Source organism: Thunnus maccoyii, chromosome 10 (genome assembly GCF_910596095.1).
Source record: "Thunnus maccoyii chromosome 10, fThuMac1.1, whole genome shotgun sequence".
Classification (NCBI taxonomy): domain Eukaryota; kingdom Metazoa; phylum Chordata; class Actinopteri; order Scombriformes; family Scombridae; genus Thunnus; species Thunnus maccoyii.
Genome location: NC_056542.1, coordinates 31,572,855 through 31,644,943, shown reverse-complemented (window position 1 = coordinate 31,644,943; position 72,089 = coordinate 31,572,855). Strand labels below are relative to the sequence as shown.

At 39.5% G+C, this 72,089-nt stretch overlaps 1 protein-coding gene and 2 long non-coding RNA genes across 5 annotated transcripts; 2 read left to right on the top strand and 1 right to left on the bottom strand.

Annotated features, from left to right (window-relative positions):
- Positions 1-13,680: 13,680 nt before the first annotated feature.
- On the bottom strand, positions 13,681-17,219 carry LOC121906384. Of its 2 annotated transcripts, none has more exons than XR_006098614.1 (3): positions 16,926-17,219; positions 16,193-16,392; positions 13,681-13,812 (listed from the first exon to the last, which is right to left on the bottom strand). It is a non-coding gene; the product is annotated as an uncharacterized LOC121906384 (long non-coding RNA). The 2 variants fall into 2 exon arrangements; XR_006098615.1 differs by lacking the exon at positions 16,926-17,219 and adding an exon at positions 16,777-16,872.
- Positions 17,220-45,383: 28,164 nt separating this feature from the next.
- On the top strand, positions 45,384-58,648 carry LOC121905893 (prothymosin alpha-B-like). Its single transcript, XM_042424473.1, has 5 exons — positions 45,384-45,502; positions 55,628-55,717; positions 56,651-56,744; positions 56,927-57,013; positions 57,169-58,648. Exons 2-5 carry the CDS (start codon positions 55,642-55,644, stop codon positions 57,269-57,271), a joined length of 360 nt encoding a protein of 119 aa, XP_042280407.1. The 5' UTR covers positions 45,384-45,502; positions 55,628-55,641; the 3' UTR covers positions 57,272-58,648.
- A 2,206-nt stretch (positions 58,649-60,854) lies between these two features.
- LOC121904975 lies at positions 60,855-69,408 on the top strand. 2 transcript variants are annotated; one of them, XR_006098327.1, is made up of 6 exons: positions 60,855-64,124; positions 65,142-65,242; positions 65,775-65,810; positions 67,199-67,380; positions 68,155-68,214; positions 68,690-69,408. It is a non-coding gene; the product is annotated as an uncharacterized LOC121904975 (long non-coding RNA). The 2 variants fall into 2 exon arrangements; XR_006098328.1 differs by lacking the exon at positions 68,155-68,214.
- The last annotated feature ends 2,681 nt before the right edge of the window (positions 69,409-72,089 follow it).

Sequence of the window (72,089 nt, the reverse complement as noted above, 5' to 3'; positions counted from 1 at the left end):
CACATATGGTTATCATTTTATATGTGGCTACACAAACTCGCTACCGCTGAGATGATTTATAGAACAAAATGCTTCTTTGGTTATAAGACTATGCATGGAGCTATGGTTATTTTTTATGAATTCATGAAATGCCAGGAGTTAAAAAAGTGCAAGAAATTACAGCACAATGTGTTAATAAGAACTCATATTTTTAGCCAAACTGAGGGTCACGACACCGATGAGAAAGCTGTGGAGGAAGCGGAGGGAACCATCTGTGATTTCTCAAGCAAGGTGTCCATGTACATTATGTGCGTAGGGGGGGATGCCATGAACATGCCTACGTGCATGTGACTAATTTCTGTCTCACTTCTTCAACTTGCAGCATGTCAGAGTGAAAGAGCCGTCATAGTTGCGAAGAGAAGTTGGGCTTGATTTAAGGTTTAAATCTATGCTTGAATAAAAGTGTACACTTAGAATGAAGCCTTTGAACATAGAAAAACTCTCCTCTTAAGGGTAATACCTGTAGCTCTTTGCCAGCAGCAGATTTTCAGATTTTGTTATATTCTCTTGTATGATCAAACTAGACTTTATTTTTGGGCAAAGAAACAAAAAACAAAGACTGTGCCACATTTAATTGAATTCATGAGGAAGCCAAACTGGAGAAACAACCTGACAAAAACAGAGCTGTGAAACTACAAACAGCCAGATAAAGAAGAAGAGGGACATTTTAGTAAAAGGCCTACAATTGATGATTGTAACACAACACACATCATTATTTTCAATCAATAGCAGTACAGAGATTTTGGGTTGCGTAATGAAGGAATGTGTAATGTATGACTGGTGTGATAATAAAGATGATAAATAAAGATGGATCATGTGATTCCACTGTGTGTCACAAAGTCTCAGTGCAAACAAGACACCTATGACTATGGTCCTTTCAATCCTAGGGTGTTTTGCTCATTTTTATTTTCCTTCATTTGTAGGCTTCTAGCACGCTTGCTATTAGGGGTGGAGCTGAATCCAAATACAGCATTTGGAAAAGCACAAATAGTGGGTTTTTATGAATATTTATTTTGTACAAATATTTTAGAGATCATTTCTTTTTGGGAAGAAAAAAACATGTCAAATAACAGCACACAGGTTGGTTACATGGCTGTCTCTCTCCTCTGCTCCACTGTGCTGTCTGTGTGTCATGGATGTATAAATAGCTGCAGGTCTCTGTGTGTAGTGGAGCTGAGCTTTAGCTGAGTAGTCAGCGCCGTCATCTATGGCCTGGGAGACCCGATTTCAGGATCCGGTGTGGGGGAACTCCATTGTAAATTAGTTTATTGATGAAAACTTAGTTTAACACTTTAATAGCCTAAAATTAGAAGTGTAATAAAAAAACAGGATTTTTGACACCTGTTTCTACTTTTATTCGAATTCAAATGCAAATAATTTTGCTGCCTCAACAAATACAGATACAAATACAAATACTTGGCTCTCTGCACATCCCTAGTTACTATATATGTCACCTGGACATGCCATATATTGTTTGCTTTTTTGTTTTTTTTTCACAACAAGTTAGGCCATTTAGAAATGCATCATTTTGCATGTGAGTAGTACTATACATGCTCTAGGAGACTTTTTATGTAAAAAAAAAAAAAAAAAAAAAAAATGAAATAGATATGTAAATGTCCATATGGATAGGGTAGATCGTTAAGGTTCAAGGTATATAAGAACCATGTTGATGGGACACTCTGAGCCTTAGTAATGTCACAAAATGTGTTGATAGTGCCAAATAAACAAGATACAGAAACCACATTTTCATTGATTTGATCTCTGATTGTTTTGTTGACTCTGTATCAGCCAGCAAGGCATCAACATGTTTAGTGACATCATCCTGACTGATATGAAGTTGTGATATCATGTTTTTGGGGAAAGAAAACAAAGTCATCTTTTTTGTTTACATTATTGTGAATTATTTCCATGGACTTACACACTGCATTGATGACAGTATGGATGTAGCTGTTAAAATGTTTACTGGAGGAAAAGTCATAAATCTGATTATTATGAAACATGATTTCAAATTTACAAGGAATGTCTGTCTTCTGTGACTTTAAAATAGATTTACTGATACTTAATCTTAACAGATTGTGGAGATTTTTATAAACGGAGGTTCTGCTGGTTTTTACAGTATGCGTATGATGTCTGTGTGTTCTGATTTGACAGAGTTATGACTTTGGGATAAATGGGTATGAATTTGGATGCAAATTTGAGAAAGGGTTAAGTTTTGGGATGTGTAAAACAATATCAAACTATATTCAAAAAGCTGAATGAAAATTATTATATAATTATTTATAAATCTTTTGATTGAACAGAATTCTTCAGTTCCACCTCAAGTGGAATTAGTGACTTTTTCATTCCATATGAAACTGTGTGGGGTGATCTGTCTGTTCATTAAGTTTCATTAAGTTCATATTTCGGGATTATTTTATACATGTACAAATTGCACAAATGCACATTTAGAGATTTTTGTATACATTCACAAACATGTACAAATTGAGATTCAGCTTCAGAACATTCCACACCTTTGCAAATAATGTACAGCAGGTACAATAATGGCCCCATACAAAAGTCACACTTCACTGTAATACATAACATTCCATTTTACTTCATTAACACTGGTATTAAAATACTGCATTACTTTGGGTGCTGAATATGTTTTTGACTCTGGGAGTACATGAAGACCATAGAAAACCTTTTGTACAGTAAAAAAAAAATCTAGTTATAAATTTGAAAAGGCTGAGACTTCTCAGAGACAAGATTTAATTCAATAAAGGAGGAAGAAAATGTGAGAAAAGTGTTCTGGAATTAAAGCTCCACTTGCGGCAATGATGTGCAATTACTTGAGCAGACAAATCTGTCACTTTATTCTTTGATCTTTGCTCTTCATGCAGCACTTTGCATTATAGTATACATGTACAGACATGCATTTCACATGGTTTAATCCACAGTTACTAGGTCGTTTTGTCATTAGAGGCTTCTAGAGAGGCAGACCGAGGTGTGAAGGTGTTTCCTCTGCTTCTCTCACACACTTGCTAACATAAAGATAAAAATAGCAAACAGGCAAGAGAATCCTGCTAATTGAAGACCTTGATTCACAGCGATGCAGCTCAGATCCTAACATACTGTAACTGCTACTACACAAGGCTTTCACCAGAAAGACTTCAAAAACCAGACACCTTTACTGATATTTCTGCTATTAATGTAAAGTAATATTAAATTAGTTTCATGCAAAAAAAACTACAAAAATTAGCATTTTTCCATTAAATATATAATCAGTTGAACTGCATCAAATCTGTAATATCAGAGTTGGAAACCAACGCAAAGTCTACCACTAATTACTTTTTATAAAAGACTAAAATGACTGAAATTTAATTGCTCTGACTCTACTCTCTACATTTATAGAAATAATGTTCCCTTTCTAAAAGTGCTCTTGTATTTATGACCAGTGTGTATTTTTGGCCAGAGATACTGACAGTCACCTAAAGGCTCAACCTTTGCCTGAGAGCAGGATTATTTTCAGAACTAGTTAAATGTTTAAAGTGAGCAAGGCCTAAAACCAGGAAAGATTCCACAGAGATTCCAAATCTCATTTAAAAGTGAGACCTCGCCAAGATGGCAACATAAGCAAGCAGTTACAGACCGGGCAGAATACTACAACATAAAACACCAAGGCACTTTGTATTTTTAATAAAAATACAGTCCAAACATTTTAATGTCCAGCCAGGGTTAAGTAGTTAAAAACCATGACTGAGGTTTAACCCAGTTCAGTTCAAATCTCAAACAAAGGCAATTTGAATATTTTGACCTTAAACCATAGTTGAGTCCACAGACTGGAGCCATAAAGTCTCATAAGTAAGATGGAGACAACCTCAGAATGGCCTTATAAATAAATGCCAGGCAGTGAGAATTGATCTCTACATAAAAAGAGATCATCCATCCAACCATGGCACACAAATTACAGTGATGTGTCGTAAATTTGCTACCAGTGTCAAATCCCAGGGCACAGTGCAAAAAATGTGCCTGAAGATTTCAGATACTGAGGAAAGGAAAAGCAGTAGTTTTATCTGAAATAAAAAGTTAAAACATCATCAAGTTAAAAAATAGACTTTGTAAATAAATTGCTCATTTTTTAACAGAAGAACCAACCTCAATTGATTGGCCTCGAGATGTTACAATCTGCCTGTTCATGTTTCCTGAGAGCAACATTTACTTTCTTTTGTCAGGATTCACAGACGGCTCAAGTTCCCACATCTGAGACTGTACTCTTTAAAAATGTAACTGCAGCTGAGCAAGTGCCTCTGATTTTGGAGGGTGAGTAGTGCATGATGATGTCATCTGTTTTATGACCAATGTCTCTAATATCCAAAATAAATGAAAGAGGACCAAGTACAGATCTCCGTGGCACCCCTCCAGCACCAGTATCTCTAGACATTACATCCATAGCAGACACCTCTGTGCCTCATGTGTAGTGTCCAATGGCAACGTTCAGTAGCAATGCAGGGTGTACTCTGCCTTTTATGTAGGAAGGCGGAGAGTAAGAGTGGGGAGGTGGGGGTGTTTAATGAGCGTGTAGCACAGCTAACTTTCATGCAGGAGACCAGAGTCAATGTACTGTTACCATCCTGTATGCTTGCCTTTGTATAAACTGTAACCATGATCCTTCCCTTGGTGTTTTAGTTGCCTAACCGTAGTGTATTTGCCATATCTAAGACCTTTGGCAAACCTTAACCATACCCTATTTGCCATGCACAGATATAGCAAAAAGTGAGAACTTTAAAAATACTGGCATTGGATGTAAAATGTTTTGCCATCAACCATAATTTGAGATTTTGCAGAATTGCCTAATATTGATGGTCTTATCTGGAAGTAGGTTTGACACCTTAGGTGACAATAATCAGTTTAGACAACACTAAATCCAACAGAGGTAGTGGTCAAATTATCTTGCTGCTTATTTAGTCAAATCAATACTTTGAAGCCCTCTTAATTCAAAATGGTCAACAGTGTCAGTGGCTTAGATGAATCAATAACAAGTTCTACACAACATGGTTTCCTAAACAGAGACTTACTGATATACTCACCTATTTCAAATATGTGGTAATTATACTAAACTGTTTTCTCTTACTGTCAACTCACTCACTAAGGTGTCTACATGTTACCCATTGCAAGAAGTTTAGAAGTAGGTCATTAATCCATTCATGTACTGGTTCTATTCCTGGACCAATAGACCAATTAGAGATGCCAGTGATTAACCAATTATTGATATTGCCATTAATAATTTAATCAGTTAAAAATACATTAACCAATAATGCAGAAGACAAGGAACATGTGCAGTATAACTGTCAGAAAACGTTCTCTAGATTTGCTGTAGTACCCACTTTCACCACACTCTTGCTGTTTAATGATATGGAGTTACAGGTGTAATTGCTGACTGCCTGTAAGGGCTGCAAACATTGTAAAACGAATGCACCTCTCCACTGTCCAAGGAAGAAAAAAAGTCACAGTGTGGCAGTCATGTTAATGAACACTGCAGCATAAAGTTGTGAAAATTCCATGGAGTTATTGTATGGTTGGCTGTCCTGTTTAGCTATCTGAGGATCATGCTAATGCTAAACTAGCATCTTCAGCAGAAGAAGTTAACACAGGCTGGAAGCTGAGTGTCAGACAGAAGAGAGCAGCGCTGTAGCTATACTGCTAAAGTTCGGGAGAAGCAATATTCTAATTATGTAATGGTCCAACAAAATTAACACAAAAGTATTGAATTGTATCAGCAACACCCCCCTGCTTTGAGTATAAATGCATTTTAATGGCGGCAGTAAATACTGAAAGATTTCCTGGATAGTGTTTGTGCGTCCCCAGGACATCTGTTCCAGCTGAGCAGCTGTTTCCAGCAGCTGGACTAACCAGCTACAGTGAACACACACATCTCTCCATCATGTAGATCAGGTGTATTATTTCATATAAAACTAGTCAGACAGAAGTTCATTGTGGGGAGATTAGGATAAGCTGTTTTATGTTTTCTGATTGCGTTGCAGGTTATTTACTGTTGAAATTGTTAGATCTGTCCAAAATATCCAGACTGATCTAACTGATGTCAGCATATGAGGGCTTGAAGTTATGCAGCTGTTTGCTGTGTTTTATAGTTTGGATTTCGTCAGGCCAGTCGTTGAGTGGTGACAGACGGGAGTGGGAGCTCTATAAATTTCAATTAAGTCATTATTTTGTGTTATTTAATTTATAATTCAAGTTCCTAATTTACCTGATTTTGCAGTAAACACAGGTCACGTCAGTGGTTACAGCAGTTTTATTATGGAAAAACATCCACTGTATTTCATAAATTGTTAATGATTAACCAACTATTGATTGCTAACATTACTATTAGTTAAGGAAATTGCTTCAAATTTGCATCCCAAGACCAATAAAATCATTTCATTTTTGCAGGTTTGCATGAGAGAGTAGGATTTTTGTAGAATAGTGTGTTAATTACATACTGTGAAATATAAACACACATATTCAAAAAGCATGCCTCCATAGTAATATCTAAACAGTTGTCATGTGGGATGAGGGCAAGGTCAGCCACCTGTACACTGATGCTGGTGGATACATGATATAGTCTAATTGAAAGTTTTCAATCTATACAAGATTTGTATTGTATGCTTGTGAATACCTTTGTCAACCAGCCAGTGTTAAACTCAGTTTATGCTTGGTTGCTCACTCGACAGTTGTCTCCAGACAAAAGACACTGTGTGGCACCTCGCTCTGCTTTTATGCCTTAGCAACAGAAATGATTAAGCGATCACACAGTTTCTTCCACACTGTCAGCTCTCACAAGCTGTTATAATTTCCTTCATGAATGAGCAGAGAAATAAATAGAGGTAGAATCAATTATATTATCTATTTGAATTAATATTTTCTCACTTCCTGGCAAGTAGTAAATTTTATCCTGGCAACAAACTACCCATTCACAATGCATGACAGACCTTGATGTTACCAATGACAATACATTACAATTCTACACATGTGCAGCAACAATTATGCCCTGTGATACAATTCTCTAACAAAACTGCTTAACTTCTAAAGGGTATAACCAAATGATCCTCATTAGTTCAAGTCCAACTGTCTCACTCTCAGTCCTGACATTTCCTGTCACTTTATTGTGAAGTGTCCAGTAAAGGCACATGCAGATTTTATAGAGACCAAGCATTAATTCAACTTCCTCCAACAACTCCTCTAAAATAAACCACAATGCGTTTAAAAGCGACCCATATTAACATTATCTAATCTGTCAACACTGCCTTCCAAAACCATTACAAATTTCTATTCAAAATGAATCATAAGACCACATTTTCCCTGCTATAGTTAAAGTTTGGTTACGTTTACACACAAAAATGACCTGGTTAGGTAAGGGATAGGGTTGTGGTCAAAATAACTTATTGGTTAAGCTGAACTAATCAATGTTTTTTATTTATTATATGATGTCATCTAAAAGGTTTCATTTATAGTGACAAATCCACAGAGAATCATCACTAACTCTGCAGTTCCCCTCAATTCTACGAAGCATTTTAGCATTTTTTTTTTTATTGTTTTGGTTTTAAGGCCCATAACTTTACTGTTTAAGTTCAATTTCATCATTTTCACTAACCCCATGTCCAGCTGCAGCAGGCAGGCAGTTTTCTGCAAAAAAGCTCTGATAAATCCACTGTACACTATCTGCCCCACACAAAAGTTAATGACTAGCTGGTGAAGATGTAACATGCTGGATGTGTAAATAGACAACTTCATATTAACAAGTTTACCACAAAATCAAATGTTGGGTATTTAGGTTACTCTGCTGTTCCCAAGTAGCAAAAAAATCAATTAACGTTGATTTAAGGTAATAGATTGTGTTTTGGGTTAAAAAACAACTTTGAGAAGGTAAGGGGACCTTCATTGTCATAAAACTGCTTAACTACTGGGTTAAAATTAGGGACAATCATTCACTTGGTAGGAAACAAACAACAAGCAGTCTCCTGTGTCAAGTGAAAGACGCATGCTTTGTTCATACACCCAACCACTTTTACCTGCAATGTATCATTAAAAGTACAAAGTCCCATAATTGAGTCCTCTCCAGCTAAACAAGCTGAACTAGTTAGTCTAGACTACACTAGCTACAAAGATAGTGCAACATTTTGTTAATGGTACTGGTACATTTTGGCATCAGGCATGAGTTACGTGCATCCTAGATATGAATGGTCACCCAAAACAATCAAGGCTAATCAGCAATTCAGAGCTGAGCAGCCTAAGGTGTGAATATAGCCATTGAGGCTCTTCCTGATAAAGCTTTTTGACTGCTACATGGTTGTCAGCCTAAGTTCCTGTCTCACTCCTCACATTGGCCAAGCTTCATTAAGCGCCCTTCCCAAGCTCCTCGTTTAGTCCTTAATTAGGGGAGCCAATGGTTTTGCAGGATCTGGTCAACTTCCAAGTGGCTCAAAGCAAAGATATTCTCCCAACAGTACTGCTGAGGCATTAGGAACTTTCAGGACATGGGATATTGACACGTTTCACCTTTCAAGTGCCTTTGTTTCGTAAGTGTGTGTGTGCAACTAACTTGTGTGTGCTGAATGATTGCTGTGTATTTACTTCCAAGCATGGTGGGTGTCACACACAAAACGATCTGTGCAGCTCAGAGGCAGCAGAATAGCATTGTCTGTCTATGTCACACAGCCCCATGTCTACAGTCCTTCTCTATCTCGCCTTTAATCCATCTTCTATCATCCTGCTGACTGTCTCCTTGTCACCCATCTATTCATCTCTCCTCTTTCAATGACTCCCTCTGTTTCCCCCTCCCACTGTCTCCTCTTCCTCCCTCTGATGTCACAAATTCAGATATGAGGTTCCCTGATAGCACACAGCTTTGGACACTGCGGCCTTGTTCAGAGGGGAGTGATCAGAGGACGAGGATGAGAAGATGGAGGGAGGGCGGGTAAGTCGGCGACGCGGGTATTTTCTGAGGAAGCGGGAGGATGGAAGATGCAGAAACAAAGGAGGGCATCTAGGTTAAAAAAAAACATGCATGAATGCCTCTGAAAAGGCCTGTGTTGTGTTGCTGGCTTGTCTCATCCCTGTGACTCTGAGCTAGCCGTGCCTGTCAGGGCACTACTGTTGAGTCTATTTCTGTTATCTGCTCTCTTTCTTATGGATAAGAAAGTTGACTGCTAATATCCGCACCTGGGGCTGTGAGGTGGGACAGGGAGGGGCTTTCACACCCAGAACTTGGTGGTGTCCCAGAAATGCATGTGCCGTCATAGGAGCAGACTAGCCACTTGACTCTCCTCAGTGTCTTGTGGCAAGGCCTCACATGGATATCAGTGGCATAGTGACAAAAAAAAATGGTGCAAGAAGACACCATAAAATGACACCCTGTTTGTTTGTTTCATGTGTTTAGCATAATGTCAAGGATGTTGATGTGGGACTAGCATCCACAGTACCTTGATTTCAACATTTTAATATTAATGAGAGGTCAAATATAAGTTCAAGCCACTGGACCACAACCGTGATTCTTTAGGAATGCAAACAATCTTTTTTTGCAAGCCTCACAAGCCGCAGTGACAAAGGTCAAAGGTAGTCCTGCAGATTTTTATACGTTGGGAAGGGTTGGCTGTGTTGCCCGGCAAAAAATGTCTGATGGAGATGGAGTTTTTACATACACCCTTAAGTGGAAGATGCCTCAATAACAGAGAGAAAAGGGTTGGATTTAACAGTAGATGGCTGAAGGATACACAAAAGGACACAATGTGGCAAGGGCACTTTTAATATACTTTGACCTTTAAATGCCTATGTATCCACATCTCTGAATAAATATGCTGCACCGGACTGCAAAAGAGTTTCATTAATCTTAGTTCCAGCAGAGATTTTTAACACCCTGTAACCGTCCTTTTTTGCAAGCCTCACAAGCCGCAGTGACATAGGTCAAAGGTAGTCCTGCAGACTTTTATATGTTGGGAAGGGTTGGCTGTGTCGCCTGGAGAAAAATCTCTGATGGAGATGGAGTTTTTACTTACACCCTTAAGTGGAAGATGCATCAATAACAGAATGAAAAGGGTTGGATTTAACAGTAGATAGCAGAAGGATACACAGAAGGACACAATGTAGCAAGGGCACTTTTACGTATAACTTGACCTTTAAATGCCTAATGTAACCACATCCCTGAATAAAATATGTAGCACTAAACTTCAAAAGAATTTTATTCATCTTAGTTCCTTTAGAGATTTTCAACACCCTATAATAGTATTAATTTTCTCTCTGAGTCTTTCATACAATTTATATCCCAACTATTTGATTTGAATCTAGAAATATTGGTATAAGCCTTCAGAATTACACATCAGTCAACCATGGTATCTTAAGTTTGCTTGTACTTTCTAGGTAGTAAACAAGTAGGTAATCCTTCCTATATTAAAGTGTACATGCATCAGAATGGTAATGACAATACACACCTCTGCAAGACTTTCAGTCAGGAGCTGAATTTGCTTTTTAGCAGATTTTTAAGGGCATCATCACCTGTTGAGATATCACACTTTTTTCATGGAAATCTACAGTATGAACCTGCATTTTCAGCCCCATCCCCTTGTAGGAAAGCATTATGCTGCTATAAATCAACACTGATCAGTTCAGCGCATAAGCTAATGAAAATTTAACCTGTCTTGTTCAAGGGACGGGCTTATGTGTTTTTATAGCGCCCTCACTAGTATGATGTGGGAACTTGAAAAGGTTGGACTAAATCATTACAGGGACATGTCTGTCATATTGTCAACCAGACAAGAGAAATACATGTAGAAGTTGAGAATTTCGCTCTGTCCTAAAATAACAGGATATCCAATGAGTTTTTCAAAAACGGCAGCCTACCCTGTTTGTCTCCTTTTATTTATTTTTGTATGCACATGTACCACAGATTGGACACTGAGTCTTACTGCAGCACAAGAAGAGATGAGGGAGGCTCCTTGCACCAGAAGGGGACAGTGAATGACAACCCATTTTGTGGCGAATAAGACTGCTGGCCATCAGTGAGTGATACCAGGCTGACTGAAAGTGCGCCACAGCAATAGGCTCAAAGCGTTCATCTGCCTACTCCACTGCAAAGAAATCAGCTACGTGCCTCATGCTCTCATAAGCACCACTGACCATGATTTCACCCTTGTCTTATCATCTTGTACTACAAACACATGACTTGAGCATATTCTTGGTGCATTTCAGCAGGTAAAAAAATCCATGCAGGATTTCTTTAAAGGTGGCAGATTATTATTTCCAGCTTTAAAGTTTGCCTTGGGAGACAATGAAAGGCTATGTGTCATCAAAAGGGAATGCTAAAGGATAATGATGAGGTCCCTTTTTTAACTCTAGCTTTGTCTTTCTTCACACTTTAAAACCATCACCACAAACTGCCAGGAAAATACTGAGAAGTCTGAACAATTTCTACTTTAGTTCGGCATTTAGTCTGACAATAATGACAAAGTCTGATAAGTCATGCATCAGTTATGTCCGGATACGCGCAGCTTTCTCTTGAATGGAAAACCCACATGCCAAACTCTATTCAAAAATGTTGCATTTAAGTGCAGCCTTGCTTGCTGCCAAGGATACACACCACTTTGTAAAGGCATTCTACGAGTCGCGTATAAACTGCTATTTTTTTAAAATCACAGCGTCTATGGAGGCTAAAAAAACAAAACGTTTTGACTGAAATTACAACTTGAACAATAAATGTATGGAATTAAAAAGTTAAAACGTATAAATTTACAAAAACACTAATTCCTCTGGGTGGTTTTAATCGATGCCGATTTAAAGAGTTCCCTTTACTCGTTCACAGACGTCTTAAATGACGTTTAAGCACGTATTCAACCTTTGCCGATTAACAAAGACTGATTAAATTACAGGATTTTTTGAATGAAGTTTGGCGACATTGTATCCCCAGAGAAACGTGCCTCCCTCCATCCTCACGGGCTGACTGAGTAACCCAGACGGCGACTGTCCACCAGCGGTGCGACTCCCTGAGCACAAACCGTTTGGGTGTGTGAGACTTGAAAATACTGTGCTACTCCCCAACTTGACTAAAAACAAAGCACATTACAGACTAACCACAACAACCAGAATACATCACCAGATAATGTAGCCTACTAACTTGATATCAGTGTCTTTTTTTGATATTTTTGCCCCAAACCGCCCAATAACATCCACAAAACCGACACGCAACTCACAAAAATAGAAGGCAGAGGCAACATAAAAGCAGCTGTGTTAATGACGTGTGTATACAGTAAACTTGAGGGAGAGCAGCGGTGTCAGTAAGAGGGCAATAAAAGTGAACAAGGTTCATTTTTAAAAATGAGAATTTACCTTGAGTAAGTTACCAGTCCCTTTGATGCATACTGTTAGTGGCCAAAGCTCGGTGCGTTCACAGTGCATTCACCAATTCCAAAAGCCTGGGGATAAGTCCACAAAACGCATTATAATAAACGCAAATTTCGTCTTGTACTGAGCAAAATAAATGTAACGTTATTAACAGAAAGATGAGGGGAAAACTCAGACAGGAGTTCTGAATGTCCGTTAGTTCCGACTGTGTTTCCAGTGCGTAAAATGGGTACAGCAAATCCCGAATGTATTCACGGACTGTTATTTTCTCACATTGCTCCAAAATCAAACGTGCTGCGCTCCTCTTTAATATATGGAAACAAAAATCCTGTTTTTAAAGAAAAGAATTGTTTGTTATTCCAGAATTTCTGAGATTTGTCTGAAAAAGTTACTCTCCGAATCTAACATCCTTCCCGTCTCCAGGTGAATGTGAGGGTTTAACGGAGCGGCAAGTCAAAGAGGGCTCGCGCGCATCTCGGGAGCCGCCGTCCCCAGCTCGCGGCTCTGGAGCGTCCTTGTCTGTCTGTGTGTCCGCGCGCAGCAACAGCCGGATTCCTTATTTGGAAGCCCGGGGCTCGCGCTACTGTCAAGAGAGTCGAATTACACCAAAATTACTTCCAGACAAATCCTTCAAAATAAAAAGCATAATTGGGGAGGATGCCAGCAGCACTTCAGCAGTCACTCACATTCATCTTAAATCACATATAAATAAACACATATGTAAATAAATAAACACACAAAGCAAATATGTTTAAATGAAAAAGGAACTGTCAGTTTATGTATAAAAACTGTCTACGTACATCTTTTTATTTTTAATCTTTTTTTTTACTTTCAAAACAAAAAAACTCTGTTAATCACGCAAATAGTAAAATAAAGAAGAAACTGTATAAGTGAAGATAAATGATGCAGTCAAAAATAGATTTACAAGTAAAGTAAATATAGCCTACTGTTGTGATATGATTGTTATCTTTTTTTTTTTTTTTTTTTTTTGCAGCATAGATTTCCTGTGTGTGTATTCATAACATTTAAACATGTATGAGATACACATCAATCCATTTTATGAGCTCTGGTGTATAAAAGTTCAAAAGCCACAGCTGATTTTCCTAAAACATTTCCCTGTGCATTTTATGGCACATTTAAATGTGCTATTTATTGTGGCACAGTATTTCTTTCTGTTGTACATCACAGTTCTGCTGACAAAATAATAATGACACAGACAATAAATACAGGCTTCTCCCTTGGGAATGTTTTTATTTTGAAGGTAAAATCGCCCAATTTCCTGCCGGATTCTGCCTTTACTGCGTTCAAAGCTGAGGGGGTTCCTCTCAATAGAAAATTCACCCATCAGCCCCCTCTTCTGGAGTCAAACAGCGTCAATTGGATGTTGTGTCAGGTCTGTGGCACCACCTACATTTACCACACAAAGAGGACATGTTAAGAATAAATAGCCTCAACAGGGCTGTGTCTAATTCACTGATGCATCATGTTACGTGGGACAGACAATATCAGCCAGTTTCTCTAACCAGGAGATACATGTGATGATGTAGAGACGTGCATGGCTGGATTAACCCACAAAGTGCAGAGCTGTAGCTGCTATTGAGGACAGTGAGGTCATGCCCTCAGTACTGTCTGGAATTTGGGGGTTATAAAGACCTGGAGAGGAGTTTAAATTGTACAGTTGTACACACGTTACACATGTTGGGATTTAAAGACTGGTTCTGATATTCTTCAGACTGAATGTATTTAGATCTGGTTTTTCCAGACAAAACAAATGAAATTAATTAAAATCATAATACATAGATTTAGTATTTCAGCCATCCTATAACATCCTTTTGATTGATAAGACATTGAAACAGGAATAAGGTAAATTAAATTCACAGAAAATTTAGTTAAACGCTTAAATGAATGAATGAAAGAATGAATAACATGAAAAAAAGGAAACTTTTGTTTTGGTAGCTAGATTTTTTTCAAGGACTGCAGTGGTGCTGATGATATTTGGGTTTATGAAATTCTTGGTATTTCTTAAAACCTCTGTGTACACCCTGATTAACAGGTCATGGGGCAAAGTTTTTGGCCCCTATTTACTCCCTGGTCGTCTGACTTTTTGTTCATCAAGTTTGTATCCAGTTATAGTGCCCACTAGTACTCCAATATTGACATATTAACTTGTTCCAAGGTTGCTGTGTGTTAGTGACTTTATTAAACTATTTTATTTGGAATATGGATTATGTAAGCATACAACAATTGGAATAATAAAGGTATTAAAACTAGATTTTGATACAAGGACCCTCTACAAGACAGGGCAAGACAACAGATGCATGGATACATAAAATGCATGACGCACTTATTTTAGTTTACAAAGTATATTACTATATACATGATGCTATAGTATATATCAAAAAATCTTCATATATTTTTGAAGTGCTTTATTGGTTTATTGTCCCAAAAGAAAATTAAAATTTATCAAATTATCACAAACTAATGGCCAGACAATAAACACAGGTCCTCTGGGGGCTCTGGGGCTCTGGGGCCAGTTTTCCACTGTGCCCCATTCATTATCCTGCTTTGGGGTTACTGCCGTCTTTTCAAATATTAACATTAGAATTAGTGACTTTCATTATCACTGTAATCACAGCAGGTATATTTCTTATGCACCGAGCCAACAGAAGACATATATCAATTTATTTATTTTTACAGTTTTCATAATTAATTTGACAGATTTTGATTGGTCAGTGTTACAGTGTATGTTCTGCAACATCACATATTATGTTGAATTGGGTTGTCTTGATGGCTACTCCCACATATATGGAAAGTGGTGTGTGCATCTCTGCAAGATAATTTGATGATCAGATCATTTCTGAGAGGTCTGGCCCACATTTTTTTAGGACCTTCAGCAGAGTTTGAACCCAGGCCCGACTTGAAATGCACACTGACAACAGTGAATCAGCCATGAATAAAACTGTTATAATGTTTGTGCTCTACAATTAAAATCACTGAAGGAAAGAAATGAAATTACATCCATTCATTCCTACACCCACTTACCCTGCAGGGTATACATACATGTCAAAAAAGTTAGACTGACCAAATAATAAACTTCAGTAAGTTACTGTTTCATTTGTATACATATTTAGTGAATATGTAAATATGGTGGTTAATGAAACAATGGACTTACCACAGTTTAGTTAAGTGAATTTGAAAAAAAAATTCTCATACCTTAGACTGGATTCCTAACCAAAGTAGGCAACAGCCCCAGAAGCCCCAAAGGCCCCAGTTTTAGTGTGTGACAATTGCTTTGTGGTAATTTGATTAATAGTAATTTTGTTTGGGAATTTGAACTATTAAAACACAATAGAGCTGCAAAGTGGGAGGTGCTGCTGGTTCCCCACCATAAAATCCCATTTCAAAGGATTATTTTACTAATATTCTCAATATTAAATCCTCAACACAGAAACACAGGAGTCTAGTTCATTTCTGAGAAATCATGTTTTTTCCATCAGTTTTGCATAGTGGATTGCTCTAAATACCACAATTCCCAATTATGATATGTTCCCAATTGTGATATTTTGCCTCAGTGTTAATTGCCACTAATTGCTTTAGTGTTTTGAGAGAAAGTCACTCAGCAGTGTGAATCAGAGTTGTAGCAAATTCAAAAAGCTTTGGCCCAGCATCAGAACAAAATATTGGACCGTAATTGCCAAATTCATCCAAAATGGACCTAGAATCCAAAAGTGAACTAATTTCAATAGCTAAATGTTATATCTGGTTTCTACAATGTGTAAAATTTTACCTCCCACTTGCCGTTGGTGGTGCACAAAAAAAAATTTGGAGCTTGGTGATTGGATGGTTTCTACCAAAATATGCTTTGGGAGTCCTAGCTTATATATCTTCTGGTGCAGTTCTTCATCATTTGCACCGATGATTCAACCAGGAGAGTTTCATGCCGGTCTAAGCCTTGAAGTGTTCCAACTGCCAGTCACCCACCATTGTCTATGGAGAAAATAAACAGGAATTAGCTTCCGGAACCCTGGACAACAGAAATAACTCCTGTGACTTTGCAACTCAGTATCACCTCACCATGTTTTTCCTGTCTTGTAGACATTTTTCTGTGTCAAAATCTATGTAGTTTTCAGACCTTCATTTTATCAGCTGATTCTATGCTTACGTGATGCATATTTGTAAAAATAGTTCTGTTTAAATTACCACACAGCAAACCTGGGGTTGTTGAATATTCCATCACAGGAGTACCATACAAAATATACAGTGAAGGGGTGGAAGAGGGTGGTTAAAAGGGGCCCAGCAGCTGAGATTAATCTGACCATGATCCCAGCCATGCAGACCTCTTTATATCAACTTCTATTACTTCAAACTAACCTGTTGATGTCCATGAGTGAATATTTTCACCACTGATGTCCAGAAGAAGTTTATAGAACTGATTAGTGTAATTTCAGCCATGTGCTGAAGCCTTTATTCTGTAATGGAATAGATGGAGTGTAAATAATGTGCAGTGATTTGAATCTCACCTTGAACAGAAGTGGGATTACTGTCGTAAGAGACAGTCATCAGTATTACATCATATGCTGCCATATGGTGCAGAGGTGTAAATTGAAATTCCCCATCACTCCTCTCTGCTCTCATTCCTCATTGTACACTAGGACTCTGTTTCAAGACAATGTGTTGTGGGATGGTTAGTATAGAGTCAAGTCAAGTCAGTTCTATTTATATAGCGCCAAATCACACCAGAAGTTATCTCATCTTTTCACATAGAGCAGGTCTAGACCATATGCTCTAAGCCCCAATACTACCCCATGAGCAGCACTTGGTGACAGCGGTGAGGAAGAAACTTCGAGCAGAACCAGGCTCTGGGTGGGCGGCCATCTGCCTTGACTAGTTGGGTTGAGAGAGAAAGAGGGAGGGGGAGAAGGGATAGAGAGACACAGAGAAGCACAACAACAACAATAATAACAATAACAACAACAATAGAGGTGGTTAAAAACATGTGTTCTGGTGTCCAGTGCGAAGCAGAAGAAAATCTCTAATCTAGTAATAAAGGACATTAGTTTTATTTCCAAATACATTATGGATCAGTTTAAGAATGATGAGATCTGTGATATTTTGTAAATGAAATGACTTCAATTAAAATGGTATTTGTAGGATGAATTCCTCCAGTCACTAGCAGGATCACACTGGTCCATGATTGGCTCATCTAATTCAAATGGTGTGAATCTGCTGAGACACATTCCACATCAGCAGTGCCAGACTGGCATGATTGGAAAGATCCTATCAGCAGATAGATCCTGTAAGGGTTTAGATTTAGTTCCTACCTCCCACATCACTTTATTTCACTACTTTATGAAAATCCACTTGAGGACCCAGCTGCAGTTTGAGGCAGGACAGATGCACTTAAGAGGAGTTACATTATCTTGTCAAAGCAATGCAAAACACTGTAGTCAACCAGGCTATCTAAGCTAACATAAGTCATTTTCTGGAACTTCTTACTAGTGTGTGCAGGAGAGAGTAGTGCAGCAGCAGGATCAGGACCATGGAGAGCTCTACTGTGTACAGTCCTGATACTTGCAGAGACTTGCTACTGAATAAACTGACTTACTTAAAAAAATGCAAAGTGCAAACACTTTATACATCCTCATTCTAGAAAACAGAATATCTGTAAACATTTAAATGTATTTTTATCCCCACTTTAAAAACAATGCACCAAAGAGAAGTTAATTTTTTCTGGCATTTATACATTGTCAAGAGTTAAGATTGTAAAAAATTCTACTGATTTGTTTTGTTTGCCAAGTGAGTGTAGCAGGGGTCACTAACCTGATGATCTTACTGGAGTTCCAAATTGATTGTGAAGCATTTCAGTTGAAAGGTAATTTATGAATCAAAATGCTTTTGTATCACGGCTGCATCTGCTTGGTTCTCTTACTTCTATTTAAAATGGACTTCTTCCCTATGTGCTTGTTTTAAATGAAAAGGTTTGCACCAGCAAATCACATGGAGGCTTTTATTGTCTATGATCACAAAATCTGACTGTGGTTGCTCATTGCATGGCACAGCAGGAGTGTCCTAATCCTGTTATTGGCCCGTTTGCCTGAGATCTGTTGCATTTTTCATGTCAGTCTGTCACTTTTGAAGGTGTGTCTACTAGAATGGTTTTGGGAGATGAGGGTCTCTCTATTTCATGCTGTGCCCTAGATGTGTTTATCCATCATGGTTGGAAACATACAATTTGAAATGTCAGTTATGAAGTGATTAAGTGAACTAATAAAGTGCAGCAGACACTGAAAACCACTATTCACAGAGGTGCAGAGGTTTCTTTTTTACATAAAAATGTAGGATAACATATATCATTTCTAAAATATATTTAATAAAATAAAAGAACAGACACAACACATTGGGGAAGAGGACCTTGTAACTCCTTACGTTAAAGAAGATATTCTTAAGGCCCTACACATTCTGGTATTTTCACTCTGATGTTAGCATTTACCTCAAAGCACTGCTGTGCCTAAATACAGCCTAACAGAGCTATAGCTGTTGACTCTTAGTCTTGCTTATCCAATACAGCACCTCAAAGTCTTTGCAAATGGAAACTGTGACCAGATGGGATTACCTACATTTTTTAAAAATCATGTTCTGGGGACCATGAATAGCTATAGCTAATCTCCACTGATATCACTATCCAAAACAATTTAGCAGAAGCAATAGCAGAGCCAAAGCAGCTAAGAACCCATTTTGTTTTAGCTATGTGGTGATGGAGTCAATATTCAGCTCCCAGTCCAAGTGTCTCATGTCAGGAGTTAGTTTAGCAGTAGTTAATGCCCACTGCAGCACCTTGACCCTGAATCCTCATGGAAAAATTGCCACTATAGACAGTCTGAATCTATCCACTCTCTCTTTTCAAGCTGCAGATGATACATGTATTCAGGAATGGCCCCCCCCTCCTACATACATATACACACTTTTAGCTTTGCCACTGGGCACAGCCACACAGCTGGGAAACCCTTCTGATGTGAAACCCAGAGAGATCTGAGAGGCTTCTAGAGGCAAGAGCATAAACAAATACAACTTCCCTCCTTCACTGCCATTGTATCCGCTTCCATCAAATACAAACAGGCATGTACAAGTGCATGTGAGGACACACACACAGATATCCATCTCAAGACCACTTAGCAGACATTGTTGTCAGGGGTATATATGAGCAAGCTGTTTCATTTGTGAATATTTCATGTTGGGGTTGAATAGGATAACTGAAGCGTTAACGCCTCCAAACCCTTTCTTTAAAACTGTGATGTCTGATCATGTTTGAAAACATATTTTACGGTAATTTCCTCTTCAAGCTGCAGAATATACCACGATGTAACCTGAAATGCTTGCCAACAGCCCCTCTTTTTGCTGCACCCATGAAGCAATCAAATTCCTGGCACAATCAAAGTCTTATGCAGCCTCGTCCTGAATTGCATTTACAGGAGGCTGAGAGTGCATTTTCTGAGGCCCTTTGTGTTGGAATTATGTTCAGCTAGAGTCCAAGAGCACAGGGAGAGCACAGGGCTGAGTATACGGGGAAAGCAGCTGTGTTAGCAGCTGAACTAATAAAAGAGCATTTAAAAAAAACAACAACAAAAAAAAACACTCCATCTCCTAATGCCTCACACTGACATGGAGGAATTAATGATGGCTACATTTCCAGGAATTCATTAATGCTTGGCATGAATGGATATTGCTATTCAACATCATTTAAAATAGTACAAAAGTGTTGATGTAAATGCTTCCAGTCTTCCTATTTTTGCAGAGAAATGGAGCTGTAATTTTGGGCACATTGGCTTTAATTGCCAACAACCTTCATGTTATGACATGATTTTATGACCTCATTGTGGTGATGTGGTAATATTTTTTACTCTGTGGTTAAATGTTGTTGGGCCTCATACTCTATATGCATTAGACAAAGGTAGGCCTGCATACAGTCACAAAGCCTGATAACAAGGAAGGGCACCAAGTCAAACAAAGGGAGTCCAAAATGGACTCCATCTCCCAGCAGACTTTGCTCAGTTCGCACCTTGGTGTGAACTCTGTGGGAAGCCCCAGACTCTCATCTCTCATTGGCAGAGATGCACCAACATCACCAGGAGTCATGACAGCGCAGCCATGACATCACTGCAGCTTTAAATACTGGCTGCATACCAACTTCCATAACCTTTCCATTGTAACTGAGCAGAAGGAAGCTTTGCTCTCTCCATGAGCCAGTTTACTAAAGGAGGTAACCCCATGCACATGTATTTTTTCCCTACCGACTGGAAGATTCTCCCCTCGCTGAACGAGATGAGACTTCACCTGTGTTTGCCCAAACAAGACAGACCACTGCTGCTGCAACCCAGTGCTCTCACTGCCTGCAGAAGGAAGAAAAAGATTTCATCACAAAGACGTGGATAACTTCTATGCCCTGCTCATTTTCAACTAAGTCAACTAAGTCAGTTGTTAATTATTGCTAATAACCAACTGTGCTCCTCCCAGATTCAACAATGTGGTCCCACATTTCACTGGCTGTGTGTACACTGTGATTAAAAGGGTTTCAAAGGTTTTATTTTGTGTTTTTGAATCCATATCAACAAGACCAAATTACATAGTGGGCAAATCCAGCACCTGGCCAGAGAGGCCCAGACTCCAGGGGCCCCAAAAGTTCCAGGTTAACTGCCAACAGGTTGTATGCAGTTTAATAATACCAAAATATTTAAGAATATGCACTACTGTTATCTATACACACAATGAAATGTGCCAAAAGTTGGGTGAGCATTCCTATGGAACCCTAGTATTTGTGTTAATGATCATTAGGCCCTGCACTGGGTATCAGGCTGTGCTGTCATAAATCTACTGATCCCTATGAAAGCTGACATTCTCTCACCCTGACCTACATTGAAGCAGCTTTTCAGTCCTACTCTCAACTGAGAAAAGAGCAGATACTTGGCAGATTGACCTGACCTTATATCTATTCTCTGCTTAGACTAAACTACAGGGGCTGGCCCCACTGGCTTGAGAGGCACTTTTATCTGAATTCCATGGCCCACACAGTAGTCCGGTCACCTTCCCTGCTTGTCTTGCTCCACTAGTCTTACAAATAGTCATTGGTTGTATAAGAAACTTCTCTGATACACCTTTACACTGTCCTTAAATCCTAATCTTAACAATCACTGGTTGTGGTGACTGCAAGCAGCATCTCAGGAGTCTTGTCCTTACAGCAGCTGCATCTACAGACAAAACTGATACTGTCTGAAAAACGATTCTGCCAAAACCCTGGATTACATCCACTGACAACATCTTTGAAAATTCAGGTTTTAAGAATTTATTTTTCTAATGCTCAAGCATGTTAACTATGATACAGTTAAGATTAGAGAAGTGCTATGGATATGGAAAAAATATATAGTTATGGTATTGTTAAGGTTATAGGCAACTACAACACTGAAAGTTACAGCTGGATTTTTGGTTCTGTGTTAAGGTGTTACACTGTAGCTGATGGCTACATACGTAGCTACACTGTAGGCTACATTGTAGTTGATGGGCTCTTCCTTAAAAATGAAACATGTCAGGGCAACAGAGATATCATGTAGAACTGTGATTGGTCAGCTTAGTCTGCTTGTCTTTCCTCCTACAGTAGAGACTGTTGAGAATGCAGACATTATGAAGCAAGCTGACAAAAGTAATCTCCTTTTAGTGACACACATTTTGCAAAGCCATCTTTACTGCAAACCTACTGCTCGCTATCACCACTCTATCAGTGAATGAGTGATTACTCCATCATTCATAGCCAATAGTCTCCTATTCAGTTATAGGAGAAGCTGGACCTTGTCATCGCCACTGTGTATCACCAAAGTAAATATAACACCATTAATGTAGGGAATATTAAAAAAGCATGATATGACATGTACAATACAGGGGTCTCTTGTTGAAGTGGTTCTAAGGTATCAATGAGTGAAATCTGACTCAACAGCTAATGAAAACCTACACTGTACGTATCTGCAGACTGTTATTAATCTACGGCAAAGTTAGAAAACCAAGATTACTATTGTTAGTCTGTGATGAGACATGAGTCAAGTCTCCAACATGAAAGTTGATTGTAGTCACACTTAAATCCATTACCAATGCCCTCACCCTTACTTTACACTATTACTTCACTACATAAAGGACGCCCTGTATCCTGCATTGACATTGCATGTTGGAATCATATGTAATCTGTGCGCTGCATAACAGTCCAATATGAACATAATTCCTGGGGCTGGGCTTCTTATTATGAAGCTGCCAGGTTTGATTTGAACACTATCCTAACTCTGCAGTGAACAACACTCTTAGATTAGTAACCATTTGTATATTGGGGTGGCTAAGGCTCAGGAGGTAGAGCGGATCGTCCACTGATCAGAAAGGCGGGGTTTGATCCCCGGCTCCTCCAGTCTGCATGTCAAAGTGTCCTTGGGCAAGATACTACCCTAACCCCAAATTGCTCCCAAAGGCTGTACCATCAGTGTGTGAGTGTGTGTGTCAATGGGTGAGTGAGTATTAGAAACATTGTAAAGCACTGTATCGCTCCTGATGAGCGGGTTGGTACCTTGCACAGCAGGATCTGCCATCAGTGTATGAATGTGTGTGTGAATGGGTGAATACTGACATGTGTTGTAAAGTGCTTTGAGTTGTTTTAAGGCATAATGTTTGCTTCTGACAGAGCAAAACTAGCGGTTCCCACAGTTACCTCCTGCTTTTGTGCTAAGCCACAACAGGCTAAACACATCCTGGAGCTATCTCTGTGCTGGACGCACACAGATGAAATTGATATCGATTTTCTTTTGTGGCCAGGTTTAACGGCAAAAAAAGGCATATTCCCTTTAAATGTGGCTACAATCACATTTCAAGCTTTCATGTTCAATTCTGGTTGTTTCCTATTACAAAAATGACCACATTGAACTTCTCTCTTCTAACCTGTAATGTAGACAAGCAGGTTGGCTTCAGGGCTCTGGAGACTGCAGTCATCTGCATTGCACACCATTATCAGACATGACTAATTCAGCACGTGGCCAAAAGACTCTAAATGTGTAATTAAATATTTAATAAGGCCACAGACTATCCACCCACCTCACACTAGCCATTTCAGTGCAGCATTTATGCAGGGAGGCACTTAAAGCTTGGGGCTTCTAGCTTACCTGGACACATTGTAGCTCTTGGGGCTTGGTCTTGTCATCTTTGAGATATGCCCCTGGTCAAATCTGACATGTGTTCTCTGGATTTAATAAATGCATGTGAACTTTATACAGAGAAAGTGGCCCATCATCCTCTGTGTATACATGTAATCTTGGTTTTTCTGTTGCTGTTTTGCCTAAATTGTTTGTTTTGCATGAACTCTAGCTGCTATCTAATCTCTCGATGCAGCCCCATGTCATTTGGATTTGTACAGCTCATGCTGGATAACACTGTCAGGGACATTAAACCCCAATTTGAGTGTGACCTTTTTAGCTGCTTTTATCTAAAGGACTCAGGGAAAGGCGGCCTCTCTCACTGTGAGGATTTCTTCATGAGTCTGCTCAGTAGCTATTCATAAAATAGCTTTTGTCCCTGCCTAATATATGCCAAATTTGTCCAAACTTTACAGAAGCCGAATAACCTTTTAAATTTGGATGCAGCTACATTCCCTGTGTCTTTAATCACACATCACACAGAGCTATTTTTAAAAGGCCGACTGTTGTACAAGGCTTATTTTAAGTGATACATTGATCCTCGGTGCCTGGATGCATTCAGGCCTTGTCGAGCCGAGCGTGCTGAGCTGGGATCTGGCCCTGGTCCATTTCCACTGTGGCTGGGGTGTTAACTGTGTGGGGGAGGCTGGGACCATTCAAGCCAGAGAAATCATCACTGCTCACATCTCTTCCCTCAGCCATGTTTCTGCTGAGAAAGGAAGAAAAGGGGCGCCAGAGATGTGAATATGTGTCAGCTTTTGGAGCATACATTGAATAATGTGATTGTACCACAGTGTGTGTGTGTGTGTGTGCGTGTGTGAGTGTGTTTAAAGACTGAAATGGCGCGTATCTGCTCTCATGCACTGAATGAAAGCAGGCCTGTACAAACTGTAGATACAACTGCGAGGACGTGTTGGCCGCCGCCTCTTGGTGTTACTGTTCCTACGATGTACAGAATGGGGCGTTTTATAGGTGACTATAAAGGTTAATAATTCCATCAACATGATAACATCAACCAAGATGAAAGTAGAAGATATTTACTATGTTGTTATTCAGAGTTTGTCTGAGTAGGAAGAGGAAAGTGGCTGAAAAATTGGTCTGAAGCCATTTCCCTCTACATTATAACTACAGGATTTGTGCTACATGTACATAATGTGATGGCAGCATTCAATGCAGCTATTACAAAGCTAAAAGTCTAAAGCCCAAAGTAACTCCTGTAGATGCTCCACTTTTCATTGCATCCCAAAACATGATTTTGGTTTGGAAGTCTGGGGTTCTTTAGACAAAGAAAAATATACTGTTTATTTACCTGCATTCACATTAACTTAGTGAATAACACATTGTGAATATATATATGAATATATGTGTGGTACATACATTTAAAAGAGTTTGAAATATGGTTCTAAACACAAATCACAAAACAAAATAAAAGCATGGACAAGATTTAAGAAAACAATACTTAAAGTCACAATTCCTGTCAGAAAAGTAGTACTTTTATCCTTTATCTTAGATTGAATATTACTAAACTAAACCACTTCCCATCCAAAAAAATAAATAGTTTTTTTTTTTTCAGTCCAGAGTAGTGTCTGCAGCAACAACAAGCTCCGCCAAGCTCACAGGGTTTGAATAGCCTGTATGTTGGGGCAAAGGCAAAGGCAAAATCCAAAAAAGTTTGTTTCATTAACTTAATCTTAATGATATTACACTAGAAGTGGACTACTCAACACAGTATCAACCTTTCAGTTCATAAGTATCTCAGCAAGATGTTTCAATGCCTTGCTTCACTACACTAAAAATCACGTGATCCACCAAACGTCACATTCTTATCAGAGAGGTGTCACGCTGGTTTTGGATACAGGATGTGCTTCTCAGTCAGCCACAGTATTTAAAAACAGAGCTGTAGACTGTTTAAAAGTGATCAGTTTTATATATGGTATGGTATACACTGAACAAAATAACAATAATGAAAACAGTAAGACCACTTGCTGTATATGCTGCTACCGTTTCATCACGGTCTCAGATTGAATCCATCCATACAAACGTACTACCAATAGTTTCTGAACAGATGTCGCCATTTTGACTGTATCACATGCTTTGAAACAGTGAACGCTTGTCAATGCAGTTACTTCATATTGATTAAGTGATCCAGAAATCTTAATTTCACTACATAATCTGGAGTTTCTTGAGTTATGTATTAGCTTTCTTTGTTATTACTTACCTGTACTAACCATGTTTTTCCAGAAGTTTAATACGTGGACCATGGATGTATAAAGAGAACTGGATACAGCGTCTTATCAATGAAGCCAAAAAAGCCACTTCCCACTGTAAAGAAATTACCTGGATGAAAACATACTGCACATGCTCTATGGGTTTCCACCAGCTGAAACAGCTAACTTCCAGTTTAGCCCTCTGACTAACTTGAATGGGTATAAAACAATTCAATCATGTGGCTCCTCTAGACTTTTGAAAATGTGATTGGACCAAATTCCAAATTCTGATAGTGAAAGGAGTCATTCCACAGGGGTTGTGACACTCAAAAAAATGTATCCACTGATTTACAAGTGTCTCTTTCACAATGTAAGTCTATGGGAAAAAGTCTTTTTGGGCCATGTAGCAGCCAATAATGTAATAACTGCTGTTAATGTAATAACTGCCAATAACGTAATAATATTTCCATTCTTAATGTAATAAAAGTTGATAATGCAATAATTTACCCATAAAGTAATAACATTTCTAAACCAATAACATAATAACTTTTTGCACATAATGTAATAAGCCACTACATTATTGGCTGGTTGTTATATTATTATACTTGTATCACTTTATTTAAGTTTTACTTATTTGCTTCACTTCCATGACACTTATCCTTACTGTTGCCTCTTTCAAAGAGCTGCTCAAAAACATGACTACACACACACACACACACACACACACCTACTCTCTCTCTAGGAATTATGAATATATATTTGTTTGTGGTACTTGATGGTTAGACTTATCTCCAGCCTTGCCTTATACTCTTTAACCATTTGAGTACCAAATGAAGTGCAAGTACACATGTTTGCAAACACAAACAATTACTCTTATGTCATTAAAGATGAAATATATACCTCTTTGAAGATGCTTTTTCCTCAAATATAAAGACCACAATTTCTTTCCATGAAAAATGTCATCTTTAATTAAAGATATTTAAATCACTTTGAAACTGTTTCAACCACACTATTATAGCTATTCAGCACTCTCTCTCTCTCTCTATGTATATATAACAAACCTGACTCCGACAAGTTAGATTAAAATGTATTACCAAATCAGAATCCTTGCCCTAGTTACATCCCTGGCTATTTGAATACAGTCATGACAAGCTCGAAAAAGTGTCTAAAAATGAACCAAATGATATCTAAAGTTCATTTTTGGAGACGCGTATTTGTTGGCAGGCCCTATAATTGACCACTAGACGACCGATGCCGGACAATTTATCCAGTCATGTGACTCTGACATCAGGATTTTTTCCTTTGGCTGCAAACTTCTGTCTTCCTTATCACACATGTTGAAAGGTAATCAGTGATTCAATTTCATTTAGTAAATAAAGTTTGTTTAGGTGAGATATAAGTATAAATATATAAAAAATGTTAATCTATGTGCATGAATCTCACCTAAATAAACTGTATTTACTAAATTAAATTAAATTAAATTTCTGGCAGCAGAACAGTGTATGAGGGACTAGCCAAAATACACTACAGTGTGTGTGTTCAGGGTAATGAATGTCACCCAGTGCAACAGTGTGGCTCAGTGATGTGTGTTTAAAGTCCAACTGAAATTAAATTGCTTTTTTCTGTCTTAAACAACATACATATCTGCTCTGTGTACCAGCTGCCCAGCTGCATACATTGATGATTTAATTTAATATATTCCCACATTCCCAAACAGTCACAATTAATCAAACTAGCACAAACCAGTTGCCACACTTTAAAATTTGAGCTATTTGGAGCCCCTGGAGCATCTGGGGCCCAACGTGTATGCCAGATCTATGGGAGCATAAACTCTCCAATATTTTCACGTTGAATAATGTATATAAATGAGTCAATAAATAAATAAGTTAATAAGTTTTCAATGTAATGCTTTATAATGAAATTTTAATATTTAATAACAATAATTGTTTGGACTGGTATTTGCATCATCATATCACACCGAAGGGATTAGTCTTGGCCAATTCCTGCAAAATGCTACTGCTCAGGATGCCTGCTGGGTCATGTTGGTGGGCTGTTTATGTCCTTGAGAGCTTTGCCTCTTCTGGTTATTACCATTACATTTTTTTTTTTCATTCACGTATGCTTCCAGTCTGTATACTGCAACACCACTTTTGAATAGATGATCATTTTTCCAAGGTGCTTTCAAGGTCTCCCGGGGTGGAAAGGAATTCATATCAAGGTGCCTGCACCCCGCCACAAGACCTCTGATTATATGCATGGTCCTGCTTGTGCATGCCTCTGTGCCACTTCTATGTATTAAATTGCACACATACTGTGCATGTTACACAAGGTTTCTCTACACAAAACCCAAAGACTGACAAAGTTAGCACGCTCCCTTTCACCTTTGATTTTGGATCAGGAAGTGTTCACCCAGTGGTGTCCACTACTATTAGCAGGGCAGCACCATTCTGGTCAAAATGCGAAATAATCAGACAACTCATATGCAACTGCATGGAATGCTAAATTTGAGAATAATCAACAAAGTCTTGTGTGCTTTTTAGACAGTCGGTCTATTGATTAATCAGTCCACCAATTTAGTGACCTTCTTTTCCTCTATCGCTACCAGCAGGTTAAAGTTTTCACTTATACTCATTTGAGCAGATCTGAATACAGCTATTGTACTCTGGTGCAGACCAAAACAGCTGCACTGATAGCCTATAAAGAAGTCTTGGTCTGATCACAAACAAATTCTGGAGTGGTTTGTTTTAGTGGGAATTTGTTCCAACCTCAATCTGACCCAACTACAAGAAGTAATCTGCAAGTCTGAACTAAAGACTCCTGTATAGCCAGCTTTGCATGCTGGGATATTAAATTAGCAGTTGCCAGCAGATAGCCTGAGAATGAATCTTCAGGACCTTCTTTCTGTTTTTATATTCTCGCTCCTGCCCCAGACACCTCTAACCAATGAAAAGAGAGAACATTTTCATGAGACTTTTAGTAATGCATTTTAGTTAGCTTGATTTTTTTTTCTGTGAGAAAAGAAACTGAACCAAAAGGAAAAAGTCTGACAACTCTTCTATTGATTTTGACCACAGCAAACCAACTGTAGATTTGAGAATGCCCTTAGGAACATTTTGGCCATTTAAACATTTTGGCTGTGCACAAAATATCATTCTTTAATTGAAATTCAGAAATATTGGTCAAACTCTAACTTCCCCATTGGCATAAAAAAACAGAGCTAAATATATACAGACTCTGAGGCACTTATTGGTGCCTTTCAGTGCTCAATTGCAGCTGGAGGCAAATAAAGTAAGTATTAGGCGAGCTGTGAAAAGCTCATTTTCTTATATCTGGCGTGGATAGAGGTCAGAATTAACTGCAGAGTCGAGGCTGTTTATTCCCTCCTCCCCTCTCCTATCCCATGCACAGTTTGTCAGTCAGCTGACTCCTGGCTGCGCCCCATTTGATATTTTCCTCCCTGCAGATCGGAGGAGCAGACTGAAACATGAATGATCCCCCCAGCAGTGGAGGTCACAGCCCTGGAAACCAAACATGTGCTTCATCTGTTCAAGTCAGGATGCCTGGAGGTAACATGCACTCAGAGATAACACACTGGAAAAATGACCCACATACAGTGGTTTACACACAGACACACTAATAAATATCAGCTTTTGTACACATACACACTGACATCACACACATGCACACCCAAACAGCATATGTGCTCTCTCGCCCAGTTAGATACTGCTCCCCTACAGCTACAGTATGTAGAAAACATTTGATTCCAGCTGTCATGTCACTGAGCACACAGTCTGATCTTTTTGGTTAACACACTTGTTTCCCATCAAACTTATCACACAATATCACACTCTTCAGCTATGAAGTTCACAAGCTGGAGTGACATAGTGAAGGACCGAGACTGTAAAACTATGACTAAGAATAGTTCCACATTTGGGGAAAGCACTTATCCACACTTAGGTAAGACGATTGATACCTCCCTCATGTCTGTACACTAAACATCAAGACAGAGCCAGCAGATGATTAGCATAGATTAGCATAAAGACTGGAAGCAGAGGGAAACAGCTAGCCTGGCTCTGTTCAAAGTTGAAAAAAATCTGATAAATTTTACTATCACATTATGCCTTCCTTGTTTACTTAGTATACAAACAGAAATGATGAGTTGCTGTGCACACAGAGTTAAGTTGTGCTGAAACAATTTCTTGGCTCCAGAAATTTGTGATGCCCAACAATGAAATAGTTCCAGTAAGTAACACAGTAAAACATTTTTATATTTCAGGTTGTGTACACATTAAATAAAACAGATATAATATGCACTTTGAAAGCAGGGGGCAGCTAACCTGGCTCTGTCCAGTCTTCATGCTAAGCTAGGCTAATTGTCTCATAGCTTTATATTGCTCTATAGCTTTATAGCTTCATATTTAGCGTATAGGCATGAGAGTGGTATAAATCTTCTTATCTAAATCTCAGCAAGAAAGCAAATAAGCATATTTCCCAAAAATCCAAACAGTTCCTTTGATAACACATCTAGCAGTTGAGAAAAAACAATCTCGCCATAAAGTCCATTCGCTCGCTGTCCTGAAGCTTTCAATCATCTTACATGATGTTTTACCTCAAATTTTATCAGCGGATGTTTTAATTAGTTTGTCATACTCTGTGTTACACGTATAGCCAGAAAATATGCCTTAAGTTGTTTTGTTTTTTTATTTTAATTTTCGTAACCCCTGGCCTGCTGAGATAAACATAGCTAGTTATATGTTTTCCATCATGGAGGGGTTTCGTGGTTTGTTTTTATATGGCATGATATTTGATAGCATAGTGTGAGAGTTGGCAACCCACTATTATCAATTACTGTGCATCAGATTAAATGACACATTGGCCTAAAGGTTAGAGAAGCGAGCTAGTGATGGGAAGGTTTCAGGTTCCTCATGATAAGTCTGGGTGGGGAAAGTGAATAAAGCAGCATCATTATAACCACTAAGGTGCCCTTGAGCAAGGCTTTTAACCCCAACTGCTCCAGTGGAAATGTACCTTAGACATCAAGGTGACGACACTTGCATGTCTCTATATATGACAGTCCCTTTAACCTTTTGTTTATGCTGGAAAAGCTGTCTGAAACCGGTCCAAACCTTCCTGCCACAACAAATCAATAAAGATACAAGATTAGGTCAAAATCTAGTATATGGCTGGACTGTGTATGGTAAATGTGCAAAATTAGGGCTAATTTATTATAGGGATAGTCAGTGGTAGTGTCTATAATCAATTCCTGGATATTAAATGTTCATCTGCAATTTTCTGAAGTGGTTCAAGTAATATTTGTTGTTTACATGTACTGAAGTAGCATATCACATGACATGATTAAGCTACGTCTGAGTCAAAAATAAAAGTTATAAATGCAGTTGCAAGAACAATACTTTCCACTCATATCTTGGGATGTTTGATTTGAATAACTATTCTATTATGTATCTATCTAACTATCTAACTATTCTAAATATCTGTCAACGCCCCATGCTCTTTCATCTGTTTCTATCTGCGGATATCTCATTTTTCTGACACTCACTTTGTATTGAGTGTTTTGCCATTGTTATTTGGGGTGATTTAACTGTGCTTTCTCCCTTATGCCTCCCATTGCATGGAGAGCAGTTTTCTCTCCTACTCTGCAAGCTTGCACTGTTTGTCCCGCCTCAGATGCAGCTGAAGCTGCACAAACCAATGTTGGAGGTTGCAGCAGCCCCAGGCGCACCACTGGGTGAGCTGCCGACATGACTCTCCCTGCCAGCACCGAGGCCGCGGCCAGGTCAGCATGCTCCTTCCACAGTCGTGCAATCATGGCTTAGGAGTCCAGGTGCAAACAGAGGTAGGGCATCTGCTGGCTCTGCTGCAGGGCATTCTTAGCGTGTGATAAATTTTGAATCAGCTGCAGCCAGTGGAACCGCTGTAAACTCCCCCTGAGGACATAATAGAAAACTATTTGCGCCAATTCATTTTGAAAGAGGAGCAGGAAACTCCAACACTCTGCCAACCGGCCAATGGTGTAACTTCATCACTCAGTGAGTCAGTCAGACAGTGATATACAGATATTCCTGTGTGTAGGGCTGGCTCCGCTGTTGTAGTCCAGCCAAAAATACTATAGGACACTGCACAGTATTATAGGAAATCACCTCCATCAGTGTGTGCTATTCACAATAATTTAAAAAGAAAAAAATATAGATTGTGGGTGACGGACCAGGAGAAGTAGGGTGTAACAGAAATAAAAATCTTGCAATAATACAAATATACCTCAGCCACCTAGAAGTGGGGGTGCACTTTGGGGTAGAGGTACTTCATGGCTATGTGTGCACACTGGCTGTGAAGCAATTCCTTCATAGTATGACTAAGGGACAAAATCTACAGTCCTCATCCTGTGCAAACATTTTAAAAGCTTAACCAAAGCTAATATGAGGCTTTTAGCCTCATAACAGCTTAGCAACACAAGGGGTCTCTTCATAGCCAGTATAGAGAAGAGAAATAATTATAATGACCAAAAAAACTTGTATGCCAGTATTGCATTATAGACTTGAAAAAATCATCCAAACCTATCCTTTAGGCAATCCTGTCCAGAATGTGTTTAGCAATCAGATAAATATGGATGTAGCAAGGTGTGACATCATCCGTTGGTTTGCATTGGAGTCTGTTTGAACCTCAGAGTTGCAGCTTACAGTCTGCACCATCTTTTCTGTTTGGAGCCAGGATCTCCCAAATAAGGAGGGATGTTGCTTTTCACACTTTGGAAACACAGCCCACTACCTCAGATCAAAGCTAAACCTAGCTCACTGGGAACACCAAGCGTTGCACACTCGTTAGCTTCTTTAGCTAAACTGTGCTAACACAGCAGGTATAGTAATCAAGTAACATTAAACTCAGTGAAATATTGCAACAATAGTCCAACTCAGTGTGACCTCCGGAACCAGGAAGAGCAGCAGGAAGAGCATTGACAAAAATTATTGTCTTGGTATTTCAAGAGATAAGTTGACAGTTTTTGAATGGCAGTCAGTTGGAGCATCTAGTGGCCATCGGTGGCTTTGCACTTTAAGGTACTTCTGCTTTGACTTCAGCCTCAAGCTATGGTAGTTGCTGCTTGCCTTAGCTGTTAGCAGTTAGCACAAAGACTAAAGGTAGGAATCCTATAGCCTAGCTTGGAAAAAAAGGCACTCCTTACAACAATTCCAACGTTCTTAAACACACATCTTGGTAAGGCACCATATCAAGCTGTTCAGTACATGCAAGTTGTACAAACTTGTCAAACCTTATATGAGGAAAAAAGAGATGCTGCAAATAATGTAAATGTTAAATAACCAAGAAAAACTGAAATAACACCTTGGACTTGTTGAAAGGCATATTTGCTACACTTTTGCCAGAGCTAGGCTAGAACTTTCCTCCTGGTTCCAGTCATTGTGCTAAGCAAGGCCTCCCAAATCTATCACAATTCACTTAAATAGGATATGAACCCAAAAGCAGACATGGAGAGTCAGCAGAAATGTGACCATGGTCCAAAACAGGCTTACAGTACTGACAGCTATGTGAGGGCAGTGCAAAAAACTAAGTGAAATAGGGAAAGTGGGAAGAGCAAGAAGGTAATGGCTAAGAGCATGCATGGGGGTGTAACACATGAGCAGATATCATGTAGGAATCACACACACAATGGAAACTTTTAGCAACACTTACAATCTGGCAGAGGATGAATGCAGACTGGCTACTACAAACTGGGGGTTAATTAGCAGTGGGAACAGGTAAGATTAGCAAGGTACCCAGGAAGATCGGTGACAGCCAAATGAGATATAACAGGGTCTGTCAAATCTAAGTTGCATTCACTGATGATGATAGATATTAAAGCAATAAGATAGAACAATACAATCAAGTCAATAGCAGAGAGATGCTAAGCCGCACGCCAACTGTTCAGCTAATCTCAATGCTCATTTGGGAAGATTGTAGAGGGTGTTGCATCTGAGCTGCCTCCTCTTCTTGGCCTGTCTTCTCTGGGTCTTTGTTTCTTTGTCTTTGTTGGGTTCCCTGCTTCTAACATACTGCAGTACAGTAGATGTCACTTCTGATTGCATCTGTCCTCTCTGAAAATCCTGGAAGAGTAGAGTATTTTTGGCTGCCGATCAATGAGAACATTTGGACACTAATCATTCAATCCTTCCCTGATTAAGTGAATACTCTTGACTATTGGAGCCGCCATGTAAATAATTTTATTTGCTTGCCTTAATTGGGATAAGGCTCTAATCAGAGGACACATTAACCTGGTTCACTCTATGATCATGGGTCATATAAAGCACTTTGTGTTACATTGTATTGGTATGAAAAGTGCTACACAAATAAAGTCTGAAAAAAAAAAGTCTAATTGATGTTATTACCTGATTCAGATTTTTTTTTTCTACATGCAGTAGCCCGATGCTTTACTGTATGTCTAAAGCAAACACCATTGTACACACTAACAGTAGAGTGAGAGTGGCTCTGATTGATCTTATGCCAGGATCAGACAATATTTTTGTCTTTCACAATGGTTACCATATCAGATTAGGTAATCATAGTGCCATACATTTTTGCTGTGTCTTGGCCGGGGGGGCAAGTGTAAATAAACCCACTCACTGTTTTAACCACACCCTCAACCTTGTTCTGACATATGGCATCAAAATTGAACATTAATAGTCTTTCCACAAAATAGTATTTTATCAGACCATTACTTAACAAATTTTAATTCTTATTACTTGACCACACACCATCAGACAAAAATGTCTTCACCAGATGTCTATCTGATGAAGCGATTCCATCAGCATTGAATTCAGTGCTATGTCTCGATACAACAGAGGACACTTATGCTAATTTTAGTCCTTCCCAAATTGATCATCTTGTTGATAGTGCCGTAGGCTTACTGCAAATGATATTAAAATAAAAGAGGTTAGCTCCATGGTATGACTCCCAAACCCACAAATTAAAGCAAACATCACAAAAATTTGAAAGGATATGGCGTTCCACCAAACTGGAAGAATCTTGCTTCATCTGGCAAGATAGTCTTAAAACATATAGGAAGGTCCTCTGTAATTCCAGAGCTGCCTATTACTCATTCATTACTCAATCATTATCATTAACAGAGGAGAATGAAAACAGCCCTAGGTTCATTTTCAGCACTTTGGCCAGGCTGACAAAGAGTCATAACTCTATTGATATATGTATTCCTATAGCTCTCAGTAGTAACGACTTAATTTGCTACTTTATTGATAAAATTCTAACTCTTAGAGACAAAATTCTTCACCTTCTGTCCTCAACAGGCATTGATTTATCCCCAAACACAGGAACCTTAGAAACAGCTATCAAACCTGATATATATGTTTAGACTGTTTTTCTCCAATCAACCTTCCTGAACTATTTCTTCATCTAAACCATCCAAACTAGACTGCTTAAGGAAGTTTTACCATTAGTTAGCACTTTTTTACTAGATATGATCAATCTGTGTTTAGTAACAGGCTATGTACCACAGTCCTTTAAAGTAGCTGTAATTAAACCTCTTTTTAAAAAGCCTACTCTTGTTTCAGGCATTTTAGCCAAGTATAGTCGTATATCTAATCTACCCTTTCTCTCTAAGGTCCTTGAGAAAGCAATCGTGAATCAGTTGTGTGACTATCTACATAGCAATTGTTGGGTCTCATATGCCACGTGCATAACAGAAAGGCAGACCTGCACGCAGTCACAAAGCCTGATAACAAAGAAAGGCACCAAGTCAAACAAAAGGACTCCAAACAGACTTCAACTCTCATCATGTTCTGCTCAACTCACACTTAGGTGTGAAATCCGTCAGAGTCAAACTCTTGGCTCCCCTTGGATGAGACCCACTGGAAACTACAGGAATTTCCCCTCCACAGTTGTGATGTCACCGAGAGTATAAACACCGGAGATGCTCCTCAAATTGCACTTCCAGCTGTTTGCACAACTAACACAAGAAAGTAACTCCTATACATACATAACTGCAACTAGGCCACACAATCCCAACCTTGCTGGACAAGTAGAGATTTTCTCTGTGTTCAACCGAGTACATAACCAGATCTGAAGAACAATGCTGTACAACCTAGCCCTCTCCCAGGATTATTAGGATTATGCAGATGATATCCAATTATATTTATCAATGAGGCCTGATGAAATAAATCAGTTAACTAAACTCCAAGCATTCCTTAAGGACATTAAGACCTGGGTGACCTGTAATTTTCTTCTACTAAACGCAGACAAAAGTTAGTTATTGTGCTTGTCCCTAAACACCTTAGAAACACATTATCTAATGATATAATCTGATCAGAATATGTCCTTTAACTCCCACATAAAACAATTTTCAAGGACTGCCTTTTATGTAACATTGCATAGCTTCTCTGCGCTGGCTCCCTGTAAAATCCAGAATAGAATTTAAAATCCTTCTCCTCACCTACAAAGTCCTTAATGGTCAGGCACCATCATGTCTTAAAGAGCTTATAGTATGCTATTACCCCACTAGAACACTTGTGGTTCCTAGAGTCTCCAAAAGTAGAATGGAAGGCAGAGCCTTCAATTATCAGGCTCTTCTCCAGGGAACCATCTTCCAGTCTTGGTCTAGGAGGAAGACGTCCTCTCTACATTTCACAGTAGGCTTAAAACTTTACTTTTTGATTAAGCTTGTAGTTATAGTTTGGTGCTATATAAATCAATGCCTTGACTTGACATGACACTGTTATGTGATTATTTCTGCATGTATTCAACACTGCTGTTATAGTAGGTAAATGTAAGGCTGGACTAACATGTTCATTAAATGCCTTAGTTCTCTGTCTTTGGTTTCTGGCACAGCTTATGGTGATCTTTTGCTGAATTAAGATCAAAGAGTGCACACTAAGTGAGGTGCAGACTGCGGAAATATAAGCAATACAGTTCCATCGAAATACACAGAAATCAGGCACCACAAGTCTTCTTCCATATGCTACATGTGTTTACAAACATTTTGTCTACATTGGTCTTTATCTGTCTTAAGGGTCCATGAGAATGGTTCTGGTATCTGTAGACACCATGGATGTATAATAAGAGCTGGATAGAGCGCTGCCACTCAGCCTTGCAGCCAATTTTTCCGAGTGGCCATTTGCAGTATTGCAGCAAAAAATCTCCTTGTGGCCCAAAAAGCATTTTCCCCACAGACCACCATTGTAAAAGAGACGTCCATAAAACTGTTGACAGGACACCTTGAACTGCAAAAAATGTCAATTGTGACTCTTTCTATTATGAACTTTTGATTCATGGTGGTTTTATATTTGTAAAACTTTTCTTGAGCGAGAAAAGCAATTTAAAATCTGTGATGTCATCACAATGTAAAGTCTATGGGCAGAATGGGAACTCACAGGCGGGGCCAGCAGGGGAAACTACTGCACATATTTGCAGAAGCAAACCCGGAAGCTAGAACTTTTTTTTTGGCATATGCGCCAGCCAAGCAATTCCTACAGGACTGAATGGGTGCCATTTTTAGTCCGGTATCCAGCTCTTATAATACATCCATTGTAGACACTAGTGCAGTGCCCGTTAAGAATGTGCCTGTTTGGAATGGGCTGATTGTTTGGCCTCTGTTATTGCTGCTTGCAGTTTTCTTGAGAACTATTCATCCAAACAACTTCACACTCAACTGTATGCACATTTCTAATGTGTTATTTTCACCTATTTTAAAAATGGTGTATTTGAATATTTCTGCATACTTGGGTCCCTAAACAGGCTTGGAATTGCATAAATTTGGTATGACTGGAAAGCTAAAACACTTGTGGATTCAGTGAGTCCAATTATATTCATGTGTGATGATGTTAGTCTACATAGTAGCCATTTCATTGTAGTGAGTCCATTTTAAACAACCTCACTGTATAAAATGACCTATTGTGACCTCTAGGATAATCACAGCCTCATGAAACTTTACAACCACAAACTAGAGACGTAGGGCATTCAGAGGATGTATGGCTTTCCTAGGTATATGGACAATAAGGGTATGGACATTAAGGGGGTTTCTGAGCAATTTCCAGAACAGAAGTGCTCACCATCCAATCACTGAAAAATGCAATTCTTACAGAAATCTCCAAATGTCAAACGTTTCTGATACCAAATCACAGCATGAATTTTTCTGTGGTATTCCTCAAGGTCTTGGTGTTTTAATGTGGTATTATGGAGGGATTTCTAACCATTTTCACCTTTTCTAGAGTGGTCAAAATCGTTAAATTTTGCACCAAATCTGTGGAACAAATGGTATCAACCCCAAAATTGCTGCAACAACTTATGAGACACTGAGCATGGGAATGGCCATCATTCATCAAAACTTGACACACAGTGCTGAACTGCATCTCAAATTAATCTTCAGGTTCCAAGCTTTCAGATGATATATACCACTTCTATGTGGCATATACTTTCTCTCTCTAAACATCCCCTGTACCCACCAAAAATGGATCTATGGTAGGGGGGTGGGAGTGGAAGAGGTTAAATTATGAGACAGTCATCACTAGAAAAAACACAGAAGCAGTCTTTAAAACAACCCATGTTTACCTTTTCATGACAAGTGACCTCTTTTCTTCATGCAAGTGATGACTGTTCTCTCTCAGAATCATTATGTTGTAATAGCTCTGCAAAACCACTTTAAGCCTGGAACATGCTTTAAACATGTATGGGTGTCATTCAGGGACTTTACTTTTCATTAAAATAGGCTAAAATAGGAAGTTGGACCTATGCAAGCTTCTGTGACCTTAGAACCATATGTCTAGCTGTAGGGAGAAGGTCAGGGTGCTCTTACAACTTTGACATAAGACTGCTGTTAACATCTTGTTCCTACAAACAGTAATTTCTTTTAATCATGACCACAATCTTTCCCTTATCTTAACCACGTTGTTTTAGTCAACAGACAGTTAAAACAGTCCTACAGTATACTGTAAATTTCACATTATGCATCACCTAGTGAACCAGCCAACAAAATACACATTAAACAAAGGCGTAAAATCTTTCAAAGTGAAGCTGTTGAAGTAAAACGTATCTCATCTATTCAGGCCTGCTTAAAAAATGGATATATTTTTGATAGAATGTGAAAAGGGAGGAACTGTCACAGCTTGCAGTCACCAGCGATGCCTTTAATGGACACCTCTAACATAGTTGTAATGGTAACAGTAGCCTCTAACATACTGATGCAGATTCTGAGCATGTGTATATGTGGTGGGTGTGTGGGGCTTTGTGTGTCTTTGGTGGAAGCCCATTTAGTCTTGACTTATTTTTCTTTTTTTGTGCCAATTATTGGCTTTGTTATTGGTTGGCGGTAGAGTGGTTAATGTTATATGATGATGTGATGGTCTTGCACAGTTTTTACGCCACGGGAAAAAACAAATCTGATGCCTATGCGTAGTGGTCCAAACCCTTACTATGACATTTAGTTGGCTTTTTTAATGATGTTTTGAGGTATTATGCCTATATTAGATAGTGATGAAAGGATGGGGGATGACTTAAAGTGAGGGATGTTGTGGTTCAGGGTCAGCACCTTAACCCCTAGACCACCATTATACCCCCACTTATTTGTTTTTTTCTTTCATTTGTCACACATTATAGGCTGCCATGCTACTACTGTAATTTCTAACAAAACCAGAATGCAGAGAGGAGGGAGGGCTGTGCTCTGGGCTTCAGGGACTCAAATGTCACCAGGGTCTGTCACTTGTGCAAACATGAAGCAGCTTAAGTGCAGAAAGTGCATTTTGAGATTCTCATGATTGCATAAAAGATCATGTAATCAATACTTTTTAATAGCTATTGACAGCAAATGAGTAGAGTATCGAGTTGTGTATCGAGGTATGGATTACTGTGGTATTGATCTGGATATCCGTACCTGACAGGAGGCAGCTCGAACAGCAAGAAGCCCTCTCCTCTCCTCTCCTCTCCTCTCCTCTCCTCTCCGTGTTCTGAAGTGTTGTGCTTCCTCAATCCTCTTCCTTTATTTCTATGCACTCCCACTAATCTGCAGGATTAACTTATTCTGCATCTACCTGTATTCTTTGATTATTGCTGAAAGCCTGAGCGTTGAAAACTGGCTGGGATTATCTCCCGATGGAGTGTTTGTTTCCCTCTTAATGAGGCTGGCATCAGAAAGCCTGCGCACTTAAAAACCTTCCCTTTTATGTTGATGTAATGTTGTAGCCATCTTAAAAGCAGTTATTACGGAGCCATCGCATTCACTCAGGCATGTCCACTCCTGCATCAATTTAGGGTCACATGGTGATTAGGGTCAAATGGTGTTTATGCTCCGCAGCATTGCAAGTAGTTTTGATAGCTTAAGGCAGTGCTGGATATCAGAAGAGCATTTTAAATAGCAAACATCTAGTCAATGCAACATAACAGACACACACACAGTTTATTAACTGATTAGAGTATGTATATGTGCATGTGTTTGACTGAAATTATCATATCCAGGAACCCAAAAATGATAAAACCTTGAAATGAAAGGAGCGCAAATTTCCTGAACAGAGTCTTATGTTAATTTCTCATTTCTGTTAAAACATGTGAAGATCATTCTGGTTGAAGTTATAGGACAATCAGGGACTTCCTGCCAAACCTGCCTGCCTGTCTGCACATTTTTAAGCAGCTAGAATTGGATTTTAATTTCTCCAAAATACAAAATCAGGGCACTCTAAAATTGGAACTGGATTATTGCATATTGTTGGGCTCCTGGTTCCTGGGTAAGTGAAGCTGTTCTGCCTTTGCCTTTCAATGAAAGCAAATGGACTGATATATTCATAAGTCTTAACCACACTGCCAAAGCCTCATTGTTGAATGCTAATAAGGTAATAATTTACTCTTTCTCGAAATGATGAAATGTTTAATTGTGCCATGAAGTAGATTCTAGTATTGAAATGAATGGTGTTGGTTGATTCACAGAAAATCAGTCAAAAATTTTAGTAATCAGATATTAATCATTTGAAGTGATATATCAAATAAATATGCCAACTATTTGTAGGTTCTGTTTCTTCAGTATAAGGGGTTGTTGTTTATTTATGTCTCATGTCATTGTTCTTTAACTGCTTTTCAAACAAAAATGAAATAAGACTACACCTTGGGCTCTGGGGATTTCCAATGGCAATGTGTCCTTATATTCTCACATTTAACTTACTAAACAATTCATTGATTAATCAAAGTAAAGTAGTTGCTCATATAAACTTTCATTTTTATCCATTATATGAGTAGAAAACCTATGTTTTACAGTATGTAAAAATGTGAACACATTCAGGGTACATCATTAATTGAGCACCAGAAATGCTAACACATTATGAAGCAACATTAGCATTCATTTGGTGTCATGCTTGAGCTCAATTTTGTTCTCCACCAACTCCTGAGGGAAATATCTGGCTCTTTAGCTGCTATATGTTCCACTATGTTCACCAGCTAGTCTACAGCTAACTGTGTCTGTCTGCTGTAAGGTGCTGATAAGGCAGTGTACAGTGGATTTTTAGAGCTTTTTCACTTGAAACAGCTGCCTGCTGCTGCTAGAAACCAGGTTGATGAGAGCAGAGTTTATGAAGCAATATGATGGGTCGCATTAATCAAACATATGTGAAATCATTTTGTCCAAAATGTTCATGAGTAAGAACAAAATTTATGAGTTATCAGGACCAACTTTTTTCAACTTTCTCTTGCTCTTTTCATCATGCACTCACAGGCCATATAGGTTTAGGTTTAGGTTTATTTACAACACTCTAATATATTTTAAAATAAAACATACTGGACTTTGTCAGGGGTGGAATGTTAAAGACCTGGGCTTATTTTCATCGTATCCCTGGTGTTTTCACAGTCCACTACCCACTCAACAAGATGGAGACAGGAGTTCATTGTCTGACATGAATAAATACCCCAACATAAGCACCACACATAACTGAATGCTAAGAACAATCAATAAAATGTTTGTAGGATGTACCCAAGATAAAATAGTAACATAGACTCACATAACATCACATCATCAAAGACATCAATTGAGTGAATCTATTCTAAGATGCAAATATCAACGAATATCAAGATCTCATTCTATTTAGGAACTCTAGTAGGCGTTATTTTGCCTTTGACTTAAAGGGGACATATTGTAGGAAGGGAGATTTTAATTTTTTTTTGATTATAAAGCAGGTCTAGGCGCTTTACAAATAGTGTGAAAGTATCAAAATGCTCAGTCCACACAGAAATGCACACAGCCTGTATTCAGAAACTGTCTTTAAACAAGCCTTTTGGACTTCCGTAAGGATGTGATGTCACAACTGTCACAAACCATTGGAGTGGCCTGCCCCTCCAACAGGACTCCCCGCCCCTCCTAAAAGAAACAAAATATGTTTATTTATGTTATTTATCTTATTTATGTGCACTCGTTTCATTTCAGCTCAGTGTGAGAATCTCTACTACGTTTTGCTGTAATTTATGGTTGCGCTAGTGTCTCTCCTCTCCTCTGCTCTCTGTGTTTCACAATCCATTACCTGTGGTTGGCCTGGGCATTCATCACTCAGAAAGCAGTCAGCCAATCAGAAGAGAAGAGCACTGAGCAGACACAAAACAGCTGAGTGAGACAGAGGGGCTGCATCCATGGCTTGTACAGCTGAAACTAGGTGCTTTTTGACCATAAAAACATGCAAATGTCTGTAAAAAGACCACAGAATTGAAATTATTAAACTGGGAAAGGAGCATAATATGACCTCTGTAAAGCTGGAGGGATTTGAGTTGTCTTTAATTAAAGGGGGCAACTTATTCCATTCCATGGCCCCAGAATACGGAAAATAATTCTCATCCATGTTTGACTTGAATCTATAAAGATTTAAATTTGCTACACTGGCTCTGGTGTAATGATTATGAACTTCGCCCACCTTCTTAAAATAATTTAAAAAGTTGCTGGGAGCACTTCCATGTAAAATCCAAAAAACCATGTTTAATTGAATATGACCAGCTCTGTCTTCAACTTGGAGCCAGTTAAGTTGTAAGAACTGACACCTGCTGAAATGACTCCTCAGTTTTTTGTGCTACTTTAAAAAGTTTCTGCTTGAGCTCTCTGGTAAGAGGCCAATAATAAGAAGTAACATTACAGATAGTGTAATTGAAATAACACTGGACTAGGTATTATCAGAGTAATGAAAAACCTTCAGCATTATCATATATGACACTGTTTATGTTTTATTACTGAATTCCTCACCTTTTTCTTCACCTTCTTCTTCTTCCTCTTCTTCTTCTCCACTTTCCTCTCCTTCTTCTCTTCCATCATAGTAGTGTTCTTTCATACTGACATTTACCTGCCACAGTTAGACGTTTGCACATGGCACTAAGGGTTGCTGTGCTTATATATGTATGATTTACTAATAACTGATCGCCAGGAATATGCATCTAATTTAAGAACAATTTTATTTACAAAAGTTTGCACATGAATCTAGAACAAATCCATGCTCCCCACATGTTTCATGGTGTGAAACATATGCAGGGTATTCATTTTTTTCTCTTACATAGTTTTTACAATCAAATTTAAGAGAACATAAGAAAATGTAATGAATGGAGCTAAAAGAGTTAGGGAATATTCTCTGTGGTTTCATCATTTATGAATGGCATCTTTCATGTTACACATAGTCATTTGATCCATCGTTGATGTAAAAAATATGGATCAGTGCAACTTTAAGTTCTATTCTCAATGGCAGCCTCTGATTTTAATGTTCAGTTAATGAGGTGCTGCTATACAAATCTGTCTTAAATCCCGATTTTTGTCATATTATAATTATTGTGTGTTCAGTGCCACGGCTTTGTGAAGGTTATTCTGAAATGATTATAAGATATGTTGAAGAGGAACTGGCACGTTCAAATTATCAGTGATCATCATTATTGCACATAGTCTATGTTTCTAAAAAGCTGTCAGTAACAGAAAACTATAAGCTCCAGATCATCAGAGAACGTTATGGCTTCCTCCACCCTGACAAACCAATCCAAGCCAGCCCAGCTGCTCTGCAAGCTCCAATAAGTCACGGTTCAGTAACTGACCCTCCAAAGGACCAGTCATGCAAGGATGAGTGTTTGAGTGGCATGAAATTAGTTGGCTGGAAGAATACTGTACATGGAAGCAGCGATCACTCGCACGTTCTTCTCCGTCAAAGTTTCCGCTTCATTTCCCCTCTCTTGTCTTTACACAAACATGTGAAATAAACCTTGAATATGAAATGTTTTTTCATGACTTAGTAAATGAAAAATTGTTCTGGCGGAACTATATTGATCCAAAGCAACACTCTTTTTTTTCTTACTTTCCAGAAACTTTTTTTTAATGTGTTTCTATAAATGCTTCTCTCATCAGATTCTAATGCCAAGTTTAGCGCTCATCAAATCATACTTTGATTACTTAAACGGGAATAAATTATGGCAGCAAGATTCATCTCGTTGATTCATGTGCCTGGACTTAATACAGCTGGCTAACCTTGTGAAAAAAAAAAAAAACATAAAAAAGTGTCGGAAGGCAGAGTTCTCCTCATGGACTATGTCTTATTTTGGAGCTGTGATTGATTCTGTCATGTCTGAGTCAACGGCCGATAAAAGTGTCTGCCAATCTATCACCTTTTGGGACGCTGAAAATCAAAACACATGTTGTGTGGAGAAAAAAAAGGTGGCTCTGCCCTCTTCATAAAGCCCAGGAGTGACAGGAAATCCATTTCTGTAGCATGCAATTACCAGCATGCTGATTCGGGGAAAACACTCATGCTTTATATTTCATCAAGGCCATAGAGAAGCTGAGGTGGTGCTCAATACAGGCCTCCAGAGCAGCATACACACACAGTATAGATAACTAGTAAATGTATAGACATATGTAGAAATGCTGTGCATATACAGCGCTGAGCATTAAAATGTGCCAAATATTTGTCAGGAGATGAATAAAAGGAGCAAGACAAGAGAGGAGAATGAGGAACAGAAAAGAAGATAATGAGAAAAAGAAAAGAAGGAGAAAAAGGAGAAAAGAGGAGCATGAGTAAAGAAAAGAAGAGAATGACAAAAAGAAAAGAGGTGACTGAGTGAGAGAAGGGAAAAGAGAGGAGAAGATTTGTAACTTAATTTGATCCACAATCTGCACAAGGGTTGTACTTATTTATTCAGTGCTGGAATGTGAGGAGTTGATAAAAATGTTTATATCCTCTTATATGCACTTTGCAGACTTTATTGGCCCTGGGTTTTGCCTCTCAGGCTTCATATGCTAACTGCTCTACCCTCTGATTGGTGGAGGTTGTACCTTAAGCCTAAGAGGAGGACCACAGGTATGACTCAGGGCTGGAAAATATGCTCCAAATTCCCATGCATGTTTTTTGGGTTTAAAAAATAATTACATATTTTTGTTTATAGTCAGTATTCTTCTAAAAAAGATGTAGGAATTGAACATCAGTCAAAGATTAGGCAGTAAAAGGTAGTGCTTAGGAAAGATACAAATACAATATTTCAATATATTATCGGTCTAATTAACAAAAACTAAATGTTTCTGTAATAGACACATTTATTCTATTGAGACTGTACTCTGAAGAAGCACAACACAGTAGGTCATAATGTCAGTTGACCGAAAACAACATATTCTTACGTTTGAGTGACAAATGTATGGTTTGGTCATTCACGGATGTGCTGCGGTCCTGCTGACGTGCTGTGGTAAGCATATTGTCTCAATTCCGGTTGCCAACTGTTACAGATAGCATTTTGCTGCTCTCAGCTCAGTTAATTTTGCTATATTCTTCACTATTGCTGATAATTACCTGCTGTACATTCCAATTTACACTAATTCTGCTCAAGCACTCTTAGCTCTCTCCTTTTAGCGACTTATGTCACTAATCCCACATTTGTTAGTTACTTTAGCTCAGCAGTTAGCTTAGAAGCTAACTTAGCTTAGCAATTAGCGATGGCTTCTCTCTCTCTCTTGCTCTCCTGCTCTCTCTTGCTCGGTGTGTTATATGTCTAGCTATTCCTCTGCCTCCGTCAGTGATAATGATACATTTAATAAATGTAGTTTATCTGCAGTGTTGGAGGTGAAACTCAGTGAATTGGAAGTGTGGCTCCACACCATGGAAAACCAAATGTTAGCTACTGTAGTTAGCCAGCCCCCAGATCTAGCGTAGCTCCTACTCCCCCCGAAGCCAGGGTGGCTTGGTGACTGTCATAAGTAAGCATTGCCCTAAGCAGAAGCCCCCGGTTCACCACCAACCAGTTCACATTTCTAACAGATTCTCCCCACTCAGCAACACACCTGCTGAGAAACCAACTCTGATTATTGGCAGTTCCATAGAGAGAAACGTGAAGTTAGCGGCACCGCTAAAGATAAGCATAGATATGGTACAATCTTTATTCACATCAGCGGTAATGACTCCCATTTACACCAATTGGAGATCACTAAAATTAATGTTGACAGTGTTGTCAGTGCAAAGACAATGTCGGAGTTCATAGTTTTCTCTGGGCCACTGCCTAATCTTACCAGTGATGACAACCCAACTCAACCCAACTCATGCCTACAAAGTCTGCCCATAACCTGGGTGTCATGATCGATGACCAACTAACCTTTAAGGGTCAAGGCTTGGTTGTGTCAATTTGCCCTGTACAACATCAGGAAGATCATACCCTACCTGTCTGAGCATGCAGCACAACTCCTGGTACAGGCTCTCATAATATCAGGCATTGACTACTGCAACTCCTTACTGGCAGGACCCCCTGCATGTATGTTGAAACCTCTGCAGATGATCCAGAATGCGGCGTCATGGCTGGTCTTCAACCAGCCCAAAACAGCATATGTCACCCCACTATTCATATCTCTCTACTGGCTCCCGGTTGCTGCCCGCATCAAATTCAGAACCCTAACACTCGCTTACAAAACAGCAACTAAAATGACTCCTGCCTACCTGAACTCCCTCATTCAGGTCTACACTCCTTCCCACTCACTGTGCTCTGCTAATGAAAGGGGCCTGGTACCACCTCCACAACAGTGCCCTCAGTAGCTAGCTTCTGTAGTTCCCCAGTGGAGAAATGAGTTACCAAACCCTGTTCCATCCACAGAGTCCCTCTCAATCTTTAAGAAAAGACTGAAGACCCAGCTCTTTCAAAAACACCTCTGCACTTCATTGACTGAAGATAGAGAAAAAACAACAATACAAAAAAAAAGAAAAAAATCTGCTTCTATGCACTGTATGCATTGCATCTGTGCAGCACCTGTTTGCATCTACATCCTTTTGGAGCTTAAACTTAGCTTTATAGCACTTACTCATGTTGTTCTCTCCTGACTAGATCCCTGCTTGTATAGTATCAGCTCTCATATGTATGTCACTTTGGATAAAAGTGTCTGCTAAATGAAATTGTAAATTGTAATTGTAAATGTATAGCCTCATGTCATCATTCAACCACTGGCTGTCGAGTTGGTGTCCAGCAAATGACGTGTGCTTCATAGACAGTTGGCAGACTTTCTGGGGAAAACATGGTCTGATTAGGAGAGACAGCATACCTCCCACTTTGGATGGAGCTGCTCTCACATATAGAAATATGGCTGAGTTTGTTAGTGCACAAAACCATGACACCCAGAGTTGAAACTGGGAGGCAGAGCTCCAGTCCTACATGCTTGTCTGTGCTTCCATTAGAGCAGTTACCCACCCAAAACCACACAGAAAACTGTGTCTGTCCCCCTGCCACTTAAATCACTTAAGTCAATTAAATCTAAAACAAACAGAGGAGGAGTTATTCATAAAAATCTAGTAAAAGTTAACACCACCACTGCAGTAATACAACAAAATAGGACAATTAAATGTGGACGCTTAAAGATTAGATCTTTGTCATCTAAAGCCACATTAATAAACAATCTAATTTCAGATTGTCATATTGATTTATTCTGTCTTACTGAAACCTGGCTGTGTCATGAAGACTGTCTTAGCCTAAATGAATCCACTCTTCCCAGTCATATTAATGCTCACATTCCTCAAGACACTGGCTGAGGAGGTGGAGTTGCAAACATTTTCAACTCAAGCCTAATGTCACACCCTGCCTGGACTTTGTGTGTTTTTTGGTCTTTTTATGTTCTTGTGTTCTTTGGGGTCTCCTGGTTTGCACTTCTGTTTAGTCCTTCGGGTCATATGGGTTTTCTTGGGTGGTGGGTTTGGACTGCCTTTTGTTGTTTAGCCTGGTGTGTTGTGTACATTAGTTTGGGTTCATGATGGGTCTTGGACAGGTTGGTGTGGGTTGTATTTAGAGTATTGTGTTTTTTGGGGTTTGGTTTTGTTACTGTGTCTCCCTTGTGTGTTCATGTACTCCTCCTCACCTGCCCTGCTTCACCCTCGTTAGCCCTGCTCTGCTCTGTCTTCCCCACATCTGCCCTGTATCAGTCTCGTCAGCCCTGCCCTGCTTCCTGTGTTTCCTCAGCCAATCACTCCCAGCCTGCCCTTGTGTCTCGTCACCTGTTCCCCATTCCCTGATTAGTTTAGTCTGTATTTAAGGTCTGGTTTTAAGTTGAGTCTTTGTTGGATCATTCGTTTTGTTTTGTCTAGTTCTGTTCAGCTCTGTTTGCCTGTTCATGACCATTCACGATTAAAGGAGATTTTTTCATCTAATCTTCATTCTGGCCTCTGCATTTGGGTCCACTCCTGCTTCCCCCACCTGACACCTAATAATCAACCCTAGACCTAAACTTTGTTATAACTCATTCAGAAGTCTTGTTCTTAGTCTTTCACACCCAACCTGGAAAACATTACAGCCAATTCTATTTGTTATAGTGTACCGTCCTCCTGGCCCATACTCTGAATTTTTATCTGAATTCTCATGTGGACATTGATAATGATAGCCTTAGCACTCTGTTTATCTCATTGTTAGGCTCAATTGGCTTCTCTCAGAGTGTAAATAAACCCACTCACTGTCTTAACACACTCTCGACCTTGTTCTGACATATGGCATTGAGATTGAACATTTTATAGTTTTTCCACAAAATACTATTTTATCAGACCATTTTGAAATCCTGTCACTGGACTACATGCAATTAGACAAAAATGTCTTCACTAGATGTTTATCTGATAGTGTTGTAGCTAAATATAAGGAAGCAATTCCATCAGCATTGAATTCAATGCCATGTCTCAATAAAGCAGAGGACTCTGATGCTAATTTTAGTCCCTCCCAAACTGATCATCTTGTTGATAGTGCCGCAGGCTCATTGCAAATGACACTTGACTCGATCACCCCCTTAAAAAAGGAGATAATAAAACAAGAGGTTAGCTCCATGGTATAACTCCCAAATCTGCAAATTAAAGCAAACATCGTGAAAATTTGAAAGGATATGGCGTTCGACCAAACTGGAAGAATCTCGCTTAGTCTGGCAAGATAGTCTTAAAACATATAAGAAAGCCCTCTGTAATGCCAGAGCTACCTATTACTCAGCATTAATAGAAGAGAATAAAAACAGCCCTAGGTTCCTTTTCAGCACTTTGGCCAGGCTGACAAAGAGTCATAACTCTATTGATTAATGTATTCCTATAGCTCTCAGTAGTAACAACTTCATGAGCTTCTTTAATGATAAAATTCTAACTATTAGAGACAAAATTCATCACCTTCTGCCCTCAACAGGCATCGATTTATCCCCAAACACAGGAACCTTAGAAACAGCTGTAAAACCTGATATATATTTAGACTGTTTTTCTCCAATCAACCTTCCTGAACTAACTTCAACAATTTCTTCATCCAAACCATCAACCTGTCTCTTAGACCCCATCCCAACTAGACTGCTTAAGGAAGTTTTACCTTTAGTTAGCACTTCTTTACTAGATATGATCAATCTGTCTTTAGTAACAGGCTATGTACCACAGTCCTTTAAAGTAGCTGTAATTAAACCTCTTCTTAAAAAGCCTACTATTGATTCATGTATTTTGGCCAACTATAGACCCATATCTAATCTTCCATTTCTCTCTAAGATCCTTGAGAAAGCAGTCGCCAATCAGTTGTGTGACTTTCTACATAACAATAGTTTATTTGAGGATTTTCAGTCAGGATTTAGAGTGAATCATAGCACAGAGACAGCACTGGTGAAAGTTATAAATGACCTCTTAATCGCATCAGACAAAGGACTTGTCTCTATACTTGTCTTGTTAGATTTTAGTGCTGCATTTGACACCATTGACCATCACATTATATTACAGAGACTGGAACATTTAATTGGAATGAAAGGAACTGCATTAAACTGGTTTAAGTCCTATATATATCAGATCGATTTCGGTTCATACAGGTTAACGATGAATCCTCCATGCACGCAAAACTTAGACATGGGGTTCCGCAAAAAAAACACATGAAACAAATTTCAAGGACTGCCTTTTTCCACCTACATAATATTGCAAAAATCAGGCACATCCTGTCACAAGATGCAGAATAACTAGTCCACGCATCTGTTACTTCTAGGCTGGATTATTGCAATTCCTTATTATCAGACTTAATTTGCAAATCTCTAGACTCTCCAACTGGTCCACTAGAACAATGCACTCCCAGAATGCAGGCTTACTTGTGGTTCCTAGAATCTCCGAAACTAGAATGGGATGGCAGAGCCTTCAACTATCAGGCTCCTCTCCTGTGGAACCATCTTCCAGTTTAGGTCCTGGTGGCAGACACTCTCTCTATGTTTAAGAGTAGGCTTAAAACTTTCCTTTTTGACAAAGCTTATAGTTAGGTCCAGCCAGGCTCACCTTGGACCAGCCCCTGTGGGTCGGGGGCAGTAATTGGTTTGCAAACTAAAAAAAGTACATAATGACACGATAACTTAACACACCGAGGGAACATTAGCCAAATGAAGCCCACTGTAGCACTATCATGCCTACGCACGTGTAATCAAACGGAGATTACACATTAACCTGTAGAATCGAGGCCGCATGAGTAGAAAAACTGAAGCAGAACTTTTAATGCAGTTCATCGAGCATGCCTAGATCAGCCTGCTCTCCTTTCTTAGAGAAACCGCTCGACAATATGACACTGTGACAACACAAAAGCTAGACTGCTCTACCTGATCAGCCAATCAGAGACCAGTAGAAAGATTGGCAGAGCAGATATTTCTGAGTTGTATGTTCCCCGATCAGCCAATCAGATGTTAGAGGAAACATTTCTGTCTGGAGTGCTGTTGTGTTTTAGTGTGTGTGGCATGCAGCAGAGCCCAGTCAGTGCTGTCATGTCAGTTGTGTAAAAGTGGTATTTACCACATTGCAGGCTGTTTACATGCAGACGCCCAATGGTGAACTTGAAAATCAGTATATTTGAATCACCTCAATATCTGTTTGCTGCTTGTTCTTAACTGTTTGTGTTAAGATCTCCATATAGTGTAATAATGAGGTAAGGTTTGTATATTTAAAGAGAAACTGATATATGGTATATGTTCTCTTTAAATATACAAACTCCCATGTTGTTGTTGTTTTTTTTACCAACATCAAATATATCCAACTATATCACTCCATTAAACTTTGATAAAGATTGTAGAGAAAAGCCTGATCAGCCTGTAGGAATTTACCAAAGCTCTATATGGAGTTTTAATAATAAAGATGCATTGACAATACAGTATGACACGTGCCTGAAGCCACTCCCGATGAATCTTTTAAAGTGCTGAATCCTCCTCTGAGCTCTCCTCCAAGCATTTGATCTTCAGCCTGCACTGCCTGTCTAACCTGCTAATATGTGGTGAAATACAGTTAGAGCTCACTGTATGAGGCAGTTTGACAGTTATTTTGAGGTGAGACATTTTCCTCTGCTGTGTCATCCAACAACAGATTCTCCCACCTCTCAGATCCCAGTTTAACTCTTACAACCAGTGCTGTTAGGAAATGACTCTCACAGGACACCGTGATTGCAGAAGCCATTATATGGCTAATGTAGTCTGGCCCCAGTCTGCTATAATGCATCAATTTATCATCTTTAAGGCAGAAGCTAAAGATCTGGCTTGTGCGTGATTCATAGTATTTTGTTAAAACAGCATTGTTTGCAGTATTTGTATCAGTATTATAAGCAGACTAGTTCTACTAGTACTACTTCTTTTGTGGCAGCAGAAGATGTGAAAACAGGCCTGTAGCATTTTTTTTCTTGCACATGGGAGCACCAAAACACTGAATTTTAGAAGTTTTGTGTTTTTTGTCACAATTTATTGTTTTATGTTATTTCTGAAAGACATTTATTCACGCAACAGACCAAACTGAACAAATTGAATGCTAGGCTATTTCAGCAATAGTAATTAGTGTTACACAACAGCGTGTTTAAATGTGTTTCAAGTATAAAACATGAGACACTGCGTTTGCTAAAAAGAATTTGTAAAAGAGGCTGATGAGCCCTGCTAACCCAACACCTCCTTCATAAAAAGCTGAATATTGAGTCATAACCAACCAGTCCGATGTGTGTAGAGGTGTGTGTGGTTATACTGTAGCAGCCTGGTGATATCAGGCGATTTAATGAAGGTGAACACTGTGAACAGTCGTGTGTTGGAGCTTCACTTCTCAGAGGCTGCAGATTTATCAACACATCTGTCCTGCTGCCTTCAGATGCTGCAGAGATTTAATGAACTGAAGGAGAAGCTTTTCATACAGTATAAAGCAGCTGTGGACAGCAGATAATGTAAGAATCACCCACATTCATTTACAGATCAATGCAGACTGATTTACTGACTTTCCTGCTTTAACCACATTAAACATTATTTTCTGTGCCAGTTTTTGGTTGGAGAGTGTTTAATTGAAATACATTATTTATGTTTCAGGCATTAATCCATTGTTGCAGCACGTTTGCAGCACTGCAAGTTTCAAGGTCAGAAAATTTCCGATTAGGCGGAACGTTGCTTGTGCTGGTCGTTGCGCCTCCATGAAAATATGGCCCACTGTGTCTAACCAAATCACGCTCAAGGAGAGGTCTCACTCTGAAATCTTGCGAGAGTTGAAATCAGCTAAATATTTAGCCATGATTTTGGAAATCTTTTAGATAACACTAAGCTACGTTTTTGCACTCCAGCACAACAAACTCCTCCCGGCACTCCTCTCTCCAACTCTGTCATGGCTGAAAATTTAGCTGATTTCAATAATAACTCAACTCTCGCAGACCGGATCAAGTGAAAGGTCATGATAATGTTTTATTTCTCTCTATGGTCCTTTCCATAATGTTGTCAGACAGTTATAATAACAATCTGAGCATGTCAGTGGCAAAAACAAGCATTTTTAGTGGACGTACATTGATGGGGTGCTATTGCCCCAAAGGATTACATTGCAGTCCTTTTTGCAGCTGATGGCTGAAGCACTCTTGCTCAATACTGAACCAACTTCAAAAATTGTTGTCCCCATTAGTCACTTAGACACAAAATGATGGGAAAATAGGGTCCAGCTGGTAAAATACTGAAGTTTCCTTTTAACAACTCATAGACACCTGAACTACACACTGCTTTTTGTAAGATGTCAAAGCCAAAAAGGTTGGAAACCACTAGTTTCATCTATAACAATGTGTTGCATTTTAAAAGCTTGTTATATTATCCATTGTGTCAAATCTTCATCTGAAAAGTAACTAAAGCTGTCAAATAAATGTAGTGGAGTAGAAAGTACAATATTTCCCTCTGAAATGTAGTGGACTGGAGGTGTAAAGTAGCATCAAATGGAAATACTCACGTAAAGTACAAGTACCTCAAAACGGTATTTAAGTACAGTACTTGAATAAATATATTTAGTTACTTTCTACCACTGAAGACAACTAACCATTCCCTGATGTGGGATCATGTTTATTGTGTTTATCTAAAGAGTTTAATTCGAACCACCCACTTGTGTGACTACTAGTGAGACTATTCATTAAAAGTAAGTGCAAATTATAGCTCAGAGTTCATGAGTAGTGAGGTATGCTTATAATAAAAAACAACAAATGAAAAATAAGCTGACTCTAGCTGTCAGCTCCTATGACAATGAAATGAAACACAACATATAATCATCCATGATTTTTGAAAAGGGAATAACAAGTCACCACTTTTATGACAACTATATCATGGCATATAGGCTTTTTTTAGGGGTAGACATTTCTACACGCCATGGCAGGAGACGCACAGTTGTAATAAGTAACATTAATATGGCTGCATCTCAGTTCCTGGGCTCTGGTATTTTTCATGCTAGTCACTGTCATGGCTCACTGGGACACTAACTTAAGATGAGTCAAAATATGAAAAAGCTCTATTGAGGCAGAAGAGACCAACCTATAATTACATTGTATTGGATGCTGCTGTGTTTCCCATATTTTTACATGTGAAAGGGATCTGTTGGAGAGGAGAACTGTAGTGACATCTGTTGTCAGTCAGTGATTGGTTAGCATAGATACTCATGGTTAAAACAGACCAATAAGGTGAGGCCACCAGGTATCACCAACACCTCCCACACTCAGCTGCTGGTGATCTGTCATCTAATCAAGCTACATGCAGTTTATTGATTACTACAATGGTTGTTGCAGTTAGGTTTGAAAGTTTTATTTCAGCAGTCAAATTGTAGGCTGGGATCTAAACAGAACATTGATATTCAAAGACTCTACACAACCAGTTCAATGACATTTCTTTAGACACACTGGTGGCAGGGTTATAGGGAGGGCAATGTCAGTCAGTCTATCTGGCAGTCCACCACTTTGGTCCAGACTGAAATATCTGACAAACTGTTCAAATGGCTGTCATAAAATATGTTCCCCACAGGATGAATTTTAATCACTTTGATGATCCCTTCTTTTTTCATCTATAGTTCCATAATCAGGTCAAAATTTTCATTTGTTCAGTACTTTGGTTTTTGACCAAATCCATAAAAAGCTAATGACATTCCCATCAGCCTTAGCTGTACTTCGTGATTAGCGCTAATTAGCAAATATTAGCATGTAAACAGGCTAAACTAAGATGGTGAATATTGAAACTTTATACCTGCTTACCATTAGCATGTTAACATTTTCACTGTGAGCATGTTAGCAGGTGGAACTAACCCAACTAAAATTTGGTTTAAGTTAATACCACGTTACACTGCAATTTTGGGCCGAGGAACCGAATTCTGACAATGTGACCATTGTTCCAACCCATGAATACAAACCAACCAATCAGAATATGAAAGGAAATATCCCTGAATCCCGTGGCTGGTGCTACATTTTGTGAGCACCATTTTTGAATAAGGTTTAGGGGGAAAACGCATGTTCTTCTTTAATACATCCATGGCGCACACAAACCAAAAATGATAGAGGTGAAATGAAAAAAAAAAAGTTTGTGCAGCATTTTCAAAACATATGAGTGACCATTGATTGTTCATCATGACACGAGCCACCTCCTCCAGCAACAAAATCAAACTAGCCTTTACTTGACCGCAACCTCTACAACCCTACTTTTCACGTAACACAAATGCTACTTTCTGCACTGGCACTGAACTTTGGTAACTGGACATAAATTACATCCTACAGAATCATCCAATGAATATATTTCTTAGGGAGACTGGGCTAGTACTTTGTAATTTTCCTAAAGAATGCTGACACCATTAAGAAACTGGACAGGAGGAAATTAGATGACATTAATTAAAGGAATTTTAAAAATGCAAAGGCTTTAATCTGCAGTGGTAGGGCTGCCAGCTGACACTGTGATTTACCTGATCGTGCAGCTTAAGGGATACTTGTGTGTGTGTGTGTGTGTGTGTGTGTGTGTCTGTGTGTGTGTGTGAGAAATGACCAACACTCGGGGGTCTGACTATCCCATAGAGATAGCTTGGAACAGACGGAGCCATGATAACAGCACTACTAACTGGGATTCTGTTGCTGTAGGTGTGTGATAATGGATGAGGTCCATGGAAAGGAGAAGCTGGAATATCCTGCTAGGGCACAGAGTGACATGGGAGAAAAAAGAAGCTCAGGGTAGGGTGAGTGTGTGCGTGTGGGTTTGGTTGTGTATGTGCACATGTGGGTGAAATTTGCTTGTGGGAGATGTAGGCGGAAAGGTATATGTGTGCATGCATGTGTGTGTAATTGCTTTTGTCTGTGTGTGTTAATGTGGAAGTATTGGTACTTTGAATGGTTTTAAACAGGAAACTCTGCCTTTGTTAATAATTAACAGCCTCCTTCTTTTCCAACTTCTGTTAAATGTACAAAAATGAAAACTTTATAAGCATTTCACGCATGACAAGCTTGCTAATAATAAATAAGTTAAATGCGAACGTCATGTTGCCTGCTGTTTTACTTCTGTCAAAGAGAAGAAACTTAGTTAAACATTAGGATTTAAAGATTAAGAGGGTGAAGTAAGGCTGACTCTTGTCATCTCATGCCTTTCTCTTCCTCTGATGTCTTGCACAGTGGCAGCTACAGGACTTTTTCAATGGGGTGGCCAAGGGGGCACCGAGTGAGGGTGGCAACATAGAGTTTTATTTACACCCCGCCGGCAGGGGCAAGACCCTATTCATATGCACAGCATGGGGAAGGAATTGCAGTAAGCTTACCTCCTAGTCTTTGATGCAAACACACAGTCTATGTCTCCATCTAGAAGTTGAATCATAATATTGACACAGATTTACCCAAATGCACTTCTTTCTAGAGGCCGTGACCTTTCAATAGAGGGGTGAACAGTCCATTTTGACCAAGGAGTTTCCGAGATATTGATGCACGTCAAGACAGTGTTGCTCAGGCTAGCTGAGATCATTACACAGCAGGGCGCAGAGCAGGGCGCAGAGCAGAGCGTAGAGTGCACAATAGCAACTTTTCAACTTTTAACGTTTGTTTATTGACAAAACCATGTCAGACTGAAAATTTTTTTTTCGTCAAACTTCAAAAAGCAGCACTGCAAAATTCCCATAGATTCAGCGTCAGGCAACGAGGACCTGATTCAACCTGAGCCTGACCTGCACAATGACAGCGTTAATTGCCTCGTCCAAGAAACATCAATGGAAGAGTATGTAATCTTTATATTTTTATTGATTACTTATTTATTTGGTTTCTAATGTTAAGTACAGAGGAAATTTACCAGCTTGTATGCTGTGCACAATGTCATTATATATTCACTATTATGTATGGGCCAACAAATGAATACATTTGAGTCTCTGACTTTTTTTCTCCTCTGTCTTGTTTCCAAAGTGAAGATGAGGACAATGAGGACGATGATGATGAAGTTCATATACCAGGGCCATCAACATCAATCACTACTCCCCCCTTTCAGTCACAGTTAGGCTGCTCTCGACGCATGTCTGCACCCAATCCTCAGCCACAGTCTCCCCTTCTTGTGGTGGAGTTTTTATTCTGGCACAGGAAGGGGTAAAAACTCCACATGCATTTGTGTTTCAATCCTGACTTTTTTCTCCTCTGTCTTGTTTCCAAAGTGAAGATGAGAACAAGGATGATGATGAGGATGAAGATTACACGCCAGGACCATCAACAAAGTCCAGTGAAGGTGTTGAGTTAAGTCTGCCACTTCGAGAGTGAGAGAGTAGGAAGAGGGGGAAGAAGATAGGTGGCATAACAGAGAGGAGAGAGATAAAGACCAGATGATCTCAGTGTCATGCAGCCTGGCCCCACCCTCTACACCACCATTTCATGGTCTCCCCTTTCACTTTTCCAGCTGTTGTCTTCACCATCATCACAAACACCAATGCAAATGCTGCCAAAAGACTGCAGCCTGGATTTAAATTTGTTTGGAAACCTCTGACATTGAGTGATTTCTACATTTTCTTGGCCATTATCCTTTTCTCAGGGCTTGTAAAAGAGCATGACAGAGGAGAAAATTGGAGAAAGGAATGGCCATACAACTTCCGATTTCCTGGCCATACGATAATACAGGATCGCTTTGAATCCACCATATGGTCCCTGCACTTGAGAAACCCAGTAAAAGACGAAAACAGCTGGAAGAGTAACACTACAGAGTATGACAGACTGCTCAAGATCAAGTCCCTGTACATCGAGATAGTGAATACCTGCAAAGTACACTTCCAGCCTTATCAGAACATTGCCATAGATGAAAGGATGGTGGCATCTAAGGCTTGCATGAGTATGAGGCAGTATATGAAGGCAAACCCCACAAAGTGAGGATACAAGTATTTGTGCTTGCGGACTCCTCAACGGCCCACACATGGAATTTTTTTGTCTTTGAGGGGAAGAGTGTGCATGTTCCAGGCCAGGGTTTGAGCTACACTTCAGTAATGGAATTGGATTGGCTTTCCAAAGACTAAACAGAATGACCTACTAAAAAATGCAGAATGGTGAGATATGTGGTGGATACGCCAAAACAAACTTCTGTTTGTAAAATGGCTGGACACACATGAAGTGACCATTTGCTCTACTGTGCATGAAGCATTCAGTGGACAGACTGGCTGGTGGGTGACAAACCAAGAATGTGACCATTCCCAATCCTGTTCTGGAGTACAATCATAGCATGGGTGGTGTGGATCTTTCTTATGCTTTGATTGGTTATTACAGTGTGCACCACAAAACTATGAAATGGTATAACACCTTCTTTTACCATTTTATGGACATCACTATGGTCAACAGCTTCCTTCTCCCCAAGGAACTATACAAAAAGAAGAACAATCCCACCATGAAAAGGCCATTCAAGCAGAAGCACTTCAAGGAGAAGCTAGCTGCAGAGATGCTGGAGTTTGCCAAAGCCTCAGCACCACCACCAATCTCCTGTATGCCTGCGTACTATGGAGACGATGGTACCCAATCCAGGAGGTACTGCCAGAGATGCCGGGATGCTGGCATCAAAAGGGTGAAGACACCTGTGTACTGCATGAGGTGCCAGGTCCCTCTGTGCTTCACTCCTTAAAGAAACTGCTTTAAGATTTAATCCACAAGTTCAGATATGTTGACAGTTATATTGTTACATATATATTTTCTATATATTTATATATGTTGTTATATTCATTCTATATATGTGTTAAATATTATATACATTGTTATATACATTGTTATATTCATGTTATATATTGCACTTTCATTGTTATATTCATTTTGTGTTTGGATTTGTATTTTTTTGTATTACTTATATTTCATCTTGTCAAAGGTGTGCTACAGTATGTGATATAAATCTGCTCCATTTTGATTCAAACTGTGTTGCTTTTGTATGGTTTTCTCTGAATGGGAACATGTATAGAGGTCTGGTTGATTTTTCAATACAAAGTCAAAAACAATTGTATTTAGATGGAATGAATACATATAGTGACATGTAAGTGAAATTAAATGAGTTTAACAGTTTGTTACCTGAGAAATTTCTAATGGCACAGATGGTACCCAAATGTATCCAAATGGCCAATTTGGAGATTCCACCTACACATGCCTCTGCTAAAATCTCTCTAACTTTGCTCTGCTTCACTTTATTAGACACAGGTGATGTTCAGATGTTGTGGTATGGTTTGCTAGAGGTTTTGGGCTGCAGCTGCATAATTCCAAAGGGGACTTTTTGTTAGGCGGAAATGAAATCTTTCATTTATGCTGTGTTCCATCTTCATTTATTCTGACCCAGTAACATCTATGCTGATGCTTACACCTCTGCAGTAATCTCACAAGTGTTACCTTTATTATGACATCAAGTTTATTCATATAGTCTTTAGTCTAGTAGTTGCGGAGATATACTATATTCATCTTGGGTCATTTTCGAGCAGGGGCCTGAGCCAGAATTTTAATGTGCCTGACTCTAGCATTTTGATAAAGAAAAATAAAGTCCTCAACAGATGTATCCTGTGCAGGTCAATTCCAGCCTTGGGACCCCAGCAAAATTCCAAATATAAAGCTGCACTAATTGATAATTTTAGGTTATTTGAAAAGTGTTGCTCAAAGTGACAAACCCACAAAGCATTAAAACCAAGTCTGCAGTTTTCCCCTGCTATATGTAACATTTTAACAACATTTTCTCCAGCAGCAGGCAGTTGTTTTCACTTTACACTAGATCAGCACCAAACAGCAGACAGGCGAAGTTTAGAAGTTAAATTTCAGCAAAGAATTTTTCAAGCATTTCTTCTAAAGCAAACCTTCAAAATAATCATGCCGATTATTTACTTTAGGATGTTTTCAAAGTTTTCAAAGCAGGACTTTGAAATGTTTTTTTATTATTAATTTGAATTCTTATAAATCAAAATCCACTGTATAGGCAGGGTTAGCGTCATAGACATGAAACTGGGCAATGTTATTTCTGGTTTGTCTTACATTGGCTAATTAATTAATTAAGGTCTGTATTTCTCACATCAGATTTTTTGAATTATTTTAACTGATAGATGTTGCTGTCATGTATTTTTTCAAAGCTGTGAGCACCACAAGCTAAACAATAATATAGTTTAATAGTCATTAAAGTTAATTTTATTTAATTAAGTGTTAATCCCTTTTCAAAAATCATGGATGATCTTATGTTTCATTTCATTGTCTTGCTAGGAACAGAAATGGCTGCAAAAGAGGGAAGTGAGAAAACACATTTTTGTCTTTTGTGACCTTTTTTTTTTAAAAAAAAAAAAAACAGTGAGTCCTGTATACAGTTTAATAAATGACCTGAAAATAACATAAAATGATAAACATCGCTGAGCAGTCAGGAGGGGCAATCTGGCAAAACAGATTTCCATTTTAAATATGCAGCACACACTTGTAGGCACGCAACGCACACACACACATACACATGGAGACAGCTTTGAGCAAAAATTGCTAATATGAACAGTGTGAGCCCAGTGTAATCCAAGCAGCTATTTTTGAGATTGTTCTTCGTTACACAATCTCAACACACTTACAAAGTGCGAGGCTTGCTATGAAACAGCCCCTTCATTCATTTCAGTGAGACCACCACGTTGGTATGTGGGATGTTTACACAAACTAATGATTTAGCTTTTGATGTCTTACAAAAGTAGTCGGGGTCACATTTCAGATGTCTATGAGTTTTTAAAGGGACCTATTATGCCTTTTATATTCTGTTATTTCTATACTGTTATGATGTCAGTTATCTATGTTGTAACATATGTAGAAATGCTGCCTGCAAGTCAACTTCAGTCTGCTCTGAATGCTCCATGATGTTTTTTTTCTATCTTGCAGACAAGCTGACGTCAGATCGTCACACATGCCTATAAATGGCCATCTGTTCTGTATCCTTGATTGCTAAGGTTGTTGCTAAGGTTTTTCCATGTTTTGTTTGTATGTGTACTTTCATATTGCAGATCGGATTCCAGCTCAAATATGTACAGATGAATTTGAGAAGTTGACATTTTGTGTCCCTTGTGGATGTAATACAATTAAGAAACCTCTGAGATCAATTTTTTGAAAAGATTCTGAATGAAAAAAACTCTGAGAACAAATATCAGTATTTACTCAGTTAATTACTGCAAGAGGACGGAATGCCTCCTGTGGGCTGTCTTCAAGAAGAAATTCTTCAGACATGCCAACAATTAGCTTTCATAAACCTCTCTTAAAGAAGAAGGTTTCTAAACGTAAGTGCTGTTGAAGTGATACTGGTAAATCCATCAGTCCAGAGTTGCTTGTTTAACTCAAAGCTTCATAATAGACATCCAGCACTTTACCAGCTGAGACTGAGCACCTTCTCTCCCACTGTCTTCATGTTTTAAATGCCACAAATGCTTCACAGCATGACTTAAAAATCTATTTCTGCTTCACATCTTTGTTTGCAGTCCATTCATCTTGCCAGCATTCCTGTGTTTTGTATATTGATTTCCTGCTGCCTGCTGTCATGCTCCAAGACCAGAGAAGACCTTGAGAGGAGGGTGGGTAGGGGTCGGTAATGGAGTCGTCTCTCCCTCGTTATCCCCAGTGTCTGAGCTGGACAGGAAGCGGCCCGTGACTCCTATCTGACCTTCACCTCCTCCTCAAAAAGAAGTGATGCCAGGCCATCCTGCTGGCCCAGTGCATACTATTTAAAATGCACTGTACAGTGATGTTCCTTTTGTTCTCCCCGTTTCTTTCCACCTGTCACTCTCCACTGACAACTCTCTAATATATGCAAAATGTCATGAGATTAAAATGAAAAGAGCAGATGGAGCAGTATCCCCATACTTCAGACAGAGGAGATGCAGGGGAAGAAGAGGCATGGAAATTAGAACATTAGGACCTTCACTTTTCACATTACAACTTTGAATCATTTCAATCAGGAGAGACTCAATTCTATGATGTAAATGATGTTTATTTGAACAGCATGGAAGGTGAAGTGGAAAAGTCTTTGGCGATTAGACCCCATCGTGAATTTCACCGGATATGAAAGGAGGAGAACGTGAGAGTAGAATAGGATAACCCCCCCAAAGAAGAGAACTGAGGACATATGACCCGACACCAGGTATACAGTCCTTACCTTGCCGGCAGCGAGGATTCTAGTGAGATACGAAAAGAGAATTAGATAGAATGCAGTGATAATGACATTGTGATATGTAATCCTTACTTGGATGAAGGAAGATAAACAATGATGTAGAGAGTGAGTTGGCAGACACTAGGATGAGTGGAGGAAGCCGTGAGTCCGAAGGCCGTGAGATGATGCATGAGGTCCGGAGACCATGAGGGGATGTGAGAGGTCCGGAGACCATGGGATGATGTGCGAGGTCCGGAGACCGAGAGATGATGTGCGAGGTCCGGAGACCATGTGCTGATGCATGGGGTCCGGGGACCATGTACTGATGCGTGATCTGATGCTGGGGTCCAACGACCATGTGCTGAGGCGTGAGGTCTGGAGACCGTGTGTTGATGCGTGAGCTGATGTCGGGGTCCGGTGACTGTGTGCTGATGCGTGAGGTCCGAGACCGTGGGCTGATGCGTGAGATGATGCATGTGGTCCGACGACCATGTGCTGATGCTAGGAGATGAAGCATAATATTGAGCACAAAAAAAAAAATACAGTTTTGAGCTAAAGAGATTAAAATCAACAGTGGACCATATGCAAATAGGCAGGGACGAACACCCCCTGAACTGACTAGGTTGACTGACCTGAAACGCTGTGATATTGAGCTTTAAAATGTTAACATTGAACGTAGACTGGAAGGGAGTCATGGTTTAATATATGAACATACCTTCGTTTAAGTTGCTTGGAGACTGTAGAATATGAGATTAAAGGTGAGACAGAATGACGCTTAATTCAGGATTGAATGAAATAGTGTTGGCATGACACCTGCCTGAGAACTCATTAAGGTTGATGAAACAGGGTGTTAACATGTATGAATGAATCTAATAAACAGAAATTAGCTAAAAGACTAGACTCAGACACCATGTCGTTGACGAAACAGCTGGTAGAAGTATAGATCCCAGTAGTGGCCAAGCAACATGGTGTCCTCCTGAGATGTAGTACCAGGATAGCCAGCTAGTCAATGACTATACAAAAACATAGTGTTAGGATGCTCCAAACTATGCAGACTCAAGGCGTGAGAAGAATGAAAAGGAGATACATGAAGCCTGGGGAAGGGCTGACATCCCCTATGATGGGAAAAGGCCAATGACGTTGCAGAGGATAGACAGAAAGCAGGGAATGATCTGCCTAAAACCATTTTAACAGAATGTACTCAACAGAAAACTGAACATCCAACTTTTAGGGTCTTTTATCACGGCCAAATGTGGATTGCATTTTTTTTTTTTTGCAATCAAAATGTTACAATTAACATCATGAACTGATATTTCCTAATCTGAAGCATGTGCTGCTTAATCGTCTATTTTACTCGAGATGGGGCCGTAATTTACGAAATGAACAACCTGATGCTTTGGGGAAAACTTGAATTTCGCAATTGAGACAGTTAACACATTAGGAAAATACATAGTGAAATGAGTGCATTGACGCGATGCGTTATGTAATGATGAACATGCTGAAATACATAACAGGGATGCTTTAACTTACTGATGGGCGAGTGAAATGCGTGTATGACTGAATAAGTTGCACGTGATGCGTGCTTACTGTTTGAAATCACTTCCTGATGCGCGTGCTGGAATGCTTGGATGGTGACACGTTCACTTGGTATAGGCCTACATAGCCTACTGAATACCCGAATACGCTATATGCTTAAACGAGGAAAGCAATGAGGTAGTAGCATTTTGTATGTCATAGTTTTGTAGTTTACATGCGCACCTGAAGCCCCCATACACTGACCAGGTGAGAAAGAGCCAGAGTAGGGGCGGGCGAGCAGCCAGGGGGAGACGGTCTGGTTAAGATTTGACTGAAGTAGAGAGGTTGACTGAGAAACTCTGAGTGGAGCCGGACTCCACTGGAGCACCATGCCGGTCGCTTGCTTGCTGGGTTCGGCTGTGTTGCGGAGTTGCAGAGGACGAGCGGCGTCTCTGAAGCCGCCGCGCAGCGTGAGGAACAGAGACGACCTGCTGAATGGTGAGTACAGAGCGAGCAGATGAGTGTAAAACGCTGTGGCAAGACTGCACATAGTAGTCTGGGAACGTCACTCGCCGATACGACAGATGCACGAATGCAGCGACATGACCTGACAGCTGACAGCAGCAGAGAGGGAAAACGGATTTTAAAGTTGGACAGCTGAGCCGTGATTGGCGGTTAGAGATCGTGGAGGAATCTGAATTGATAACTAGGAGTGACGCCCCTAAACAGCTGATGTGAAGGCGGGGCTAGCGAAGGAGAGTGAGTGAGTGGGAAATGAATGAATGGTTAAGATAGTCTTCCTGTCTGAATTTACGCTAAGCTCCATATCGCCATGAGATACATGAAATGATGAATAACAGTGAATTATCACATAGATCGAATCCAAAGTCCTTTTAAATCAGTGGTTCTCACCAGTGGTCCTTTGGGGTTCCAGGGGGTTCTCAGCAAAAAGGGGAATCATTTATTTTCACTACAATTCCATCCATAAGTAACACAATGACAGAATGTATGACTATTTTGGTCATGGGTTCATACACTCTCTAATTAAACATTTAAAAGCAAAAATCTTATCAGATGAGGGACCCTGGGACAATAGTCCTATCAAATGGTGGTGGTCTAATTTGTGTCAGCTTAAGGTTCCTTGATGTGAAAAGGTTTGACAACCACTACTTTAAATGAGTCCCAAGGAGACTAGCTGAATCTCTCATTTTATCCTACCCCCTCCCCTCCCCATGTGCCACACCTTCTGTTTGTTTAAGGGGGCATTTCACTGATCACGTCAAAGTCAAATGGGGAGTACCTACAATGTCTTCTGTCTCTGACAGAGCTTTGTCAAGGGTGATGAAATTAGTCTCAGACTCTCATGGCCAGAGTTAAGTAAATGGCGTTGTGCATATGTGCACTGCGTTATTTAATGAATTTGCGGACATAGTGAACAGGCAGTTTACTACAGCCACAGCTTGTTGCACAGTCAGGGAATCAGACAGCCTGCTATTTGTGGTTTTTATTTAAAAGGTGCAGGTCAGTGGTATAATTTGTCCAAGATGGAGCCATCAACCAGCACAGAGAGATAAAGAAAGCCTAAAGTCAGTGAAGCAGACACTTCTATCAACCAGGTAATGCCACACAAAGATGCTCTACAAAGACACAATGCTACTCCAAAATGCACAAGAATAATAAAGAAATCTTGCGATTATATTAGAAACTGATGGAAATCACTTTGCTTTACAGTTAAGAATTTATCTACATGTACAAACTGCTGCTAGACTTCATCCTATCTAGTGCCTCAAAACAACTCTCTTATGATTATTTGATTTTTCACTATATTTTCAGCTAATCAGAATGATCTTGGTTCAGTGAGTGGAAGAACCGCAAGTCATGACTGTTATTCACATGAAACATGGTGCTAGGAATATCATGGATGGAGTACATATATTCAATTTACTGTACGGTAGTAAACCCCAATAATTACTGTACATGCCAGTTTGGTAGGATAATATTTTACCTGAAGTACACTAAAATGATGAGTAATTAAGAGGTAATCATGGAGTAGTAATGCATTTTTAGTCAGTATGATGCACCCTTTTACTTTAGGTGACACACACAAAAATGTAACCCATGATTAATTGTTTCTTTTGTGTCATTTAGAAGCTGATTGATCAGAAAGAGCTTCTTTAGAAAGTGGTCAGTATGCAGAATATAAAATATGTATGAACTAATGATTAGATAGTGATATTGGTATTCAAGGACTTCTTGCCAGCTGTTCATTAATTAGCAGTTAGTTCCTGATTTGTTCCGTGGTAACGCCCCTCTATCCTGCTGTGATTTTCATACATGTCAGGCTCACTGCGCACAAAACAATACAAGTCAACAGTAACAACCAAAGACACTTTTTTAGACACTTCAGGGACGCTATAACAGGACTGACAGAAGTGTTATCAAAGGATGGATGGGCAGATAGCTGCAGTGAGAAACTAACAAGGCTCCCCACACACACACACACACACACACACACACACACACACACACCTACAGGGATACAGCAGCTACCTCCATTTGTCCTCAAACTGTACGGTGAGACAAGTTCACTTTCACCATAACTTCACCCATTCTCATTTAATTTAGGACAGCATCCAGCAGCTGATGCAGGACATGGGAGCAGTGAGATGAGGATAGCTTTCCCCTCCACTGCAGAGACACAAGTCTCAGCTCATCTCAAAATTTATGGAAACAAAACCAAAGCTATTTACATATAAATTTCACTACAGGAAAGTTGGATAATATGCATTGTACATATGACGGACACTGGCATATTAGTCAATGTTACCATGAAATGAAACACAGCATGTTGTCCAGCTTATCTCAGCAAGGAAGCATGTTGCTTGATAGTCGCAAAATTGAACATCTGTTACTCCTTTTTTGTATGTATTTGATGAAATTGTAAGTTAGAAAACACAGTACATGATAAAACACATGATAAAAGAGATTGCTAGCAGGAAAGGTAGATTTAATTTGTAAGATACTGAATGTCTGTTCCTCTAATGATTATAAAGAAGAATGTGAGAGAAAATGTTAGGTGCAGTTGAAAGCCCTTAAAAGCTAGTAAGCTGATCTTGAATGGATATTCTTTTATCACACACTCTGATCCCAAGGTCAAGAATGGCTTAAATTACTGAAAGCATGCTTTAAAGAAACCTTAAACAGCTAGGCTAGAAGTATAATTCATACAAATTGGAATATGGTCACTTTGCACCAGTAAAATGGTGGATTTGTGACTGTGCACATTTGACTTTGAGTATCAATTAGCCAGCAGAACTAGAAAGTTTTCTACAAGTTAGTAATAGCATTTGATTAATTTGGGGCTGTGTGGTTTTGCTTCATTTTGAAGAATTGTTTCATCTACACTGACCAAAAGTAGCAGTAAAGTAGCAGCTGTAGTCCTCTATCAGTGTTTTGACATTGTAATCAGTGTAGTTACACACATACAGTATGTTGGAAGAGAACTGGTCAAAGCCTAACGCTTCCAGCTCTGACATTCCAGCTCTGACGTGGTTTTGTTCTGTCCTCCGCAGAGCGTCATACCCCACCGGGAGCATTTCAGGAGTGGAGTGTTTTACTCCGACAGTGCCAGAGAGAAGAGAGCACTAGTGAGCACTGCTGTTTGGTCAGGGCTCTTGCACAGTAGCTGTTGGAACTGGGGGGATAGTGTGAACCTCCTGCACACTGCAGCTTCTGCTTTTTTTTTTTTGTTCAGGTGAGAAGAAGCAGAATGCATACAATGTGTCACAAAGGTAGCACATGTCTATCATCATGTGCCATTTATGATAATTTTTTTCTGTCCTGTGCTGTCATCAGCTACTCCAGCAGTACACTTTAACTTTGGAAAAAACAGAAAGTAAAAGCCAAAACTCTTTGCTCCATGAAATACATTTTACTCGTAAAGCTCCATTAAACCCTCATGTTTCGTTCGCACTCTGAGCTGCACATTGACCAGGGACCGCTAAAGACAAAGCAATCTGACAGATGGCAAGCCACCACCCTGTATATATCTGTTAACTTGGTACTAGTGTGACATTGCTGCTGGAATTCTACTTTTATAGTATCATGCGTTTCCAATTTTTTATTAAATGATACATTTCTTCTGATATCGTGGAGTTTGATTCTTTAAATCATAAGCTAGCAAGTAATTCCTGCTAGGTTTAAATAACTACTCCGGACAGCACTTTTACATCCATGTTCTTTTTTCCCAAAGCCTGGGTCATAACCAGTTTCAGACTAAAGACTGAATAACTTTCACATTCTCACAGACTGCCTTTATCTGTCCACCATGATTAACCGGAACACCTCCGCTTTCACTGTCAGTGTGCTCAGTTCTACTCTGACACTGCAGGAATAGCAGAGCTGGACATTTCAATTTTTTTGATATTTAGACACCCTTTGCCAACAGGAAATATCTGCAATGAGGTCATGAATCTCCTAATAGCCATGTTGCTCCACTGTTAAGTCTCTACTGTCACTCTTTATTTAGTTGGAGGCCTCTTGAAGCCCCCCTCAGAGATCTGTGGTGGTCCCTTGGCAAATGTTTACAGTGAGTTTTATATTCCACTGTGTAAGGGTCATACAGTCATACTGACTGTGTTACATTAGATGTTCAGACAATTGTTATGTTGAGAAATGTTTCTTGTTTTGAAGAGTTTCACTCTAGCTGTATTAAATATGAACAGTACATGTGCTCACATAAGGGCACAGTCATTTTAATGATTGATGCAAATTGACTGTGCCTGTATTCATATTAAATTGCATGCATCACTGTATAGACAGCTATCATTAAATAGAGTAGAAAATGTGTGAGGTCCATCAAATGACATTGCTTGGGTTTGATGCAGTTCTATAATCAACACTGTGGAACCTTTTTACTTTATAACCTTCATTCTGTAGAGTGGTAGGGGCAGCGAGTGCACCTTTCATTCACAAGATAATTCGGGTCCTTATTAAGCTGACTGAGTGGTTCATTTAGCGCCAGGTTTACATTTCCCATCTTCGCTCTTGCTCTGGTTCTCCAGGTGTCTCCAGGATGATTACTATGTGAGTGATTTCTCCACTCACTGCCATCTGGGTGGGAGGACCGGAGTGCACAGCCATTTCACCACCCAGCCGTCTGCAGCACGTAGAGTCACAGAGCAAACCATGCATGAGCTGCTATAACAGAGACATGAAAAGCAGCTGAGAGCCACACACTGTAAATAACTAGGATCGTGTTAAATACAGAGGGTTGGCATGCTATCAAGCTGTACAAGCCAGAAATGTATTGATTTATTCAGTTTTTCTTTTTTCTTTTTTTTCTGTTTTGCAAGAATTTCTTTGTTGAATAAATATGACAATATGCTTTACCTGTGAATTCTCATATTGTAACTTAAATATATTCATGTTTTTTCCCAAAAGCACACTGACTATGTCACAGTATGCAATTTAAACTGATGTATGGTCAAGTTGTGTTAGTGTTGTTTTGATCAGCAAGCACATTGTGTTTTATTGTGGCTGACATTGTGGGGAGAATTGCAAGTTATACATGTTGATACAAAAAGCAGATGGTCTAAGTTTTAGTCCTGACAAGAAAATATATTGTGTTATTAAAAAACTACATTTCCAATGTACATTAATAAATATCATAATGCATACAAGCTAGTATTACACAAATGAAAAGAAGAAGCTAGGATCACAAAAATTAATTACAGTTTATTATAACCTGATAGGATGCATGTACCACATTTGTCATTTCACTAAAAACCACAAACAAATGTGAACCTCATGGTGGCACAATAGGAAAAGTCAAAGGACCACTTGAGTCATTATATGTCGAAATTTTGTACCAATCCATCTTTTAGATGTTGAGATATTTTACTGAATATTTGGAAATTTTGACATGCTGGTGGTGCTAGATGTAAAGTCAGGGGATTACCACAGTAATTATTATTCATCCTCTGGGGGACATAGATGGCTGTACAAAATTTCATGACAATCCAGTTGTTGAGATTCTTCAGTCTTAACCCAAGTGATTGAATGTACAACTGACAGACCAGCATCGCTATATCCATAGAGCCATGCTACTAGAGTGACATCTGAACATTTTTGAACGAGCTACATAGTCCAAACAAATCTAATCTAATCTAATTTATTGGCAGTTTGCCATGTTTTTTTTAATTATTTCCTCTCTTTCAATGTGATTCACAGTTAATATTCTCCTCATAAGACACTTCAACATTAGTGCAGAGATTATTCCAACAGTCTCTGAGCAGTCAGTAAAGAGCTTAGAACAGTGGTACGTTACATCCCTCAAGAACACAGAGCAAATAAACCAGCTCAGCAAGGATGCCCTCAGTGGCCTTGAAAGCATTGACAGGACCTCAACCCCTGGCAAACTGAAACCTTAGTGCATGCAGTTCAGGTTACTCCTGTCTGTCATCTGGCCACTATCCCTGTATGAAGCACCAGTTTCGAAGGTGGACAAGCTAGAGAGGTTAATCAGCTAATTGGAAGGAAATGGCTTGGCATTCCCAGATTCCTCAGCAGTATAGGGCTCTATGGTGTCTTAGAGCTACCCATCCCCAGTCTGAAGGAGTACAAATCCACTAAACACATCCTGGTGGGCTGTAAGACAAGTCTCACCCAAGGCAGGTACACCTGGTTTCACAACCAGGTGCTATGATGACTTGTAGCAGTGCTGGAAAGCTGGCAGAAAAGCATCAACAGCCTCCTTCACCCCCATCCTATCATTTGGCAACAGCATTCATCCAGGAATGTAAGGGTCAAGCCAGACTCCTCATATCAAGACCAGACTCCGGAAAGATAGGCGGGGCACGAGACCAGAGACTTTGGCAAGAGACTTGGCTTGCTGAGATTGCTTCCACCAACCTCAGACCAGACCTCATGCTATGGTTGGCCTCACTACGTCTCGCTTACATCACTCACAGTATCTTGAAAGGATGCAGTGGAGGAGGTCTATGAGCACAAGAGCCTCAGGTACGCTGAGCTTGCAGCTGATGCTCAACAACATGGCTGGAGAAAGGTTTGGCCAGTGGAGGTAGACTGCAGAGGCTTTGTAGCCACATCAACATCAAGACTACTTAGACAGATGGGGGTTTGAGGTGAGGCCCACTGGCAGGCAGTAAAAGATCTCTCTGGAGATGCTGAAAACAGCTGTAAGAATGAACAGCACTGGATAAAGAAGAGGGACTCCACCTGGGTTCCTAAGTGAACGATGGCATTGACGGGGTGATCCTGGGACGCCAGGAATTACTGCTGAACCCTCTGGAGATGTCATGGGCCTATCAGCAAAACACAAGACAGAGGGCACCTACTTGACAACCCTGAAGATGTCATCGCTCACTTCACAACCCAGCAGAGTGTGTATTGTGCGGGATACTAACATTCAGTCCTACATACAACTAGAATCAACCATCAATCAAGTACTGTTGGTAATAAAGATGGAAATACAAGGAGATGGAAACCAAACCATGGCTTTGTCCAAGGGTACCAGTGAGGGTAATGATGGAGGGGTAAACTCTGCTCTTTCACTTTCCTTCCCCTGAGTCATTCTGTCGGCTTGGGGATAAAACCAGCAACTTTCAGCTTTAAAGTATCTGATTGTGACATAGAAGTACATTCCACTGTTGATATTCAGGAAGAACAGTCCTGATGGGAGTACTGATGCATGCTTTGTGTTTGCTCTTGAATCAGCCAATACCATGAGGATGAACAATAATGGAGCAGTTTGAAGTGAATGGCACAGTCAACCTGAGGGATTGTGTTTGTCATAGACAGAGTGGGCCAATGAACTATAGATCCGTGTGAGTAAAGTGAGCTGTGTATGTATCTGTGTGTGTGTGATGACACTGAGGAGGCCTGACAGACTTGTCCTCTGTCAGCAGATGGAGGCATGCATAATTCAATCTGGAGGCAGTTTCATGCTGTTTCTCTTCCTGTCTCATCGCTGTTCCCAAGCACAGACAAAGCAGGACTTGGCTACAGAGGAGAAGCAGGGGCAACAACTCATCTTCCCTCACTGGCCCAGCGGTTGTCTGGTACACCCTCACACACATACACTCACTCACACACATACACTCACAAGGAAGGAAGTCAAAATCATGACTCTAAAAGTATCTGAGGTAGGTAGAGTATGTTCACAGATGTGAGATGAGAATAGAATATTTACTTGTATTCACATACACCTTGTACAATCAATAATTAGGTACAACAAGAGTAGTTTTTAATTCAGGCAGCAGCATTAAAACCCACCTTCTTATTCCCACCACCTCCATGGTTGCTCATTGTTTGTCTTTTGGGTTTGACTTTATTAAAGCAAGGCTTGTAAATGCAGCTGTGGTCAGCAAGCAATTGTCATATGTTTGATTACAACAAAATTAAAGTCATATGCAGGATGTTTGCATAAGCAATATGAAGCAT

Excerpts from the sequence above, each read along its gene's own strand:
- LOC121905893 (XM_042424473.1), top strand. The coding sequence starts at position 55,642 with ATGAGGTCCATGGAAAGGAGAAGCTGGAATATCCTGCTAGGGCACAGA. Across the intron at positions 55,718-56,650 it reads GGAGAAAAAAGAAGCTCAGG|ATTCAGCGTCAGGCAACGAG; the intron begins GTAGGGTGAGTG and ends AAATTCCCATAG. Across the intron at positions 56,745-56,926 it reads CAAGAAACATCAATGGAAGA|TGAAGATGAGGACAATGAGG; the intron begins GTATGTAATCTT and ends TTGTTTCCAAAG.